Source organism: Pinus tabuliformis, chromosome 3_2 (genome assembly GCF_031772625.1).
Source record: "Pinus tabuliformis cultivar Carrire ecotype Pingquan chromosome 3_2, CPIR1, whole genome shotgun sequence".
Taxonomy (NCBI): Eukaryota; Viridiplantae; Streptophyta; class Pinopsida; order Pinales; family Pinaceae; genus Pinus; species Pinus tabuliformis.
This window is the reverse complement of record NC_142302.1, coordinates 310,999,669-311,071,757: the sequence shown is the minus strand read 5'-3', so window position 1 is coordinate 311,071,757 and position 72,089 is coordinate 310,999,669.

Below are 72,089 nucleotides of genomic sequence, written 5' to 3'. Positions count from 1 at the left end.
TACCTGTGAGGGCAGATTTTCACAGGTATATTCATATCATATTCGCCTCCTGATGCACTTCACCCGAGTGAGGATGATGAACATCCCTGTTTTCTTTTATCAGAACATTCAGAGGATGGTGCCCATGTTGCAGAGGAAGAGCCCGGCACAGCAGTATAGGAGCCTTTACCATTATGGTTTGATTCAGCTAGTGGTATTACATCAGTTGGCTCAGCAGGGCATCTCATGGGAGGAGTTCATCTCTCGTGAGTTTTTCACAGCACCACCCTCGCCACATCCTGAGGTTGTTCATGAGGAGGGAGGACCATCACAGCAGCATGACATCCCTGTCACTAGACATGTCAGCTCCTCACCTCTGGTTACCTATCAGAAAGGCCCGAGGGCCTTATTTGCAGCAGCTAGGCGAGTACTATCTCCACAGCAGGTGGAAGGGGTCTCGCCTTCATCATCATCTCAGCGAGTGTTATCTCCACATCAGGTGGAAGGGGCCTCGCTCTCTTCAGCAGCACAGGCAGCACAGAGGGGCAAGCAGCCCAAGATTGATGAGGGGCCATCAGGAGTTCCAGATATTGAGCTTGTTGATCTTGAGGCCATTTCTCCGAGCCAAGAGGAAAAGGAGGTCATTCAACATCTCAGAGCTGAAAATGATGCCTTACAGAGGATATTAGAGGGTGCACAATGGACCATCACATACCTGGAGTAGCGCAACAAACAGTTGGAGGAGGAGAAAGCACTTGATGAGCTGTGGAGGATTCGTAGTGACCGGATTTTGAACCGAAGAAGACCCGGTGACCCATTTCCCGCTGACTGAGAGTCTATGCTCATCCGGGTAAATGCACACTTGGAGAGACTGTTGGCTAAGGCCAACCAAGAGAAGAAATTGCTGAGGAACATGAAGAACCACTACTGGGCAAGGATGCATGTGTGCAAGGCAAAAATGAAGATGTTTCAAAGGCGGTTGACCGAGGCACTAAAACGGAGAAAGAGGCCAAATCCCCTCCATATCTTGGATGATGCTTCACTCAAGGATAAAGGCACTAAATAGCCTAACCACGGCACAAATCCCAAGAAATTTTGAGAATTTTGGGTGAATTTTGGCATTTTTTGGCAATTTGCAGGTTTTTCCCATTAACGGGTCTCACCCCCCGCGCGACCCTTCATCAAGACAACTCCTTTTGACCAAAACTCAGTATTTCCAGATTTTTCATGCAAAGTTACATATGCTCATGGATGGACTTGAGATTTGGTGAAGTTTTGGGCCTCCAGAAAGTCAAAAAACTAGCAAAAAATGACTTTCTGCCACTTTTTTGAATTGCAAAAAGCAGTCTTGGGAGATTTGAGTTTTGACAGGGCAAATGAACTCCAAATCCAAAAATTCCAGTTGGGTTGGAAAGTAGACTCATAGAAATTTCCAACAAGCCCACGTTTGCTCAATTGGGCCACCTGCAAGTGCCCCAAAGATGGCTCCAAAGGCGCGCGACCCGTCAGACAGTTTTTTTCAAAAAATGCACTGTACAGCCCAGAAAACGCAGATTTGACTCAGTTTGACTTTTTGGGATGAAATGTGATTCTCTTTGATGTAATTATGGTACTTTTTAGACACTTTTACTCTTATGTAACATTTCTAGAAGATTCATTCATGAAAAGGGTAAATATTAAATGAACGAATTGGTTTCCAAGTTTATAGAGGCAAGTTGTTTTGACTGCCTAGTTTGTAGTGCTTAGTTTAGAAGTGGTTGAAACAACTCCTAGGATAGTGAGCTAGACACATGGAGGCAGGGAAAGAGGTCAGATCATCTATATTATGTACTTTCTTGCTCATTTTCATGGTTGGACTCTTGAGGGAGAAGCTATCATTGTATTATTCACTGTATCTCTGCAATTTTTGGCTAAGGAAGACCGGGGTTTTGCAGTCCTCTTTGGGATTCTTGTGGACTCATGTGTTGATGGTGTGTTTCTCAATGTAGTTGTAAGCTTGTTATGTGATTCATTTCCTTTCTTTTACTGCTGCACATTAAACAAATGAAGTGTTAAAGTAAGAATTCATGCTTGCCATGCTCTGCTTTTAAGTTTGTTTAATTTCAATGTTTTCTTCTGTCTAAAGAGAATTCAAAGTTATTGTTTGCTCTCTTTAGCTCTTCATCTTTCATTCCTGACCATCCACCTCAGTTAAAGGCATCAACACTGTATCCTACCTCGCCCCAAGGAACCCCCTATAGAAACTGTGTCCAATCCCCGCACCCAAAATTGCCCTCTCCTCAATTTGCCACCAAAAACCTTAAAAACCCTAAATCAACCTCTTTGATCAGTTTACTAGCCTAATATCAGTGTTACCTTATTGGTCATCTCATCTATTGAATATTTTACGAGATAGACCGGAGAGAGCCTTCTCCTGCCCCGTAGGGCTAGCTACGAGGCTAAATGGTTTGATGTTGCCTTTGAGGTTTACCTTTCTCAGCCTGAGGTGAAATTTCAAGCACTAACAAAAGGGAAGGAGAAATTAGTGTGCAAGTTGAAGAAGAGATTGTATGGCTCAAAATAGGCTCCAATGAAGTGGTATATAAAATTTGAGATTTATGTCTGAACAAGGTTATACTAGATGTCACTCTAAGCACTATGTTTATTTTAAAAATAAAAATGATGGAAGCAATATTATATTGCTATTGTATGTATATGAAATACTTGTTGTAGGTTCTAACATGCAAGAAATAAATGTGCTCAAAGGAAAATTGGCTAATTCATTTGCAATCAAGGATTTGGGTGCTGCAAAGAAAATCCTTGGTATGAGAATAACTGGAGAGAGGAAAAATAAAAAATTAACATTGTTTAAAGTGAATACATAAAAAAGATATTGGAATAATTTAATATACAGAATACCAACACAGTTAATACACCTATGGCTAGCCATTTAAAACTAAGTAGGGAGATGTGTCTGAAGACATAGGAAGAGATTGATTATATGTCTAAAGTTCCATACACATTAGTAGCTGGAAGCCTAATGTATGTAACGGTGTGCACAAGGCTAGATATTGCACATGCAGTGGGAGTTGTGAAGTAGATTTTAAGGTATTTGAAGGTACCACTCATAAAGCATTATCGTTTGAAGGGCCAAACACTATTTTACAGGGATATGTTGATGCAAATATGACATGTGATAGAGATAACAAGAGGGGCACCATAGGTTATGTGTTTATTGTAGGTGGAACAAATGTTAGCCAGGTTTAAAAATTACAAAACATTGTTGCACTTTCAACAATTGAAGCTGAGTATGTTGTTGCTACAAAGGTTTATGGATGAATTGGGTAAGAAGCAGGGGGCTAGCAAGCTATATAGTGACAATCAAAGTTCCATTCATCTTGAAAATAATTCAACCTTTCATTCTAACACTAAACATATACAACTCAGGTATCATTTCATACGATCAATTTTGGATAATGGAAATTTAAAGTTGGAAAAGGTACACACTCGCCAGAATCTCGCAAACATGTTGACAAAGGTTGTAAACAAGGAGAAATTGAGCTTCTGCTCAGTTTCAATTTACCTTCAAGAATTATTATGAATATGAGAAATGGACACGTCCAAGTGGGATAATTTTCTAGCAAGTGAAGCATTGGTGGAGTTTCTATAATCAGTCTCCAAGTGGGAGATTGTTGGGTATGGAGCCTGATTATCTTCTTGATTCAAAGGTCTCTTTTTAACCACATTGGATACTAGTTCCTAATGGTGCGAAAAAACCACTTGAAAAATGGTTGTCGGGGGGGTTCAAGGGGGGCGATGACGATTTTTAATGAACGCGCCCCCCCCGGCAGGGGTTTTGGGGGATCACCCTAGAAGCAAAAAATACATGAAAATTTACCTTTAAAAATATTGTAATTTCATTGTAAATATGGGTTGTTAATTAGGAAAAATATCCAATGGTTCAATTTATGTTAATTTAGGGTTTTTTTTCCTAGAAAACAATCCTCATTTTATATGAGGGAATTGTATTGAGGTTGTGTATTATTATTTTGAGTGAGAAAGAGAGAGGAGACTATGTGAGAGAGAAGAGGAAATTACAATGGATTTTTTGTAGGTTGTATCACTTCATTTTAGTGGATAATATAAAAGGAAGACCTTTCTATTTCTCCATGGTCGTAGCTCAAATTGGGTGAACCACGTATATATGTGTCTCTCTTGTTTTAGGATTTTATATGTTTGTGGTTCTACAATGTTTTATGTGTTCCATTGCTCTATTAATTAATTTATAACAGTTTGGGATATCTGAGGGAAGGTTTGTGGGCATGGGAGGCCAATTATGTTCATGGAGGAGGGGATCATTGATGAGATAACTTAAGTTAGGGAGGCTCAAACCTTCCTTATAGGGAATGAGAGGTTGATTATTGGCCATACCTTAAGAGGTTCTGACATTACCTCCTTGAGGGTTACCATGTTTAGGACCAGTGTTACCACCTTGGGTTCCACCACCCAAATTATCTCCTAACATGATAGCAGTGTGGTGTTAGGAGGATACAAAATCAAAGGAAGAGATAAAAGAATCAGAAGAACTAGACTTTATATGTGGACTCAATGGAGGACTAGAAGGATGGACCCTAACTCAATGAGTAGGGGTAATAGGATTTCATAAAGGAAACTGGGGTCGAAGTCCATGAAATATTCATGATAGATTCCTATGGGGCACAATGATGTTATGATAAAATGATGACTCTAAAGGCTAAAGGGTAGTGTTTAAGGAAGAGAGTAATAAAAAATAAACAAGCACCTAGTGTAGTGGTGCAACATGTAAACTAGCTATAATGATATGCTACTCTAATCCAAGTAAACACATCCTATCAAAAATAAAAATGACCTCTATCTCAAAGGTGGTATAAATCCTCAAACAAGTCCTAGTTATATTAGTTCAGATGGCCTTCCAAAATACTTCTTACTTGATGGGGTCTGATCTTCGCAGGAGGAATTGTCTACAGAAAGGTAGGCTAGAGGAGCGATTTATTTGCCCACAACCACTACCTATAGGGTGTTTTCCTAAGATTGGCCAATAAGGTTACCTTTGTCCCATAGGGCAATTTGAGTCTTGGGCTTATTGGTAGTCAATCAACAATGTTAAACCCTAGACCAACGATTTGGGCTAACATCATAGAGAGTTGTGCACACTGAGACCTAAGCCTAACCGCTCTTAAAGGGGTTTGTAGTCTGCACCAACTTTGGACTGTGGGATTGTGAAGGATTTTAAGCTCCATATAATGTCAACTTTCTATCTCTCAGTGTAAGAGATCGATGGGTGTTTTTGGAATCCTATCCGAGTAATCCTAAACCTAACTACAAATATTGTTTTTAACTATTTCCCAATTAGGCGTAATCTATCTGAGTTAAGTCAATTTTAATGCGGATTATCTCAAGTCTCGATTTGGTGGTTGTAACCAAGCTCACATTAACTTTAGGTGTATGTGCATGGAAAATGTGTCAGTGGATGAGTGAATTAAGCGTGTTTTGGTGATTCCAATGCTGCTAAAAATAAAGTGTATAAACGGTAAATAATACTTAAAATGAATAGTAAAATAAATAAAAAGTTCATTCACACAATTCGCCAACCAAGAAGGTTATCAAACGACAATAAAAGTGATGGAAAACAAGGAACTCAAAGACCTAAAAGACAACAAAATATCTTATGTATAAAAGGACTGGGATCTTGATCCAAGTATTTTAACTTCAAGGATGCAAACAAAATTGCATATAGAAGAGAATGTAACCAAGTAACTTAAACACATGAAAAGAAGCGGAAATCATAAAGCAATCATTAGATCAAAGGCACACAAAATGTTTGATTATGGAGTTCACACAATCTGGGCTATGTCTTTGGGCCCTACCCAAAGTGGGGAGGCATTTTTTCATTAAATGGCAGCAAAGAAATGAATTACAATAAAATTTACATAAATGACCCTTATACCTCCAATCTCAGTCATGGATGAAAAATACAGAGCTCAGATGCAAAGACGGACATCAAAATTGGATTCATGGTTCAAAATTGTGTAAAAACAACTATAAATTTATCAAATTCTGATATTGGCACTTCTAGACCCCAAATGAATCTTCTCATCATAAAAAAAAGATGCCTTATTCAGGGTTCCGCCTGATGGACCACTCCTGGTTCAACCTTGAACCACGTTATTCTCTCCATCAGTTGAATGGGAAAATGAATAAATTTTATATATAAATGCATCATTGGACCTACCAACATTGGACTGTTAGTGGCGTGGAAAGTATTATGGGGGCATATTGGGTTCAAAACTCATCCTCCCCAAATTTAGTGTGTACTCATTTATGATACATGGAATACATTGAAATAGTGTTGATGGTTGGTAGTGTTAAGTCTTGTTTGGTAGTGGTCGTTTGAATACACAATGGTATTTATGGTTTATGGCCTGGTGGTTGCAGGGCTGATCCCATTTTGGAGCTGTTAGTTGGCTGGCCAGCCCACTTGGGTTGGGTGGGTTCAACCCCCCTGGCTCCATCCATGTGTCCTCGTTAAAATTTTGGATGGGACCAGGTCTACAGCGGCCGACCTGTAATATATATGTTTATATATAATTGTATTGGTACATATATTGTTTGGTTCATGGGGTTGGTGGCCTGCCAATTGAAAATTTATATTTATTTTTTGTTATATATTCCATATGAGCCAAAACATTTCTGTTGAGCTTTTAGGGTCACTGGAAAAACTGAAGACGTGAATTTTTTTTCCTTTCTGACTGCCGTTTTTCGTGTGCCATCCCTTCGCCAAATTATTGTCTCGTTAGTGACTGCTACTTGGCCTAGTTTGCCAAGATTTTTGACGGACAATATCTTGAGCATATGAACTCAGATTTGATTTTCCTTCTCACCATTGGAATCAGGGAGATGAGAACTATGATTTGGTGCTAGTTTCACTTCCATCTGATGACTTTGATATTTTATCTTTTTCAAGGCCGCTTCTATTTCTGGAGCCACTCGGATCATTCCTCCCCACCAATGAGCTTTTGGACTTCGAAAATATTATGAGTCAATTGGAATGTGAGGGAATTTCTCCCTCACTTTCTCCTTTTCAATCCATAGGGCCTTACATGGATGCATTCCTTTAAAACCAATATGAAGGTACTCCATGTCTCCCCATCATGAAGTCCTAGTCTTTTTGTCAAGGATGATGTCCTCTAGTATCTTGTCTAATGATTCTAGTGAAAAATCATCCACTTTAGGAACCTTTCCAACCTCTCTAGTGTCCATGATCAATGGGTACTCATAAAGCTTCAAGTTTTCAACGTTCACCACTAAGTACATCTACATGTATGCTGGTAAATCAAGACAAAAAACATTGTCTCCAATATTGTCTAATATCTAAATGGGTCATACTAGATTTGTCTCAACATATTTCCTTCCCCTTTCATTCTGTCTTTGCTGATGTTGATCCACACATTGTTTCCAACCTGGAATTGGTGATCGAATCAATGGTTTTCATGTCGATCTTTGTATTGAGCTTGAATTTTCTCCAACTACTCTTGCACTACCTAGTGAATCATCTGAATTTTTTGAATGAACTTCCACGCTTTGTCCCTATCATCTTGCCTACTATAATCTTCATCTCTCCCAAATACCATGTGTAAGGGATCCTTTTCTAAATATAGAAAGCATGTCTCAAATGGTGAGATCTACATGGATGAATGCACCGTTGGGTTGTATGCATGTTGTACATAGGGAATATACTTGTCCCACAACTTGGGATTCTTTCCATAATAGCCTCAAAGTAAATGTATCACTGTGTAGTTGAAAACCTTTTTTTGTTCGTCGGTATGGGGATGAAATGTCATGCTCCTATTCAAATTGGTGTCCATCATTCTCCACAAACTCATCCAAAACTTTCCGAGAAAGTGAGAGTCTCGATCAGAAACAATGGATGTGGGAAACCCAAAGTGGACCCATACAAATTGGAAGAAGAGATTAGTCATATGCTCTCCAGTGAACTGCTTTTTACAAGGCATTAATAGACACATTTTTCTAAATTGATCCACAACAACATACAAATAGTCATGACCTCTTCTAGACAAAGTAAAACCAACTACAAAATCCATTGACACAATTTCCCATTGACGACTCGGAATAGGAAGTTGTGTGTAGAACCCCAATTTTCTATTAGTGGACATGCTAACTCAACACAATGCACATCCCCTTACATAACGAGTCACAACATTTTTAATGTGAGGATAATAACACGACCTCTATATGACACAAAGTTTTCCCTACACCAAAATGACCTGACACAAGAAAGGTATGTGCCTCTTTGATTACATGTATTCTTTCATTGGCGGGGATACAACGTTTGCCAAGGTGGTATAAAAACTTTCCCTAAAAATTGTAACTATCCACCTGTGATCCATGACTGAACTTTGCATAAACGTCCCTAAAATCATCATCATCAACATATTGTTTAGCATAAATTTCAAAAGATAAAGAATAAATTTGCAAGACTATAGATGTAGAAATAGTAGGGACAGAAAGCATATTTTCCATTTTGTTGCTAGAGCACATTTTGTATTTTATTACCAATTGAAATTACTGGAGGAATCCCATCCACCTGAAATGATGTTCTTGTTAAAACTTGGATTGTGACTAGAGGTACTACAAGTGCTGGTGATCTATGTGAATGATGGTCTCCTTGCCGATCAAATAGTGCTTCCACTTCTTCATGCTTTGAACCAAGGCATACAACTACTTTTCCTATGTGGGATAGTTCACAACAACTTGGGAGAATGTCTCTAAATGGTAACATAAAGGTTTCCTCTATGCGTCAATACTTTTCCCATGGAGTATCCAATGGCATATGTCTCGATCTCAAAAGGCTATTTGAGGTCAAGTAAGGCCAAACTATTGTTTTATTGATCTTTTATTTCAGTGTATCGAAGGCTTTCTGCTACTTTCCTCCCCACTAAAAGATTTGCTTCACACTTTTCAATGCATGCAAATGGGATGCAATGATAGATAAGTTGGAAATGAACTTTCTCTAGTATTTTACTGCACCTAAAAATCTACAAAACCTCTGTAACATTGGTGGGTTTAGGCCAATTTACAATCACAACGATTTTAGAAGGATCTATTTTCAATTGTCCACCACCGATAATGTGACCGAATTAAACCAAAGAGGTCTTACCAAATTAACACTTAGACATTTTGACATACAATTTTTATTTTTGCAAAACATCAAGCACATTTTTAAAATGACTCACATGATCATCCCATGTCCTACTGAAAACAAGAATGTCATCAAGATACACAAGTACACAATCATCAAGAAAAGTCCTGAAAATATCATCCATCACCCTCATTAATGTGGTCGAAGCATTGCATAGTCCAAATGGAATCACCATCCATTCAAACAACCCTTGTTTCATCTTGAATGTGGTCTTCCATACATCCTGTTCTGCAATCATCACTTGATGATAGCCACTGCGCAAGTCCAATTTTGTGAAATAGACAACATTTTTCAATTGATCTCACAAATCATCAATGTGAGGAAGAGGGTGCCAATTATTCACCCTTATCTTCTTGAGTTCCCTATAGTCCACACATATCCTCCATGTACCATGCTTTGTTGGCACCAACATGATAGGTGAACTGTGTCGAAAAGAACTTGGCCTTATGACCCCTTGTTTTGACAATTCATGTACCTTGTTCTTTATATCCTCCCCCTCAATGGATGACAACCTATACATACCAATGTTGGGTAAAGGAGTATCCTATTACAAGTGAATATCATGTTGGATCTCACTCTTTGGAGGCGACCCACTTTGTTCCTGAAAAATCCCATCATAGTTAAAAACAAGTTCATGCAATTCCTTTTTATGAGTGGGATCACAACCTTGGAAATATTTAGAGGTGTCAATATCATTTTCTCTCACAACCATGAGCATGAACCCTTTGCTAGAATTGACCAATATCTTTATCTGACATGCACTTACAAAATTGGCATTGATTTTAGCGTAATGAGATCTAACAATGTATCCCACCTCATCTTTCGTGAGATGATACTTGTTCTCATGGAGAAAGAAAGTTTCTTTCCTGTCATACAAATATGGACTCCCCAATACAATACCACAAATATGTTACAATACAACATCAATCAACCTCATCTACTAGTTTGGATGCAATCACAAATATAGCTTTACACTCCTTCATTACATGTAATTTTTCTTTATCACACAACCAGCCAAGAGAGTAGGGTTTCAGATGAGGTTTGGTCTCTAATCCTAGCTTCTTATCCAAGGATTCTAAAATCAAATTTTTTTGTGAGCCTAGATCAATCAAACAAGGTTTCCACTTTACTATGTTTCATTATGAATCTAATGTGGAACAATTCAATCGTATTTCATTCACTAATAAGAGACTTGTTAGAAGAACTTGTACTTTCATGTAATTTAGAACTTTCATTATCATGAAGAGAAAGAGTACCTGTTGTGCCTACTACTGTGATCAATGTCTTGTCACTAGAATCGAATCCAAGGTCCTTTTGTGTGGTTGCAACCATCTTTTGCTTGTTATTCCCACCAAATCTCTTTGGTTTCAACTCCGAATGAAACTTCCAATAGTGTTCATCATCATGGTTTTCCTTCTTGCAATGTGTGAAATATGGATTTTCTCCTTCGTCCTTGGTCGTAGTTTCGTTCTTGTCCTTTCCCTTGCCTTTTCCTATGAACTTACCATTATGAGTTTTAAAGGAAAATTTCTTCAGTTTCTTTTCTTTATCATTCTTGCCCCAAATTTAAAGGTGAATGGCCTTCACACTGACCACATCAATAGCACAAATAAAAAAAAAGAATTCCTGATGTAACTATGGAAAGAACCATCATACTTTGTTACAGTTTCTAGTGAATCAAGTGAAATGACCAAATCCAATGCTTGTTTTCTAAAATATTCTATGAATCTTTGTATATTTTGATCCTTTCCTTGTCTTAAATATTTACATTCCATGAAAGCCTTTTGTCAATAACCCAAAGGATAAAATTGATCTTTTAATGCATAAACATAATTGGATCAAGAAGACAAGAGATTACCCATGTTTTTGTTGCCTTTCTACAACTTTCTCTCACACTAGACAAGAGTGGTGCCACTCAACCGAAGAAATTCTAATTTGATCTTTGCTTCATCTTCTTCAATCTGTTGAATATGGTAATAAACCTTGACCTGTCTAATCCAATTGTTCAGTTTATCTACATTACATTCTACATTATATGTGGGAAAATCAAAACTTTTCATCTAGCTTTAAAAATGGCTTTTTAGATGTATTCCTATGATTCCTGTTAGAGTGATGAGAAGAAGAAGAAGAAGAACTATCACTAAAGGATGGAGAGAGTGGTTCAAGAGGCTCTCCTCTTCCACCTTCATCATTTACTGATGCATGGTTATATGAATATTTCTTCTCAAGCTTGATTTTCTTCTCATACTCTGCAAACAACTTGTCAAATGTTTCTGCCATGGTGAAGAATATCTTGCGATAATTTCTCTCTTCCTCCATTTGATATTCCTCATCTGCCATTTTCTATATTCGTGGTGCATGCCCCAATTTGGGATCTATTGGGATAGGGTCTCTAGGGTTAGTTTGGTAAAATTTTGGTTAAATTTGTAATGTCTTTTTGAAAGAATGTAAAGTCTCCACGAAATGTGGAAGTGGAGCGCAAAGCTAGTATGAGTCAAAGGGGATTTAGTCTTGTGGGACATGTAATTCTCTAAGGGTTGGTGCAGAAGCTGGAAAATCAAAGGGAGTCCAAGGGACTGTTACACAAAAATATCATCACCATGATTATTTGCAGTCAGTATGGGTCTATCATCACTTGTACTGACCTCCTAAGCAAGTCTCAGACCTCAACCCTTCAAGTCAAGCTTTGAAAATGAGAGAAAGACATTGAAAATCAACAAAGCTCTGGTTCCGCACTTTCTCTCACTATTGCCTACGGTCCCACACCTCCTGTTTACAAAAACTGTGGACCTTCCCGCTCTGTCCCTAAAGGTGTGGGTGCGGACCCCTGTGAAAGTAAAAAAGGCGCAAGTTTATTCTAAAAAACTCACTTTGGGTTAATTCTAGATGATTCTAGAAGGAATTTTGACATGGATTGGCCGCTTTTAGGTGGTTCATGCATCCCAAAAGAGAAGGAGCTAATCCCTTGATGAGAGGAGCTATCCCTTTGAAGGAGGACCTAGTAACTTCCCTCCATTGCACTATAAATTCAGGCATTAGGCTAGTTGCTAGAGAGGTTAGAAGCTGAACATTTTTGAGGGTAAATGCTGGTGAAATTAAGACTTCCTAGTTGAGCTTGAGAGGAGAGATCACATACCTTTTTGGCTTCATTGGGAAGAGAGTGAAACTTGTCAAAGTAGAGGAGACCGCTTGCTAGACCCTGGAGGAGCTTGTACAACGTCAAGGCACAGGTTGTAAAGTTCTTCTTGATTTGAATTAATACAATCAAACTCATTCTTCTCAACAAATTGTCTCATGTCATTTGTTTCATGAATTCCTTCACTTTCATGTTAAATATGTTTTATGATATTGGATTTTCAGGTGCTATTTAATTTGTTTGCTTGTTTGTGTTTGCAGATTCGCGACAAGGGAGCTCATTTGGATCGAAGGAGCGAAGGCTTCCACAAACTTGCATTGGACCTAAGGTAGGCCTAAAACACTTGTTTGCCTTTGTTTATAAAAGCATATTTCCATTGGTTTGCTTGTCATTAGGTCTTCTTTAGATTCTAGGAAGGTCTATCTTGTTCGCAAGATCGACTTATTCCGTGTGACAAAATGGCGACCATACAGGGGACTTGATTTTTTCCTTGTTTTTACTTTGACCTAAGAAACTGTGTTTTTGTTTCTGTTTTTGGCCTGTTGTGTGTGGAATTGGGTGGAAATTGTAGATCCAGGGTTATTTTTCATTTTTCATAACTTTGGGAGAGGACCGCACCCTAGCCTTTTGACACAGTGCGTACTTATCTGCCCTTTTTCTTTTAGCACAGAGCGGTACCGCACCTGTGTTAACTGTGGGCCTGCGGACCCTGTCAAAATTTTGAAAAACCTAAGATTTCCTCTGTTAGTCATCTTAGTTTTTGTTTAGAAGTTATTATCCACTACCCAGACCTGCATATAACCTGTCAGAAGCTTTCCTTAGGTTGATTTCATTGGTGTTAGGGTTTTAGGTGAAATTCCTAGGAGTTTTGCTTGTTGGGTTTGTTTTTTCATTTTGGTCTTGTAGTAGCTCTGAGCTTAGTAGCTGTAGCGACCTCAGATTACCTTGGTTTCTACCAGCCTTCTTATGAGTCTGACCATTATTGAAATCTACCCTTGTTGAGGAATCCGCTTTGTGTTTTCTCTTTACAAAACTTCGAAAAGCTTGTGTTTAAAAGTTTGGATTTTCATTTTTAAAAAGAAAACAAAATTGGTTGTTTTTGACTGATTTGTGATTCTGCATAAATTGGTCCTTAGTTTACATCTAGCTAAGTAAAACATCCTTAAAAAAGACATCTTGTAGGCTTTGACTTCAAATAGGCTTTTATAATTTATAGATCTCAAAGTTAGTCGTTTGCATAGTTTTGAGTGTTTTATAAAAAATTAAAAAAATCTCTTTTGGAAAAAGTTTGCTTTTGTAGTGGTTGAGTGCTTTGAAAAGAAAAGGGAAAATTTTTGTGAAAATAACTAGTTGTCTCGTTTTGAGTGCATTGGAAGGGACAAAAGCTCTTCTTTTAATTTGTTTGTTAAGAAAGATTTGTGTTTACAAAGTATTTACATTCTCAAACTCTTTCCTAGCTAGAAGTTCATCGAAGAGAAAAGATTGTTTAATCATCTTAAGTGCAATCTTAGTGATTTTGAGTCGAGTCTTCATACCACGAGTTTCATCTCCGCACCTTTTGACTTAAACAAAAACCAATAAAAATAACGCTTAAAGTAAAATCCATCTAGTAACATTTTTATTTCTAGGGCTCTGATACACCAACATAGCTTAGGCTAGTGTCTTGAAGTAGGAGAGTAATTAACTCTCCAGGACAGTAAAAACAAACAAGTAGTTGTATCTTGTGGTAAGGAAGAAATCCAATTGTTGCATTTATGCTCTAGGAAAGCTCCTCTTAAAGGAGAAGCACGAGATCGTGTCTGAACCAGTGTGGGAATCAATCCTTCCTCATTGGTAACGACGCTAGATATTCACGTATTAAAAACGGTAAACCTTGGATTAACCATTGTCGAGGAGCCTCAGGTCACTTGTTGGTAAACCTTGGATTATGTCAAGGAGCCTTCAAGGGGATTGAGCTTGCTACTCTGCCCTTGCGTGCGTATCGGATCGTAGACTGTTCCCCCAGGTATATTTGTTTCAGTTGGTAACCTTAGTGGCCATATTCTTTAGGATTCTTTCTAAGGTGACAGTGGTGGGAAGATCCCACTGTACCTGGAGCAGACGTCGGCTAGACTCACTTGGATTTTTTGGGGGCTTCTCTTCACTCGAGATGGTTAAGTGGAGGAACTTGTGCCAGTCTATTCATTAAGCAGGTTGCCGGGGTAACTGTTCCAACTGCCATTTCTGTATTGAACTCTGCGACGTTGGATTTCATCACCAACTAGTGTTTTCAGTACGGAAAGTTACTGTTTGTGTGTGTTTGATCTCTTAGATTCTTTAGGCGTGTGATTCAAATTTGTTTGGTTCTTTAGAGGCTTTAGGTGGTTTTTATTGAGATTTTACTTTGTTTGCATGTGAAGTAGTTAAAAGTTTTTAACCATGGCTGAATTACCAAGGAAGTCCCGTAGACTTCGGGGCCAACCTCCTGAGTTTTCACCGAGCCAGCTTGAAGGTTTGAAAGTCCTCGTAACTCCTAGAGACAGTAGAGTTGGGTCACCTGAAGAAGGGGAGTCTTCTTTGGTGGTACATCCTGATTTTCAATCTTTAGTAGCAGATTATAATCCACAGTCAGTGTCTGTTTCCGAAGTTACTAGTAGCTTTTCTTCTACTAGTGATATAGGTGAGGAACCTAAAATATCTAAACCTGAAAGTGGATTTGCTACTACTCTGACATCGGGGTTTGCTTCTCCAATTTCTAGTGGTCTTGGTTCACCTAGGGTAGAAAGAGTAATCACCCAAGATCTTCCTTCTGGACTCATAGCTATCGAAGAACTTGCTACTCTGGAAGAAGAATTAGGCATCCCTATCCCTGAAAATCAACCTGTTATTGAGCTAAGGGAGCGTGAATCATTTTTTACAGTCCACCTAGGAGTAGTACTTGGTATCTTTCTTTGACTATTTATTAGAAAACCCAGGGTTAAGTTTTTCACCACCTCTTGTTCCTTATCACCCAACACCTAGAGGTTATTATCCTCTGTTAAATATGTCAAGACAGTCTTCCATGTTTACTCAATCGCCCAAATCCTTTTTGTACGACGGTCCTTCTGTTCCCTCTGGGTATCAGTCACTTTCTGGTACTTTTTCGGGAGCATCTCCTCAACCCATTGAACAAGGGTTATTAACTGGAAGAAATGGTACTAAGCCATTGAGTGTAGAAGATATTCTCATGATCACAGGTTCTATTCCCAATCCTCAACCTCAAGGTGGCTAGTTACCGCCTAGGGGGCAGCCTCAAAATCCTCAATTATCACCTGGGGGCAACCTCAAGGTACCCAATTTGCACCTGGGGGGCAACCTCAAGGATAGTACATACCTACGGGGCAGTACGCTCCTCAAGGTCAACCCCAGTATCAGTACGTGCCTCAAGGGTATCAACCCCAAGGTCAGTACTCGAACCAAGGTTTCCAACCACCCTCCAGTCAATCATATGTTCAAGGAATGGGAAATGTACCCTTGAATTATCAATCCTACCCTCAACCCGGTTATGGTCCTCAATATTCTCAACCTGTTATGGGTCCGTACCCCGGAATGAATTTAGTGTGGGATTCATCGCAAACTCAACAGGTGTTGCAGTCAAATGTACAGTTGTCATCTCAAACTGGACAACCCTTAGTTTCTGGTACACCCCAGCAACCAGTCCAGTCTAATATTCAAACTTCTGTACCTTCGGTAGTTTCTCAGCCTGAGCCTAGTACGCCTCGTACTCTGCCTCAAACAACTGTTGCAACTGCCGCAACATCTGTTCAATCTACCCCACCTACTTCTGGAGTATCGATAGCTCCGGTTTTCACTGTTCCTGTATATACTCCTCAGACATATTTACCACCGTCTGGATCTACGATTCAAACTTCGGTTCAGATGCCTGTAGGACAACCTGGTTCAAGTACAGTTGTCACAAGTCAACCACAATTTACTTATCAACTGTACCAGGGATAGTACCAATTCGGTCCTACTGTACAGCAGCCAGTCTATCAGTATCAACCATACCCTGGGTGCACATATCAACAACCTCAACAACCCCAGTATCGTCTGGTTAATCCTGGTTTTCCGGGAGGATACAATATCCCAAATGCAATTCCTATTCCTAGTTATCCTGGATATCCTCCTCCTGGGGCTGGTCTCATGACCCAGAGTTTTAGGGACCCTAATCGTCAGCTACCATTTATCGCAACTTTGGACTTGCCTGGCTTGTCATGCCTAACGAATGATCCCATTAATTATCTTTCGTTTTGACCGCCAATGCCGAATAAGTTGCCTAGTGATATTCCTAAGTTCGAAGGCAAATCAGGAGAGGACCCGTCGAACCATGTGATGACTTATCACCTCTGGTGTGCATCTAACTCCATTTCAGATGATTCAATCCGTTTAAGACTTTTCCAGCGCACTCTAATTGGTCTTGCGGCCAAGTGGTACATTGAGTTACCACGAGGCACTTTTTATAATTTTAGTCAGTTAGCTACCTCGTTTTTAACTCATTTTTAGTTGCCAGTCCGATATGACAATGGCACGGAATTTTTAACTTCATTAAAGCAATCGACGTCCACTTACATTTCAGATCATATTCATGAATGGAGACGTCGACGACGTTTAGTGAAGGTTTTTATTCCGGATCAGTTCTTGGCTGAATGGTTTGTAAAGTCTTTGTTGCCAAAGATCACTGAAGATGTAGCTAAATCCGGAGTTGTTATTGAGGAGCAAGTAATTGCTCAAGCACAGTACCTTGACTTGGTCTATACTCAGTCAGGTATGTTACACGAGAAAATCCCCGATCTTCCCAGGAAAAATCAAATCACTGTAGCTCCTTCGGGATATCATGCCGCCGATGGTATGATTGGTACGGTTAACACTAAAAGTAAGAAGAAGTCTTCTAAGAATTCTTCTCCTATCATAACCTTGCCTGCTTCCCTGACAGGAGATTCTTCTGCGGAGATTTCCGCCGATATTCACGTTGTAGAGTCATCTACAGCCAAATCAAAATCCGGTGGGAAGAAGAAAGGAAAGAAGAAGAATAAAACAGACAAAAATTCAAAGGAGAAACCTGAAAAATCGGAATCCAATGATGAAAAACGCAAACCTTGTTATCCTTGTCTCATTTGTGATGACGAACATTTTACAAGAGATTTCCCTCATCGTGCAAAGGTTGCGAAGATTGTCAAAGGTTCCCAAATGCCTGCTGTTTTGAAGGATCCTTTTCCAAGTCAAGACAGTAAGATGATCGGTTCTTCCTCAAGTGCCAATGAAGAACCCATACTGATGATGTCCCATGTTAGGATTGCGACTCGATCGCATGATTATGGTAGTAAAAGTCTTGTTGATGGTAAAGAAACAGAATCTTCTCATTCTAATCCATCAACCTCAGGTTCCAATCCACTACAGATCGAGAAACCTAATCCAGACTTGGTAATCAAACTGCCCGCCAAGGGTATACTTTGAAAGTCAGCTTTCAATCCACATGCGAGAGTGGCTCAGAACTATAACATTGTCGAGGATTTAGCTATTTCACCCTCAGCAATGTCGGCTTTGGAAGTGTTGCAATCATGTCCCGCACAACGTAAATTACGTTTGTCATCTATAGGAGCTGTTGACGTTCAGGACTCGAACCTAATAATTTTTGATCTAGAAAATAGTACACTGCGCTTACCTCATCAAATGGCCTTCCAGATTCCAGTGATAGTAAAAAACAGGCCTATTCATCGGACTGTGATTGATGAGGGAGCCTCAACGTGTATTATGTCGATACAGTGTCGGAGATCGCTTGGTTCTCCTTCGCTAAATCAATCCCCGATGATTCTAAAGGCCTTTGATGGCCGTGGGTTTCATCCTTTTGGCATTCTACAGGATTTACCTGTAGGGGTTGAAGGAAAAACCGTTAATCTAGATGTGGAGGTGGTTGATGCCCCTTTAGATTACAACCTTCTCTTGGGTTGAAGTTGGTCTTACGCTATGACAGCTGTCGTTTCATCGGTCTTTCGGGTTATAAAGTTTTCTCATAATGGAAAGATCGTAACAATAGACTAGCTAGCTTACTTTTCATCCGACCCAGCCTCTTCTGAAAGTATTCAGCATGTCGGTAAAACGACTATCCCGTATAAGGATGTTGGAGTAGGACTAGTTAAAGATTCCGGTTTACTGGGAATTTTTCCTTTTCCTCCGATCAACACATCGTCTTCATTTGCAACCATTCATATGATTACATCAGACACCATTGTTTATAATGATCCTTGGATCGTTCCTTCTGAATCTGAGATAGACTCATTGGGTGATGTCATGCCTTTGAGTCCATATGAAATTTCGTATGAGGTCGTGCAATCGTTTACCAACCCATCTTCAACCAAAATTGACTTAATGAATGTGGTCCGTGAAGAATCACTTTTCACATCAAGTTCAGATTCAATCACGTTTTCTCAACTTGTTCACTCTGATGAGCAAATTCGTGAAATCCTATGTGTAGATGATTTACCATGGGAAGATCTCCATCACAGATCTTCGTTTTTACCCGAGAATGATCGTTTTGAAAATGATTTTTCATCAATTTTTACGACTGAATATGTCAAGGAACCTCAGAATCCAATGAAACATCCTGATTCGGAGTTAAATTTGGGAAACATCTCTCGAACTATTCCTATTGACATTTCGGTTAAGCCTGGAATTGTTGAGAACATTCATATAGGTGCCTCGTGTACAGATGACGAAATTCAAATATATAAGGCCCTATTTCAAGAATTCTGCGACGTGTTTGCCTGGTCCTATGAGGAAATGCCAGGAATTGATCCCGCGATTATTGTTCATGAGATCAAGACTTACCCGGATGCTAAACCCATCCGGCAACGTTTGCGTCAGATTCACCCGAGAAAAGCTGCTGCAATTAAAGCAGAAGTTGAAAAATTACTCAAAGCAGGTTTCATTTATCTGATCCCGTTAACGGATTGGGTATCGAATATTGTTCCGGTAAACAAAACACAAGGGACAATAAGAATATGTATCGATTATAGGGACATTAATCGAGCCTGTCCAAAGGACAATTACCCAACTCCCTATATTGATCAAATCATTGATGATTGTGCCGACAGCAAAATATTCTCCTTCATGGATGGTTTTTCCGGATACAATCAAATCAATATTCTACCTGCCGATCAACCAAAAATGGCTTTCATTTGTCCATGGGGGACATTTGCTTATTGCAAATTACCTTTTGGGCTCAAGAATGCTGGAGCAACTTTTCAAAGGGCCATTTCTTATGCGTTTCATGACATAAAGCACATTGTACAACCCTATCTCGATGACTTGCTTGCTCATTCATTACATCGAGCTGATCACCTTGTCCATTTACGAGAAACCTTTATGAGGTGTAGGCATTATCGGATTCGGTTGAATCCACACAAATGTGTTTTCTGTATAGAAACAGGTCGATTGCTAGGGTTTGTTTTTTGAAAGACGACATTTGCGTCGATCCCTCGAAGGTCGAAGCTATTGTCAAATTGCCTCCTCCTTCGAGTCTTCGCCAACTGCAAAGTTTGCAAGGGAAAGCAAACTTTTTACGACGATTCATTCCAAACTACGCCGAGGTTACAAAGGGTTTTACCCGGTTGTTGAAACAGAATACTCCATTCTATTGGGATGAGATAGCTCAGAAATATTTTGATGCACTAAAACACGCGTTGACCCATGCACTGTTATTGCATCCTCCCAACTACAACCAGGATTACTTCTTGTATCTCGCCGCCTCTCATTCCACCATTGGAATGGTCTTAGTTCAGGAAGATGAATTCGGAACTGAGCATGTGATATATTACCTTAGTCAAACTTTAAATCCAACTGAGCTAAAATACTCACATGTGGAGAAATTGGCATTGGCAGCTGTTCAAGCTGTCCAATGTTTTCGTCACTACATTTTACTACGTAAAACTTCAGTAATTTCGGATTGCAACCCTATGATCTACATTTTGACCAAGAAATTGCTAGGGAGCAAGTACTCTAAATGGATTGTTATCCTGTAGGAGTTCGGCTTAGAATTTGAAAAATCTAAGTCTAAGAAATATTTAGTTTTTGCGGAGTTAATGTGTGACTTCCCGCGTGCTGACACGGAGACTGTGGCGGAAGATTCCATTGTAGATGAATCCTTGTTTCTAATCAACACTTTAGATCCATGGTATGGGGATATCATCATTAATCTCTAGACCCAATCCTTTCGGCCAAAAATTTCAAGCTCAGGATGTCGGAAAATACGATTCCAGTCCCAACGATTTAGGATTATTGGAGATACTCTTTATCGCTGTGGGGCGACTCTGTTTTTCGAAGTTGCTTAACTCATGAGGAAGCTGAAAGGGTTCTAAATGACTGTCACTCTGGAGCGTGTGGCGGTCATATGTCTGGGTGTGCCACAGCCCAAAAGATATTGCGCGCTGGCTACTTTTGGCTGTCTTTGTTTAAATATTGTATTTCTGCGGCCCGAAAATGCCACAACTGCCAAATTTTTGATCGAAAGATGCGCGCTCCACCTGCTCCTCTCCACCCTATAATTGCCGTTGGTCCTTTTGCCAAATGGGGTATCGATTTTATTACACGTAACCCTCACTCGGCAAGGGGGCATGCATATATCATCCTTGCGGTAGATTATTTTACCAAGTGGTCCGAGGCGATGCCTACATTTGAGGCAGATGGCAAGACAACTACAATTTTCATGTTCAATCATATAATTGCTAGATTTGGTGTCCCGCAAGTGATCATCACTGATCATGGGCGTCATTTTCGAAACGTTATGATGACCGAACTTACAGGCCAGCTTGGTTTGCGTCACGATAGTTCAATCCCTTATTATCCACAAGCTAATGGTCTGGTTGAATCCATCAACAAAGTTTTAGTCATCATGATCTGACGAATCATTGGGATTCATCGGTCGAATTGGCATAACATGTTATTTTCAGCGCTTTGGGCATATTGTACCTCAGTAAAAACATCAACAGGGTTCACTCCTTTCCAACTAGTTTATGGTCTAGAAGCTATGTTACCCATTGAATGTGAAATCCCGTCATTGCAAATGGCCATCGAGTTACTTCTAGCCACTTCCGAAGAGGAAAAACGTTTGTTATACTTGGCTCAATTAGATGAGAATCGACATGATGCTGCATTAGTGATCGAGACTCACGCAAAACGTATGAAAGTTCAGTATGATCGAAATGTGGCATGGTCCCTATGTTTTCAAGCGAAAGCTAGCAAGAGGGGCCTATGAATTGGTAGACTTTAATGGGGACTCTTTGGGTAAACCCAGAAATGGTCTTTACCTGAAGAGTTATTATGCTTAAAGAATGGGTGCGGAGATTTTTAGTTAGGATAGTTTTTTTTTCTTTCTAGCTGGTGTGTTTTAGTTTAAAAAGTGTTCTTAGCTTACAGAGTGTTTTTCGTCATTATTCCCACTTATCTTGGTTTTACTCTCGATATTGCAGATGTCGATGCCTCTCCAAACATACATTGGTTTCGCTGATGGTGCTTGTCGTAATACACGGAACATTTCTTCCGCAGCTTGGGTTATCTATTCGCCCTCTGACGAGTTAGTATCTATGCATGGGGTAAGCCTCGGTCAAACAACGAACAACATTGCCGAGTATAGTGCAGTGATTGAGTTATTATCTGAATCTGTTTCATTTGGGATTTGGAGTTTGATAGTGAGGTTAGATTCTGAACTTGTTGTATTACAACTTAATAGAGTGTATGCCATTAGAAATCCAGTGTTATTGAGATTATTTTTGAGAGTGCGTCTCTTGGAATGTAAATTTGATTATATTGAATATCATCATATTCCAAGATCTTTAAATACATTAGCAGATGCAATTGCTTCTCGAATGTTAAGTAGACATTTGCAATAATCATACATGTAAATTTAAAACCATTCCATAACATGATTTACAGGAAAAGCCAGTAATAATGATATATATATATATAGGAGTGTGTCAAAAAATACATCGTCCTCGATCATAGGTTAGAAAAACACCTTATGATCGACAAAAATGATAAGTACAAAAAACAAAAATGTCATATGTGCCCACAATAGGCGATCATCCTATCAATGGTGATGATCTCGATAAGAAACCACTGCATGGGCCACCTTGCAAAGGAACCTCCTAAAAGGTCCTGGGACCCCAATCACATAGCGTTGAAGTCGACGAGGAATGTCATCTATGGTGGTCTCTGGAATATCTCCTGTTAAGCGCTCTAAATGACTCTCCAACTTGGCCAAAACCTCTGCTGATTCGTCCTGTGGGGCTGGCGCGGCTGCAACTGGTTATTTCCTCTCGTAAGGCCGTAGAGCGGCTGGTCACTGTGGAGCCACATCTGCATTTGAAACTTTTACTATCAGTTTTGGGACGATAGAAAAATAATAAAAAAAATTAAAATAGGAAAATTGTTGAAAATGATTTTACCTGAGTCATCCCATTGCTCTCCTGGTGGAAGAGCCATGTCTGGGTCACCACGAAAATCTACCCCAGCGTAAGGGAAGTCCTGAATAGAAAAAACCTGGTTTTCCAACCATTGGAAATACTCAGGTTTGAATCGAACAACCTCTGTCCCCTCGTCCGGATGACGGGCCATAACTGCGACCCATCGCATCAGTTTAGGCTCTCGAAGAAGCCCAACTCCAACAGTAAGGTGCTACAGGATGAACATGGGAACCCTCTCCAGACCAAAGCTCACAACCAAAGCCCCATAACCAAAGGTCTTTAGTTGTCCTTTCTTGGCTCTGGTCAGTTGGCCTTTCACATTGGCCAACACAGCATCGCACCAGTTGAAGATGGTGCCTCGAAAGCAGTCAACTGCCATCCACATCTAGGATCCGGTGGCAATATGTAATGCAGCACTCCCGCAAAGTCTGGTGACAGTAAACGCGATCACCATGAGTTCAGGAAGGGATATGGTTTTTATGTCTATCACTTTGTCTCTATCCTGGCTGTTGCAGAACTCTAGCCGGAGGCTATCGACAGACTAGCCACCTGGCCTAGTCCCGAATAGAGTCAAGTCTTCGCCTCTCTTAGGCAAACCGGTCAAGAAACATATGTCTGCCGGCTCGATTTCGAGTTGGTGGCCACCAATGAAGAAGCACTGGTCCTGTATGCTCCATCTGTCAACCAGCCACTGTAAGAAATCCACCTGGGCCCTCATGCCAGGTATGGCCCAGAATTTGTACAAGCCGCAGGCCTTCAATGCATCGATCGAAGATTGGTGATTCAACACAGCTAGATCCACGTCCTCATGCTCTCATTCACGCCAATCTAGCATGATGTACTCTGTGCCTCAAGTAAAAAGACAAATCAGAATGCTAGAAATTAATTTGTTTGGGCCAAATTTGAGAATTTTTGGGTTAAAAACCCTTGCGGCGGGGACCGCACCCTCTGGGTTAGACACAGTGCGTGGGTCCACACCTTGCTTACATGGAAGGTGCGGACCCCTGACTTTTTCCCCATTGAGAAAAAGTCGGGGTCCGCGGGCTGGCAGTGTTGCACCTGCGGGCCCCCACGCGCGGACTTTAAGCCTAAAAACCCTCCAAAAAATGAAATAAAAGCCTAAAACGAGAAATGAAATGGTTAAAAATGAAGAGTGGGACGATGTGGATTACCTGGAGAAGACGGCGTTTGATTCCGATCGTTGTATTTTCCGCAATCTTCACAGGAAGTTTCTGGACAAAAGCACTATTTTCTCACCCAAAACTCAAACGGTAAAAATGAATTGACGAAAGCCCTTTTTATAAGTTTTTTGAGTAAATAAATTTCAAATTTGTTTATGTTTCACTTTGGAAAGGTATTTTTGCAACATTTTTATCCATTTCAAACAGGTATGAGTAATGTTTGCATTTTTTTTCAGGATAACGGATTATTCAGGCGAAATCTATCATTTTTGACGAAAAAACATTTAGAGTCACCTTTAAGCTCTTTTCTGACTCCTAAAACATGAAAAGATCGCCGAGTTTTTCTTTTAAACTCGGTAAAATGGAACTAAAAGACGGTCCACTTACAGCTCTTTTCTGACCGTAAAAACATGAAAAGATTGTCGGATTTTTGTCATTTCAAATTCGATATTAGTTATAAAACGACGTGTCGTTGATTGCTTTTTTACTTTTTCGGATCAGGGACACTATTTACAAAAAGTACTCCTTGGTCGTAAAAGATCAAGAGGTTCTCTCAAGTATTATTTTATACTTTTTCGAGCTTGGGAGACACAAATTTACGAAAAAGGTCAACCTTGGAGTTTTCTTAAGTTTTTTCAGACTCTCTAAAATTGAAAAACATCGAGTTTCTCCTATACTGGACTTGTTAAAATTTCATAGTAAAGGACCTGTTCAATTACAAACAGGAACGAACCACTCCTTCTTAGGGTTCGAATTTAAACTAAGTTGGACTCATCCGAAGGATGAGCTTATAATCAAGCAAATGTTATCCTCCTCAAGCTTGTCAAAAATAAAGAGGTACTTGCCAGAAATGGTGGGGGAAAAGAGAGAAAGATGAGCCTGTTTTTCATACTTTGTAACCACTCTTGAACACGACACTTTTATTCACCTGGGTTGGGAAATCCTTTGCCTAATAGTTGATCAAACCACATTGAAAGTATTCAGCCGGTTTCTAGGTATTAACTTTGGGTCAATTGTCACCAAGCCATCTGTCATGTCATTATGTGTTCAAGAGGACACTGCCAATAAGCCATTCATCTGCAAAATATCTGTCATCCATCTTGACCATCCCTGAGTCAGTCCTTGCAACTAAATTTCTTCAACTTTATCTATGATTTCGTGTTGTGGGCTTACCTGCGATGGATTTCTTTGTGTCGACTTCAGCTCATTATCTAGAAAGATGATCTAGAAATCGTCAGTACCTTGGGATCTGCATGCCTCAATGGCAGGTTTCTCGCCTTTGACGACAGGTTGCATCATTGACCTTCGATCAAAGGATTCCGTGACATGTTCGACATCAACACATTTATTCACATCTCATGGATTGTACTGGGTACTTTGAGAGCCATTCACATCACTGGTGGTTTCTCTCACACTTGTTAACAGTTTACATCATTGACTGGTAATCAAGTGGTTTCTACCATGTTCGACTTCAACACATTCATTCGCATGGATAGAATCGTACTATTTCGGGAAGTAGAAATGAAGACCCTGGATGTAGTTTTCACAATCCAGGCTGCGAGGAATTTTGTATTCATTATATAATGGACTATTCATAAACAATGGCTGCGTCCATACTGTGTCCACATGAGTCTATACTTGTGATGTTTTACAAGATCATTCCTGTATCAGAGCAGTAGTTAGTTTTCTAAGTCAGTTTTGATCTGAGTATGGGAATTCCTACCTTAGCGATGATATGATCTCATATATATATCTTGCATTGAATGTTTTTACAGGTTCCAACCGGGCTCTCCATAAGATGATCCTCGAAATGATAAAGTACTTCACTCTTCCTAAAAGATAAATGAAATCCTCATCTACTACAGACTTCTCACTTTAGGGGACAATCTGTTACACAAAAATATCATCACCATGATTATTTGCAGTCAGTATGAGTCTATCATCACTTGTACTGACCTCCTGAGCAAGTCTCAGACCTCAGCCCTTCAAGTCAAGCTTTGAAAATGAGAGAAAGACATTGAAAATCAACAAAGCTCTGGTTCCACACTTTCTCTCACTATTGCCTGCGGTCCCGCACCTCCTGTTTACAAAAACTGCGGACCTGCCCGCTCTGTCCCTAAAGGTGTGGGTGCGGACCCCTGTGAAAGTCAAAAAGGCGCAAGTTTATTCTAAAAAACTCACTTTGGGTTAATTCTAGATGATTCTAGAAGGAATTTTGACATGGATTGGCCGCTCTTAGGTGGTTCATGCATCCAAAAAGAGAAGGAGCTAATCCCTTGATGAGAGGAGCTATCCCTTTGAAGGAGGGCTTTATCCCTTTGAAGGAGGACCTAGTAACTTCCCTCCATTGCACTATAAATTCAGGCATTGGGCTGGTTGCTAGAGAGGTTAGAAGCTGAACATTTTTTAGGGTAAATGCTGGTGAAATTAAGACTTCCTAGTTGAGCTTGAGAGGAGAGATCACATACCCTTTTGGCTTCATTGGGAAGAGAGTGAAACTTGTCAAAGTAGAGGAGACTTCTTTATGGACCCTGGGAGGAGCTTGTACAACATCAAGGCACGGGTTGTAAAGTTCTTCTTGATTTGAATTAATACAATCAAACTCATTTTTCTCAACAAATTGTCTCATGTCATTTGTTTCATGAATTCCTTGACTTTCATGTTAAATATGTTTTATGATATTGGCTTTTCAGGTGCTATTTAATTTGTTTGCTTGTTTGTGTTTGTATATTTGTGACAAGGTAGCTCATTTGGATCGAAGGAGCGAAGCCTTCAACAAACTTGCGTTGGACCTAAGGTAGGCCTAAAACACTTGTTTGCCTTTGTTTATAAAAGCATATTTAGAGAAAGATGGTGTGTGATTGGTTTGCTTGTCATTAGGTCTTCTTTAGATTCTAGGAAGGTATATCTTATCCGCAAGATCGACTTATTCCGTGTGACAGGGACCACTTGGAATATGAAACCAAGGGTCAATCCTATGTATTATGAATATATGTCATTATGAATAAAATAAGTAACTCAATGTTTATCATTCATATTCTTCTTCCACCATGTATGTGTTTAACATGGTATCAGAGCAAGCGAATTCCTGCCCTACTCAACTATGAGCCACTATGTGTGTGTGGCCTTTCTCTACGTGTTATTATGGCCTTTGCTCATCAGAATCTATGACATACATTGTGTGATTTTTTTGTGGTCTTGTGTGTACTAATAACTCTACTATTATGCTCATTACCTTTCTTATCTAACCATTTCTTCACAGATTCCTTAAGCGTAGTGTATTTTAGACATAACGCTCTTAGCGCACTTGACGCACCAACCAACCCTGCCACCTGAAAATATTCCCTTTGCCCGTCGATTCTGTCAGTGTTGTAGCTCTGTGCCCATACGCCAATCAGGGAATACAAAACGTCTTTGTGACAGCGTATGGTGTATATTGAAGTGAGCAGTCTATGTTGCCATTGCTTATTGGAGCCGATGTATTGGTTTTAAATCAAATGACAAAATGTTAATAATGCCTCGACATCCCCAACTTGTGTAACTATCAGTGTATGCATTGGAATATGTTGTTCTGTGCAATGTATGGAGAATTTGGACAACAATTAATTGTGTATGCACTGGTCTTGGAAAACAAACGTTTCATTTCTGTGTGTTTTGAAGTCCATCTGTTCATTAGACAACTGGATGACTGTGTGTTGACTTCTCTTTGTGTTGGTCATCCTTGTAATGTTTGTTGAAGACTCTAGTATATGGCGTGGCTATTGTTTAACTCATTTCCAGTGCCCCACTTTTCTATTCAAGGATTTGATGTTTTTGTTCCTTCATGATTCCTTAGAATTCACATTCATTTCTTTTATATTGTCACTTAGCATAGACGAATGCCACCCCATCCTCTATATTCTGAATTTCTTAAAGAAATGGTGGATTTGGGGTTGCATTGAGCTCCTTGTATCACATCGCGAGATTGGCAAGGTCATCTTAACGATATTTGGTCACCTAAATTTTTTTTCTAGTATTATCTTAGGGAACGTTTTAGATATTGGGAATTTTAGTTGATATCTTTGTAGTTTTGTCCAAAATGAGCTAACTGTGCTCAAATAGGAGAACTTGTGCACTTAATTCAATGTATTTGAGGTTTTTATTTTCACCGAGTAACCTGGGCCTTTCTGGCAGAGCTCAGTAATCAGTTAAATTGAATGTATGCAATGTGCTTCAAGAATTTCTAGGAAATCCATTTTCCCATAAGAGATTTTGGAGCTTTCCATATGAAGTGTTTCATCTCTCTCTATATAGTACCTAAAAATACTTTACTGGGGTTGTGATAAGAATTCTATACCACATCTCTCAAACTTCAACTGTTTCAACTGATTCCATTGTCCCAAACAATCGGGCACACATTTCAATTTGGTCGAAATGCTAACTGAGAAAAGCTTTAAGCTCTGAAGGTATCCGAGCGACGGTGGCAACACTTCCAAGGAATTGTTACCTATTTCCAGGACTTCCAATTTTCTCAGGTCCCCAATACAGTTGGGCAATTCTTTTAGCTTGGTCTCTGCCTTTTCTCAATGCTTTGAAATTTAATAATTCGTGCAGCAGTGGATGCTTATGGAAAATGAAAACAGTGTGTCTAGTTCTTGATGGATGGGTTAGCTCCTGTATAATTGTCAGAAGGTTGAATCCCTCTCCGTGGCCAACTCTAGCTATATTGTTTTAAATTGTTGCTGGTTGTATGTCTTTCTGTTGAATTCATTATAGTAGCACCAAAATATTTTCTGTTTAGTTGGAAAAAATTGTGGTAAAGGCAGAAGCATCGTAATAGGGTGCCCCAAGTGAAGCAGCCACTATGTTTGTGAAAAAACAAATATCAAAATGTTAGTGAACAATACCAACTTCATTCCTAGAGTAATGCTTGGTACATGGCGTGCCATAGAAGAAAAATACTGAAGAAGAAATAGCAGCAACTGGATCTGGAAGTGAACAATTTTCATTGAACTAGTAAGTTAGATCATTGAACAATCTTAAATCTCATGCAACCTATGTTTAAATATCCCTTCTCTACATTGTGAAGTTGTAGACATTGGCATACATAGTGTTGAATTGGTATGTGTATTGATATCTAATTGGATTAGTTTGTTTCCTATTATCCAAGTATCATAAAGATATATTTTATGCTACAGAGAGAGTAAAGTTCTGATTGCAGTGGAGATTGGAAAATATTTGTAATCATTGTGATTGTCAACTAATACTTATTTTCTAAAATGGCTTTTACTACTGATGTATTAGAGTTATTAAAGATTCTCACTCATTCAACTATTGATGAGATGGTGAAAATCAACAAAAACACTCTCTGTGATATTAAAAAAAATTTGCGGAATGCAAAGGAAAAGATTGATTTTTTTTGTACCTTGAATCCCAACTTCAGCAAGATAAATTACAACAACATAAGAATCATGACACCCATTAAAAACAAGAAATGGTAGATGTAGCCCCCATTTCAGGAGAAAATTTGTATGCAAAAGCAGAAATTCAACCTGCACTTCCCAAGTCTATCTTCAGACCTTGGGAAGAGCTTGTCGATAACAAGCATAGAATAGGTCTTAGATATGATAAGGAGGTTTCCTTTCGAATTCCAGATTACTCAAAGCCCATCTAGTTTTAGAGTGATATATTTCTTCATGACAATTCACCTTTAGCTGTTTAAGATTATGTTCCTCTTCCATAGGAGCAACAACCAAGGATAATTTTAGGGGCGAATGTTCGCCCTTTGGCGAAATTAAGGGGTTTTAAATTTTTAGTGGGCGAATATTTTGTATCATAGTAAATTTTTACAAATCACCTCAAATAGCCCACCTTATTTTAAGGGAGAGCATAAAAAAGGTAAATTTAGCCCTTGAAATTAGGAGTTACAACCTTCCATTCGCCCATTTTCAAGAATAGGTTTTATTTAAGTGAATCCATTCGCCCATTTTCAAGAATAGGTTTTATTTAAGTGAATCCTATGGGCCAAATACCATATTTATAAAAGAGGTATGGTAAATTAATAAAAATATAAATAAATGAGAGGTATGGTAAATAAATAAAACATTTTTTATATTTACTCCATAAATCACCTGGTGTAAACAAATAAAAATATAAGTAAAGTGGAGGTATGGTAAATAAATAAAACATCTTTTTATACTTACTCAAAAGGTATGGTAAATAAATAAAAATATAAATAAACTAGACGTATGGTAAATAAATAAAACCTCTTTTTATATTTAGTCCATAACCCTCGTTCTATTTATGAAGGCTCAAGAAAGAGGTTTTATTTAAGTGAATCCTATGGGCCAAATACCATATTTGTAACAGAGGTATGGTAAATTAATAAAAATATAAATAAACGAGAGGTATGGTAAACAAATAAAACATTTTTTTTTATATTTACTCCATAAGTCACCTTATATTTACGAACACTCAAGAAATGGGTTATATTTAGGTGAAACCTATGGGAAAAATACTATGGGACAAATACCATGGACTAGATTGCTATTAATACCATGCAAAAAACCATTATTAACCCTAATATTAGAATTAATAAAAATAAAAATGGCACATGGTATTGACCCATGGTATTCACCTGGAATGTGGCCTATTTAAATGGGGGAATTAAACCAGAATAGATCCATTTTTACTCTTCTCTAAGAGTTCACAATGCTAAGATTCACTAGGACTTTACAAAGTTTTATTATTTAGTGAAAGACTCGCCAAGATCTTACAAGATTTTATAATTGAGTAAAATATTCACCATGCCTGGTGAGAGATTTGCCAAAAAATTATATATACATATTATATTATTGATAAAATCGCCTTCCATTTTTCCTATATACCATGGAGATTTGCCCATTTATTATATTTATAAATTTAGGGGGGGTTCTTAAAATTTTCCTTGGCAACAACCGATTGTTAAATGCCAACATTGTGACAGAGTTGGCCATGTGAAAGATCATTGTTTTGATCCTCATCCATGCAAGAATTGTGGTTACCGTACTCATTGTTCACATAGATGATTCAAAAAAAAGCCTCCTGCAAGAACAAATATTCATCTTGGATGGATCACTTCATCGCAATGGGCTTCAACAACCAAGAAGGTAATTCATTCATATGTACGAACTTGTTCTAGAGTATTGAACAATCTTGCAGTTGATTTTATTCATCATCTCACCTTGTATCTGACAGGTGGGGAAGTGATGGTCATATACAAGCTTCAAATCCACATCAATCAAGCCTCAGCCACAACCTACCATACCAGATTCAGAGTTGTAGCCAGAGACAAAGATGCCCCTCAGCATTCCTTTTATTGGTGGTCGGCCTTAAACCATCTATGCGGGGTTGAGACATCTCTAAAAGATATTGTGGACACTTCCTCTAGCAAAAGACTTCATCTTCTTGCTAGTTTTGGAAGAGTTCTGAGAACTACACTAAGCATTCTAGAGTTGGTGGTCATCCTTAAACCATCACAAGTTGAGGCATCCTTTTTCAGGTTGAGATTCTCCCTTTTTATCCAAGGTGAGACCTCCCTTTTTTCAAGGCTGAAGGTTTCCCTCTTCGTAACATGAGGAGCACTTCCTCTAGGATAAGACCTCAACTTCATGCTAGATTTGGAAGAGTTTTGGGAACTACACTAAGCATTCCAGTGTTATTGGTCATACTTAAATCACCCCCCTTATACCAACATTTTAGAGAGCACATTCAGCCTAGTTTTGCCATGCATATTTTTGCACAATTTTTATTATATCTCTCTTCTTGGACTCACACATACCCCATCAGATTAAGGGGGGAAATCTTGGACACATAATCCTCGAAGGGTTGGTGTACAAGTTGAACAATCAAAGGGAGTCCAAGGGACCACTTGGAATATGGAACCAAGGGTCACTCCTATGTATTATAAATATGTATCATTATGAACAACATAAGTAACTCAATGTTTATCATTCATATTTTGCCTCCACTATTTATATTTTTAAGAAGTCCCTTGGGTGGGTAGGTCATAGGAGGCTTTTGAGACCCACCCATGGTCGCAAACCATGGTATTGTAAGTAAAATGCTATATATATATATATATATATATATATATATATATATATATATATATATATATATATATCATAGTAAGTCTAAAGAGGTAAATTTTTGAGAAGAATCATTGTAAGGGCAAGGTGCTAAGGTAGGAAAGGTTTGTTCCTATACTTAGGCAAAAGGGGAAGGCTCCTGTAGCTGAGTGCACAAAGAACTTGGTAAGTTTGTGGGTTGAGTGCATAGGCCCCTGCAGCTAAGTGCACAGGGAAAAGAAGTTTGTACTTTAACGATTATACTTAATAAAGTTTGTTTGAGCTGAATTGAAAGTATATGTGCATTATTTCTTACTTCTGCAAGTTTATGTATCTTCTCTCTGTGTTATTATTTACATAAATTAAAGCTTATTTATTGCGTGAAAATAGTATATTTGTAATATTAATGCATGTTAAGAATAACTAAGGACCTTCACAAAGATCGAGAAGTTGTTTAAATACATTTATAGTAATTGTCTGTTCAGAAGGATTAAGGGTGTGTGAAAGTATATCTAAGACATAAGGATCGTAGGAACCCATCACATAGGCCTCTAGATGCAGAAATTTTGTTTCGTCATCCCCCAATACTTCTTCGGGTGAGACTACAACTTGCACTACGCAGATTGTTGCTGAAAGGGACAGTAGTTAGGGTTTTGTTGGTTGCCACATATAACGTTAAACCTGCGTTAGACTTCATCAAGAAAACAAGTGGTTCCATTGTCAGGACTAAGATTTGTGTCTAAGGAATGTGTGATGTTGAATAAGTGGTTCCCTACTAAGAAGGAAATTGAAAACTAGATCAATCGGAAGTTGCATGCGTTTGTAGCTAAGGAAAATAGAAACCGCTGGTTATCCAAGGAACATTGGCTGAATAGATAACTATAAACAAACGAGACTGAAGCTTTCTTTCGTTTCCTTCCTTGCGAACTACATGAGTGGCTATCTAGATTAGCAGATAGTTAGGGTACATGAAGACTTGATGGCACTATTGTGTGGACCATAGAACTGGTGAAGCACTTGGAAGCTTTAGAAAATAACATCGCATGGGTCGTGGATCACTAGATTGATCGTATCTTAGGAGGATTCGTCATTGAGCTTGTGATCAATACAACCATCAACTACAGTGAAGGAGAGTGCAGGTTCTTCAAGGGACCAAGAGGTAAGTACTTAAAATATCTAAAGGCCTGGATTAAGATGTTGTTGTGTGAAAAGAAGGTTATGCCATTACATTGATGTTTGGGACTACACGAAGCGGAAAAACCTTCATAAGGAATGAATAATCAGGCTCTGAATACAAGCCACTATTAGGATCCTCTAGTAATGACGACGAAGAAACTATTCTGGTAACACTATGAAGTGCATTGCAGATAGTTAGCCAGGGTATCCCATAGATACCCCACCCATCCACTCCACTGCTACCTCCACCTCCGCCACATAAACCTACACCTCCACCTCCACCTCCACCTCTGCATCAACGCTTCAACATGGCGAACACAATGAAGATACCGATATTTAAAGGGGTAGGAAGTGAAGACCACAAAAATTATTATTCATCGTAGAAGCTATGTGGAAGGCAAAACAGCTTACCAACGATAATATGAAGAAAGTGTAGCTGGTCATTGCGCTGCAAGATAGGGAATTGACATGGTATATCAAGCTCTATATAGATCAATCCGACACGATGATGACAGAGACTCAACAGGCACTGAAAAATGAGTTTAAAAATCTTAAGTCTCAAGCACAGTCTGTAACAGAGTTTAAGGAAATACAACAAAGGGTGAATGAGTTTGTGTGGGACTTCGATCAGAGGCTAAAATTCTTGATCGGGTAGGCTAATATGAAGACTACAGATGATCAACGCAGAGACTTGTATATTTCTCCGCTATTGCCTCATCTGAGATTACCATTATCACAATAGAAGATAGGAATGCAAGCAGAGGCTGTGGAGATTGTGATGAGGTTGGAAGCCTCACTAGTGGAGGATATGAACGTTGGAGTACAACATATTTAGTAGTAGTTGGCAAGCTTGCATATGGAATTATAGAGCTTAAAGACAGGGGAGGAAGATCAGTCTGAGGTGCGTGCAGAAGTCTGGTGAATAAAATATAAAGACAAGGGACATGATAAGGATCATTGTTCTGTTTATCAAAAATACCTGATTGGAGGAGGTCCTATTCCTTTAAAGCCTAAGAACATTGAGGGACCAAGCGCAAGAGTATCCTTACAGTGCACTATCTGCCAGATAGAGGGGAAGCATGCGACTGACCATTGTCACCTCTTGCAAAAGTTTGTGCAGAATCTGCAACAACTATTTTGTACCTTTTTAAAGTCAGTTGGACATGATGAGAGAAACTGTTGAAGCTACGAATTAATGATGGAGCGGACCCCTACATATCGAAAGTAGGCTGAAAATCAGCCTAAGGATCACAATGCAGGTGTAGTGTGCAGAGGATTCCAGGTCCGTGGAAGAGGACGAGGAGGAGGGGCTGGCAGAGGTTGTGGAAAAATCATTTTTTATAGTTGTGGTGAAGCAGGACATTTTATGCGCGATTTTCAGAACCCCACACATCCATCCTGCTAGTATTGCAGACATTTTGATCATGTGATATAAGATTTCCCGGTGCTAATAGCCAAGATGCAAGAGAAAAAAGATGCAAAAACCCATGTAGATCATATAAATGATGAGGGAAGAGCTTCACAAAGAGGACCATAACATCAATATTATGATGTGAACTAGTATTGCCATGGGAGAAGACAAAGGAAAGGAGCCAGAAACCGAAGGATGGGTATGCAAGGCTATCGAAAAGGATGTTAGAATTGATCTTAATAGGGCTAAGGAAACTTTTATGGAGGCCAAGAAGAACTTTGTTGAGGCTTATATGTGAGGAAGTCAGGAGAAACCACTGAAAGCAATGAAGCGCATGTCATAGACCCCTCACTATTAGCCACTTTTCTGGAAACATGTACGACACTGTTGCAGGATAGGAACATGGTGGAAGGACTCCGGGAGATAATTTACAACTATACGGGTAAAATAAAGACTCCTCCTGAACAATGTGCTGTGAGGAAACTGGGTAAACATAAGTAGTGGACATGGCATGGAATGAGGCTGGCTGCGCAGATTGGAGAATATGAAATGGATTAAGTCATCCTAGATCTAGGATCTGATGTGAATGTGCTGCCAAAGAAAACATGGGAAAGGATTGGGAGACCTATGCTACAGTGGTCTCCTAAGCACCTACACATGGCCAATCAATAGAAGATCATTCCTACGGGGCTCCTGTATGGGGTAACATTAGACATTGAGGGAGCGAGCACTCTGACTGATTTTGAAATAATTGAAATAGTGGATGACACCAATCTTTACCCTGCACTATTGGGAATTAATTGGGCCTTTGTCATGGATGTCATAATTAACATTAAGAAGTTAAGGATGACATTTGAAAGGAAGGCACTGCAAGTTATTGTACCACTCGATCCTGTTGAGGGAGCTCGTTACACTGAACCAAACCGCAACTATGAAGAGGATGAAGATTTGTATCAAATATACAAGATCAATGCATGTGATGAAGATTTGATCAATCCAACAACAGATGGGAGAATTACGTGGGATAGAGATAGTTTGTGCACATCAGATTCAAATGAAGAACTCGATAACTTGAAAAATAAGTTGCACGAAGTCTCGACCCTATGATGTAATATGATTACAAAATCGCTTTGTTGCATATCTACAGAGGTAAGAAATATTCCTCATTATGATGGCTTAAATGATGTTAGTTTATTTTTGGATAAGTTGGAAAGGGAGGTGCCAAAAGAGCATCAGTTCCAGGCACTTGATCTGGCACTATGCACCACGCCTGCCTATTGGTGGGGTACACATAAGGATATATTTGCTGACTGGAAAGAGTACAAGCAAATGATAAAGCTAAGGTTCGGGTATGTGAATACCCACCTGATAGAGAAATATTTAGGAAAGGATGATCCACGTGAGAAATTGGCACGATGGAATAAAGCTTGGGGGGAGGAACCGCAATCAGAATGGGTACATATCTTTTGCCACACCCTAGATAATATTTTGATGAATTGGTACTTAGAAATAGAGATACGCCATGGGACGACTGAGTGGGATATCCTGAGGGAACGTTTCTTGTTAACTTTCAGTTTTGAAGTTTGATTTTAATGCATTGATGAAGCACTCCAGGAAATCAAGGGTGCAACCTTCAGGACATCAGAGGAGCCAGTAGAATGGGTTCAACCAGACTGGAATACACAGTTAGGCAATGTGCTAGAATGCTAGAATGTGACTATATAAGTTGAAGAAGAGGATACATGAAATATCAAAATTCTAGAGACCAAGGGATGACGCGAGGTTGAAGGCCCCAAAGCAGCAAACCTTGATATAATAGAACCTATGAAGACCAAGCAAGTAAACATTGGATCTGACATGAAACTTAAGTTTTCAAAGATAGACGATTATTGGGATGAATATATAGTTGATAAAGTTGCATTACTACTGCGTGAATATCAAGTCTTGTTTCCTACCAAATTCTTGGACCTGAAGGGAATAGTAGGGGATCTTGGTGTAATGAAGATCACTCTAAAGCCTAATGTGAAGCCTGTGAAATTGAGACCCTAACATCTAAATCCCGAGTATAAGGAGAAGGTGTGCAAAGAACTGGACAAAATGCTGGAGGCTCGAATCATTGAGCCAGTGGAAGAGTCTGACTGGGTAAGCCCTATGGTTGTTTAGGAGCAGAAGAAACAAGATGAAATTAGGATATGTGTAGATCTGATAAAGCTCAATGATGCATGCTTTCATGATCCATTTCCAACACCATTTACAAATCAAGTTTTAGAGAATGTTGGAGGGTAGGAAGCATATTCGTTCACTGATGGGTTCTCGGCATACCATCAGATTAAGATTGGGTCAGAGGATTGCAGAAAGAATACCTTCGCGATGGAGTGGGGATGATTCTAGTGCACAGTGATTCAATTCATACTCAATAATGTGCCTGCGATCTTCTCAAGGGTTGTAATTGCCTCTTTTAAGGAGTTTATCCATAAATTCTTAGAAGTGTATTTTGATGATTGGATTGTGTTTGGATTAGTAAGGTACCATGTTGACAACCTTGTTGGATACTTGTCGTAGATGCCAGATTGCCCTGAACTTGAAGAAATGTATTTTTTGTGTGTCTTATGGAATCTTGCTAGGCCATGTGGTGTGTAAATAGGATTAAGGGTAGACCCTATGAAGATAGCTATTATTGTCAATTTAGAAGCTCTAAAGAATGTAAAGCAGTTGTTCACAACGCTGAGACACACCGGTTGTGATAGAAAGTTTATCAAAGAATATGCACAGATAACTATGCCGATGGAGAAATTACTGAAGAAGGACACAACTTTCTGCTGGGATGAGGACTGCCAATAGAATCTAGATGTGTTAAAGAAAAAGATGGTGACTATGAACATTTTAGTGTTCCCAGACTGGAAGAAATAATTTCATGTTCATGTGGATGCCTCCTATATTGTGCTAGGTGCGGTATTGACTCATCAAAGCGAAGGCGAAATTGATCATCCTATAGCCTTCGCTAGAAGGAAATTATCAAAGGCCAAGAATAGCTTGTCAAATACAAAGTCAGAAGGGTTGGCAATGGTGTATGTGCTGCATAAATTTTGACATTACTTATTGGGCGTGCATTTCAAAGTACACAAATCACTCTGCTCTCAAGTACTTGGTCCACAAGCTTGTTTTGGGGGGGAAGATCTATAGGTGGTTATTGCTTTTCCAGGAATATGATTTTGAGGTGATTGTGAAGCCCGAATGAATGAATGTAGGACAGGATCATATATCCATAATTGAGACAGGTGAAGGACCAACTAGTTTGGAAGAAGGGTTGTTGGATGCACAACTCTTTGTTGTACATGCCACAGATGATCATTTTGCTGATATAATCTAGTTTTGAACTACTGGCACAATGCTAGAAGGATATCCAACACAACAGAAAAAGGAATTGGTGGTCCGCGCAACTAATTGTTTTGCAATACCTAGACATTTGTATAAGATGGGTAGTGATGAAATACTGCGCTGGTATGTTCCAGAGTTTGAATGATCTAGCATTCTCACTGAAGCACATGGAGGAGTGGCGAGAGGAAACTATACAAGAAGAGAAACTGCGCATAAGATTTTGCTCATAGGATTGTGGTGGTCGACGGTGCATAAGAACTCTAAAGCATATTGTAGGTCATGTGATGCTTGTCAGAGGACAGGAAAGCCATTGAAGAAGGACGAACTTCCCTTAAACCTATATATTTATTTGCAGGTGTTTGACAAATGGGCGATTGATTTTGTGGGTCTGATACAACCACCAAGGAAGAAGTTGAGCATGAGGTACACTATTATTATGACTGAGTACTTAATGAGATGGGTGGAAGCAAAACTAGTCAGACTGTAGTGTTGCTACAACTATGAAGTTCCCTTTCAAATTTTTCTTGACTTAGTTTTGGTGTCATAAGATATTGATTACTGATAGGGGTATGCATTTCTTAAATGAAAAAATTGCCACGATGCTTGAATAATTCTAGGTTTATCATCAAAAGAGTATGCCCAATCATCCTCAAGCTAATAGTACGGTTGAAGAATCCAACAAGATCTTGGAGAATGCACTGACGAACATCTGCAACGCTGAAAGGAATGATTGGGATGTACGCATACCAGCAGTCTTATGGGCATATAGGACAATGTGTAAAACGTTAACAGGCCAAACTTCATTCAGGTTGGTCTATGGGATATAGGCTATGATGCCCATGGAGTATATTATGTTGAGCCTATGGATTGTAGCACTGACTAATATGGTGGATCGTGAGAATATGGAGGAGTGCCTCACGTAGCTAGTGGAATTAGAAGAAGACCATTTTTTATCAGGATTTCACCAACAAGTGCAAAAAGAGTGCGAGAAGGACTGTAATGATTGACATATTAAGCTGTGCACCTTGCAGGGGAATGAATTGGTCCTACTTTATGATAGAAAATTCACGAAGTTCCCTGGGAATTTTTAAATGCATTGGCTAGGACCCTTTGTAGTCAAGGAAATTACATATGGTGGCATAGTTCAACTCACGAAGATGAATGGGGAATTATTTCCAGGAAGAGTCAATGGAAGTTGATTAAAGTTGTATAAAGGGGATCCTGCCCCTGCACAATGATTATATGATGGCAGGATAGTCTTAGTAATCTAGGTAGCTGCAAGGAAGTACGGTACTATAAACTACACTTCCTAAGAAGTGGAAAAATGAAGTAAGGGGGCTACCTAATGGAAGTAAGAAGGGTGCCAAGAGGAGCTCCGCCAAGAGGCCTGTGCCATGAATGATGGGGCCATGCAACAAGGTCACAAAATAGACATTAGATGCACTGTAGATGATTGGATGGAAAAATTTCCATTAGAAGGAGAGGGTAGGCTGCATTTATGGTGCAAATATTTGGAAATCTACCATGAAAGATGCATTTATGATGGAAATTTGGAGGGAATGGTGAGATTTGAATTTGAAGTTGCCTATAAATCTGACATTCTACCCTGCATTAAAACACTTTCCTCTCTGAATATCGTTTGCGAAATTTCGTGCCCTATGTCTATGAAATAGTCTAATTGGGAAGATATTTTCTTACATCTAGGGTTAGCTAACGTGCCCGAAGCATTCCATGAGGCTTTCTTGGAGAGAATGATGACCACTAATCCCACAGAAGCCACAAGTTCTGATGCTGCTGCCTCTGAAGTAGCTGCCACTGAAGTCACACAAGAAATGGAACCAACACCCTATGTACCTATGTTGCCGAGGTCACCTAGGCCTAAGCCATTTTCTTTTGAGAAGAAACAAAAGAAAAAGCAGCAAGTTCTAGTGCGCCAATCACCGAGAAAAAACTCCCAAGTGATTTGCCAAAAAAGGAAAATGGATAAATCCAAGCAAGCGCATGAACCCCTGGATCTTTATGAAGAAGAGCTTCATGGAGGAATTGAGGAGATGGAAGTTAAAGAGGGCGAGCCTATGACTCGACTCCCGAAGAATATCCCACCGTGACAAGGCAAAGTGAAGCTCCTGACAGATCCAAATACTAGCAAGTTTATGGTTTCTATGCCACTGCTACTAGAGAAGGTAGTATTCGAATGCACACTATTAGGGTGCGTTCCAATGCTTGAAATGGAAGATTGGGATTTGGCGGATCATGAGAAATTCCCCCAGTTGGCACTGAATAAGTATTTGGCTAAGTTCTACTATGAGGAGATGGGAGTAATGCTCTTGGAGCCAATGAAATGGGTCACGAGAGTTGAAAAAGCAGGATTGTTGAATATGTTGTACGTGCCACATTTTAGCAGGACAACCATCAACTTGGTATTTCTGCAACAATTGCTCACATTGGTTCAAGATGGGTGTCTCTAGTTGGGAGAACCCATCCCCATTACGGATATGCTAATCCACCACATCACAATGTTGTCATACCAAGGGGTGGATCCAGCCGAGGAGTTTGGAGGAAAGACCAAGGAAAAGAAAATCATGACAAAATGAAGAGCGAGAAAGAAGTCATGCAGATATTCCATTCACTTTATCAAAGACAGGGTAGTGTAGTTTACCACACATAACTTGGCTTGTAAGGTCATGAGGAAGAGTCGCGCAGAAGAGGTTCTAGCACAAGTAATTTCACTTACGGCTCAATGTGCTAAGGGAGTGTAGTACAATTGGGCACAATACCTTTGTAAAGATTTTTTGCTCAATTGTCATGAAGCACAGGATGATGGCAAGGAATTCCATTATGCCTGGCTACTTTTGTCGATTTCTATAGTCACGGGAAGGCTGTTAGAAGATAGTCAATTCCCTCCACACAATGTTGACTTACCAATGCCGCAAATTTCGCTTCGCTATGAGTGATAAAGGACCCTACAAGGGTCATGGAGACGAAGATGTTTTTGGTATTAGTCGAGATGGATCTTTGCATGGTAATAAGCTAGAGGGTGAGACTGTCACCGACCCTCTTTGCACAGTTGGAAGTTTATGCAGAATTCAAGGCGGATTTTCACAATGCGTCTATCCACATGAGGAAGGATCTGAAGAAGACGCGGTACAAGTTGTCGTACCTGGTGACTGAGGCAAATGCACAAGATATTGTGGGGAAATCGACAGGAGAGTGGATGCAGCCATCAGATCTCGATTTGGGTACGAGCAAGGATGGAGAAATTTCCTCCGCACAGGCCACAACATCGCAAACGTAGAAGGAGGTTGGGCAAGCCACAACTCGAGAGAAATTTGTGTGGCAGAAGAAGAAATTTGTTGCTAAGGCCACTACCAAGAAAGATCAAGTGGCTAAGGAGACCATTATTGATGTGGAGGAGTCTGCTTCTAAGCACACAAAGGAAAAATGGGAATCTGATGTCGAATGAGGTGATGGTGAGGAGAAGAGCACACCCTTTAAACTACAAAAGCAGATCAAGGAGAGAACTTGCGGGCCTAGAAAGAAGTGTAAATTCAACAAGCACTCACATGTTGATCCAATGGTCCTCACTGAGGGGGACTTGGATGAAATTGGAGACAAGTTCCGTGACACCATGATGAAACTGTGGATGCATTTTGAAAAATAGTACCTGCAAGTTCTAGGGAAGATGTTGAAGGATCTATGAGACCTACAAATTCGGACGAGACGGCTACAAGCGAGCATTGATTAGGTGAGCAGTATTCAATCAAGCCTGCAGCAAGCGAGAATGACTGTGTTGGATATTGATCAAACTATGGAGCTCAGGGTCATTCCATTGCCAAAATGATCGCTGCGCATGTAGTCAGAAGAAGGAAACACTTAATTGGCACAAATCAAGGAAGTGGGTGTCCACCTCGCAGAAATTTCTATCTAGATCCTCCATGGATTACATCAGAGAGTATTTTACAAGCTCAAAGTTAGGGACTAGTGCGCGGTGCTAGTAATCTGTGATGTGAAGACCAAAAATGAAAAAATATTCACAAAAAAGGCGTAGGCACTAAAAGAAAGGAAAGATCTCGCCACGCGCAGCCAGACCTTGGAGGCATCCATTACACAAGCATGTAATGTGCTACCAGAATTCAACATTCCCCAAGACGTAGCCTTAGCAGCAAAGATTCAAAAGTTGGCTACAGTAATCTGGGAATCAAAGGAGGAAATCAACGTAGTCCAATTCGAGTTACAGATGCAGTGTTACAAAATTATATATTAGGAGAAATGGAACACAAAATATTGCAGAAATATAAAAACAGAAAACGCACAAAACAAGAGAGACACAGATATACGTGGTTCACACAGTTTGGGCTATGTCCACCCGAACAACTAGTCCTTCCTTTCTATTATCCAGCAAAATGAAGAGACAAAACATACAGCAAATCCGCTGTAATATCCTTTGTTTTCTCTCACAGTCTCACATCTCTATTTCTCGCTCACAAAATACAAATCTATATCTCAGCCTCAAATACAATTCCCTCATACAAAGAGAGGGGTTTCCTTCTAGGGAAAAAACCCTAAACTAAACATAAGTTCTACCATTAGATCATTTGCCTAATGAACGGCCCAGATTGACTAGAAATTACTATAGTTTTACAAAGCAATTTTACATTTGTTTTTAGCTTTGGGGGTGCTGCCCCCGAGCCCCGCCGGGGGACTGCTGGCCCCTGGCCCCCCCAACCGGGGGGGATCGGCCCCCCTGGACCCCCGCGGGGGGACAAGTCCCCCTCGCACCCCCCGCGTGGAGGGGTGTACAAACTTCCTGGGGTATACATCCGGCTGAAACAAAGACCTCTGAACAATCATGCTCCACACACAACATGCAGATCTTCGAATTACAGTTAAACTTGCAACCAACCACTCCGCCAAAAGTCCGAGAGCAACACAGAGAATCCATCAAAGAGGGAATGACCACTTTAGATGCAGTAGTCAACAACTGCACAAATCTCTTTGAGCAGGCAATGGAACTATGGACATCTCTGTACGAGGACCCAAATCTGCAGAAAATTGGTATAGATATAAGGGAGAAGCGGCAACAATTTGATGAACTCAAGGCGACTGCGTGCACTTTGGGACCAGTCTAATGCTTCACTCGATTGATAGAAGGAAAAGAGTTGCAAATAAAGATTGAGGAGTTGCAGAGAAAAGAGGACATCTTGAAGGCTAGGACATAGCCATGGACAAAGCAAGCTAGACAGCTCACTCTATCAGTTCAGGAAAAATTGCAGACCTTCCAGTAGACACAAAGGATGATGGGCCTCGTGGTGGAAGGCCCTAGTATAGAGAAGCTGGTCAAAGAAGTACAATAGGCTGCAGGGCAGGGTACTGCTGATTTTCGGGTACTAAAGGTGGAGTTTCGCGAACTCCAGGAGAAGATTGTTGCGACGGTGAAGTGACTCGAGGGCGAGTCACCCAATTGGTGTTGGGGGCCTATTAGGGTAGGGTCCCTAGGGTCATTTTGGTAAAATTTTGGTCAAATTTTGTAATATCTTTTTGAAGAATGTAAATTCTCCACGAAATGTGGAAGCAAAGTGCGAAGCTAGTATGAGTCAAAGGGGCTTTAGTCCGCTAGGTGGGTAGGTGATAGGATGTTTTTGAGACCTGCACATGGTCCATGGACCATGGTATTGTAAGAAAAATGCTATATATAGATCATTCATAGCAATTCTAAAGAGGTAAAGGTTTTAGAAGAATCATTTTAAGGGCAAGGTGCTAAGGCATGAAAGGTATGTTCCTGTATTGAGGCGAAAGGGGAAGGCTCCTACAACTGAGTGTGCGAAGACCTTGACAAGTCCTTAGGCTGAGTCTGTGGGCCCCTGCAGCTAAGGGCACAGGGAAAAGAAGTCTGTACTTGAAGGATTATACTTAATAAAGACAATTTGAGCTGAATTGAATATATTTATGCATCATTTCTTACTTCTTCAAGTTTATGTATCTTCACTCTATGTTATGATTTACATAAATTAAAGATTATTTAGTGTGTGAAAATAGTAGTTTTGTAATATCAATGCATGTTAAGACTAACTAAGGACCTTTGCAAAGATCGGGAAGTTGTTTAAGTACATTTACAGTAATGTTTTGTTCGGAAGGGATAAGGGTGCACAAAAATATGTCTAAGCCATAAGGACTACAAGAACCCATCACACAGGCCTTTGGATGCAAAAACCTAGTTTTGTCATCCCCCAATACTTCTTCAGGTGAGACTATAGCCTACGGTATGTGTGTTGTTTCTGAAAGGGCCAACAGTTAGGGTTTTGTTGGTTGGTGCAGAGAACACTTAACCTGGGTCAGGCCCCATCAAGCCAACAGGATTAAAGGATTTAAGTTTTCCTTCTCCTCTTTGGAGCTTGTTCCTGGTTAGGATTCACTCATGCAACTCACGTCAAGTATGCATTCTCTGATACCAAACTTGATCCATATTTCTTAACTTCAAGGATGCATACATAATTGCATATAAAAGAGCATGTAACCAAGTAACTTAAACACATGAAAAGAAGCAGAAATCATAAAGAAACCATGAGATTAAAGGCACACAAACGATTTTATTACAGATAGCACCCAATGTGGGCTACATCTCTAAGTACTTCTCAAAGTGGGGAGGCCTTCTTTCATTAAATGGCAACAAAGAAATGAATTACAATCAACTTTACATAAATGACCCTTATACATCCAATCTCGGTCATGGATGAAAAATGCAGAGCTCAGATGTAGAAACAGACATCATGATTGGATTCGTGGTGTGAAATCATGTAAAAACGACTATAAATATATCAAATTCTAAGACAATCACTTCTATACCCTGAACAAATATTCTCAGTATCAAAAAAGATACCTTGTTCAAGGTTCTGCTCCCTATACTATTCCTAGTTCTACCCTAGACCCCGCTCTGCTCTCCACTAGTCGAATCGGAAAATGAATAAATTTTATATAAAAATGTGTCAGCGGACCTACCAATATTGGCCCATTAGTGGTGGTGGAAAATATTATGGGGGCGGACCGAGTTCAAAACTCACCCACCCCAAACTTGGTGTGTAATCATTTTATGATACACGACATACATTGAAATAGTGTCGGTGATTAGCAGTGTTAAGTTTTGTTTGGTAGTGTTCGTTTGAATACAGAACAATATTTATGGTATGGGGCCCAATAGTTGCGTGGCTGGTCACGTTTTGGAGCCACCTGTTGGCATTCTGGCCCACCTGGGTTGGGCGGGCTTGACCCTTGTCAGCTCCCTCCATGTGTCCTCGTTACAATAGTGGACAGGCCCATGTCTATGGTGGCTGACCTGTAATATATATGTTTATATAAAAAAAATTTGGTACATATATCTTTCGATTGGTAGGGTTGATGGCCTGCCAACCGAAACTTTATATTTATATTTATATTTTTTGTTATATAGTCCATATGAGCGAAACACTTTCCGCCAAGTTTTGAGGGTCATCGGAAAAACTAAAGAGGCGAAAAATTTTCCCTTTCTGACCATCGTTTTCCATGCCCCATCCCTTCGCCAATTTTCTTCCTTGATAGTCATTGCCAGTTGGCCTAGTTTGACCATAACTTTGATTAACTATATATTGAGCATATGAAATCGGATTTGAGTGGTGTTCACATCACTGGAATCAAGATGATAAGCACTATGATCTGGTACTAGTTTCACTTCCATCCGATGACCTTGGTTTTTTTTATCTTTTTCAAGGTCGCTTATATTTCTAGAGCCACTGTTGAGATGGGGTCCTTGGGGGTAGTATTCAATTAAACTCAGTCATTTTTGTAAATAATTTGTAAAAGATGTAGTCTCTGCAAAAAGTGGATGCAGAGCACGTAGATAGATATAGTCAAAGGGGCCTTAGCCCATTGTTTTTGGTCAGTTTTTAAGACTCACCCATGAGCCGAGGGCCATGGTATTGTATTAGGAAAGCTATAAATAATTGAGTCTTAGTGAGTCTTAGGGATAGCTTAGGATAGAGATTTGGGTACATTGTAGAGTTTTTTTGGTCTTGATCCAGAGCTAAGGTAGGAAGGCTCTTCTTCCTCTGCTTAGGTAGAGAAGGAAAGGCTCTGTAACTGAGTGTCCAGAGGCCTAGGTAGAGTCTGCAGGTGAGTGCGTGGACCCTTGCAGTTGTGTGTGTAGGGTAGAAGAGTCTGTAATCAGTGAACTGAATATCAATAAAGAAGGCTTTTAGAAGAATTACTGTGTATTTCCATGAAATCTGTTCATGTTATATTCCACTGATTCAATAATATGTTTATGAAATGATGACTGAATACTATGTGAATGTACTGAATCTACCTTATTAATGCATGTTATGAATAATTGTCAAGTTCCGCGAAGTTATAAACTATTTTCTTTATGTTATCTGACGAATTAAGTAGATCTCTATGAAATCCAATCTATGGTTTTTTTATGATGCGCGAAAGTAGGTAAATCAACTATTTAGGGTCCGCAAAGACTCATCATGGACCTTCGCGGAGGTTAGAAGGCATCTTTAACTTACTTATAGTAACATGCCCTAGAAGTGTAGCAATCTGTACGAAGGCAGATCCAAGGCACTGGAAGACATCACGCTAGTCTCTGGATGTAGAAACATGGTTCTTTCATCCCCCAATACTGCTTCGGGTGAGACTGCAACTCATGTAATGCAGGTTGTTGCCAAAAGGGCCAGTAGTGTAGGGTTTTGTTAGTTGGCACAACTAGCTCTAAACCTAGGTCAGGACCGCCTAAGCCAACAAATTTTTTTGCTGCCGAGACAGGCATCTACTTAAAGATATGTGTGATGTCACATCATTGGAATCCGACTAAGAAAGAAATTGAAAAGTGGTTAGATCAAAATATTCACGATTTTGATGCTCAAGAAAATAGGAATCCACACCTATCGAAGGAGGACTAGTTGAATAGATATCTATCTATAGCGGTACATGAAATCTTCTTCTGAACTTTCCCAATTGAGCTATACGAATGGTTAGCTAAATTAATAGACAATCAAGGAAGATGGAAGCTTGATAGTCCTATAGTGTGGAATCCAATATTGGTGTGATGACTAGAACCCTCTGAAAACAAGATCATGTGGGTTATCAATCATTAGCTTGATTGAATTCTGGGAGGATTTGTTACAAAATTTGTATTTGACACTTCAGTCAGTTATAGTGAAGTGGAGCAAAGATTCTTCAAGGGACCGCAAGGTATGTATTTTAGGTCATTGAATACTTGGATTAAAATGATATTATGTGAAAACCGGGTAATTCCATTACTTTGATGTTTGGAGCTATGTGAAGTGGAAGATTCTTTAGAAATCGCGAAGAGTCAGGACCAAAGTATAACCCATTTATTGGACCTCCTTCGAGTGATGACAAAGGGGCGTTGTAGACTACACCGTGAAGCGTTTTTCAGTTAATAACTCAGGGTATTCCTAGAACACATCCTCCATCGACTCCACCTCCACCCCATACACCTTCACCCACACCTCCACCTCCACTGCCACCATTCAACATGGTGAATGTAGTGAAGATGCTGATCTTCAAGGGCATAGGAAGTGAAGTTCCAAAATAGTTCTGGTTTGTCATGAATGTTGTATGGACAACGTAGCAAATCACTGATGACAATATAAAGAAGGCAAAGTTGGTTAGTGCCTTGTAGGATCATGCACTAACCTAGTACATTAAGTATTGTGCTGATCCTCACGCATCACTAACAAAAACTCAAACAACTTTGAACAAAGAGTTTAGTAAGCCTAAATCTGAGGCGCAGTCGGTAATTGAATTTAAAGAGATCATGATGAATATTGAGGAGACACCTTGGGACTTTCATCAAAGGTTGAAGTGCCAGATCAGGCACGCTAACATGCAAATCTCAGATAGCCAGCATCGTAACTAGTTCATCGCGTCACTTTTGCCCCATTTGAGAATTTCTCTATCACAACAAAAGTTAGAAACATAAGAAAAAGCCTTGGTGACTTTGGTGAGGTTGCATGCATCACCTATTCAATATATGAACCTAGGGTTATGTTGTTACCACTAACAACCCCCCTCCTTCTTTAGTATTAGAAATAACACTGAAGAAGTGGGGACCCTTAGAAAAAAATTCAAAAAATTTTATAAAATTTTTTGTATTATACTCCTCAAAAAATACATCGCACAGAGAAGAGTGAAACATTTCTTTATGAGCACAATAAAAAACTGCGAAGAAGTGACGCGAAATTCATCGCATCGCATACATTAAGAAGCGTCCATAAATGAAAATCTTAAGAAATCTCCGATGGCCGATATGCGACATCGCATATCGCAACATCGCATAAACAGCACACAATAACTTAACAAATTGCAACGATAAATGCGATCTGCGATCTTGCGATAAATGCGATCTACGATCTTGCGATGCTGTGATCCTGCGATCTGCGCGATTCTGCACTAAACTGATCAGGAAACTCTGCGATGACACATCTTGATAATGTGATCTGCGATGATGCGATGCAAGTCGCAGAAATCACCCATCTCAAATTTTCCTCGGCTCAGCATTCAAGAAAGTTGTCCCTAAACAAAAAATTGGGTGTGCGCCTTAAAGTAAATTAATTAATGTATGCCAAAGTATTCATGAAGGACAGTTTTTTGTTTTTCAAAAAGTCAGTTCACTATGAGGTGTCATGATTTTATACATTCGTAGAGCTTAGAGCTTTCATGTCAAAATTTATTATCATTACTCCTTTTCCTTGGCGTGAACTGCACGAATAAAAAACAGGAAACAACATAAAGCAATGTGCAGGAAACATCTAAGGAAAAAGGGAATGCGTCAATGCTTGGAGAACATAGAAGAGATGCCCTCATAAACGGATACCACATGCAACAGAAATGCAGATTTCAGAGTATTACTGAACAGATGCTGATACCAATAGGCGATTCGACACTCAAGGTCAAAAGCTCACAAAAGCAGCATGTTTACAAAATTCTGAAGCTTATGTCTGGTAAAGGAAAAAGAGCTAAAGGCGGAAAACGCACCAGCAAGGCCCAGATCAAAGAACGGAGGCATTTTTTGATGCGCGATTAGCGCCTAGCGCTAATCGCACATCGCTAAGAAAATTGTTCAAAAAGAAAAGTCCCTAACTTGCTTAGTCATCCACAAGTCCTGAAACCGAGATAGCAAAAGCAGAGGCAATTTAAGAGGAATTTGGGTTGTTACTAAGTATATACGCAGTAAATTCACCCAGCCAGAAGATGATTCCCAAAAATATCTTCTAGTTTACTAAAAGGTGGTGCCAGCGCTTGCCATTTCTATTTTCATAGCTCAGCCAAAAGCAGAAAACAACCAGCCCACTCTTCCCAGGTGAATGTTGAATGCTCGCAACATTAAGGAGCAAATACAGAAATAGTTAGGAATTAGATTCAATTTTTAGAAATAAGTTTGCTTAGATAAAGGGCGGTCATTTAAACCGTATCCGAAATTTATGTAATTAAGTTATTTAGTTAGCAGTATTTAAACCCTTCTCATGCATTTAGAGAAGGGTCCAGAAATTTGTCAAAAACTTGTCCTCAGAACATGCACTTCTGCACCCTCAGAGGAGGTTTTGATGAATGAATGGATCAAGGTTTATTAATGTTTGCATTTGATATCTGCTACTGATGTTGCACTTCTATACTCTTGGTAGATATTAGAACAAGGAGAGATAAATCATTGTTGCTTGAAGCTTATGAGTAGGACCAGTCATAAATGGTACTTTTATCTCTTGGTCATTTCTGCTTATATTCTTGAAGTGATATACAGTTTTTAGTTGTTTATATGTTATTGCATGAATGTTTGAGTTACCATTTGGCACTTTTGTATGGTGGAGTCATTTATTTATGTTTGATATATAAATAACTTATTATGCAATATGCTGTTCACAACTGTTTTGCCTAGCTTTTTATGCAAAGTGGTTCATCTTAATTGATTTCCATTCTTATGATAGCTGAATGATATTTATTACCAGTTATTATTTGAAATCTCTTTAGATCGCATAATAGAAGAAATACATCCTAGGTTAGCATAGATTAGATGTGATGTTTTCATTAGATTACAATAGCATAGAATTAGATTAAAGTAGCTTAGATTAGAACCCTTAGATCAGCATCATCCAACTCTGCACACACACACACCCTTAGATTGGAAAACTGGTCCCATTATCCCTAGTCGCACCCGCTACACCAAATAGATAAGGAGCTACCAACCAAGGTCCCGACCGGGTGGGTATCCCCCTTGTTTTCGACCTGACTTTTTGGGCTTCAACATATTTGGCACTAGAAGGAGGGCCTAAACTATGAATGGCACTTAAATCAAAATCTAAATACCATTCTGAGAGTAAATCACCCTCATCATCTCCCCCGACTTCTCCAGTATATTTAAATTCAGAGTCAGAAGTTGCTCGAGTATCAATCACTACTACACGCCCTGATATTTCAGACCAATCTACCATTAAACCTCCTGGAGTTGAATCTCTGATTCACAAACTTCAGGGATTTTCCATTTCTCCTCAGAGGTCTGATAAATCTCAAAGCAGTGTGACTTCGCAGTACAATCTTGCTCATCCCCTAACCAGGTTAAAGAGTGAAAAATTTGGCATCCAGCCAACTGAGTTGCCTCTTCCCACCAGGAAAAGAGCGAGGAAATCACCACAAGAGTCTGATAGTGAGACTCTTTCGTCTACATCACCCATTTCAACTACCTCACCGCGAAGTCAACCAGCCACACCTCCATTCCAAACCATCATCCATCCGTCTGCTGGGACTCCCACAACCCCTCTTCAATCATCTAGGATCATAGTATCCTCATCTTCCCAGCCACAGAGATCATCTTCTGCACTTTTCTCTACTAGCAGCTCAACGATGGCCTAGTCGCCATGGAACAACCCTGGGGCAATTTTAATGCCTGCGCCTTTGAGTCAAATACCAGCCCATCCTGAGAAATGGCTGCCCAAATTCAATCCAGAAGCAGGCATGCTAGTAGAAGAACACATAAACAATTTCATGCTTTCTATCAATCTCAACCGAGTTACTAACGAAGATGCTGTTGTTTGGCTTTTTCCCTATACACTGCAAGGGACAGCCGGGTCATGATATTTTTCATTACCCTCCGGGTCTATCACAAGTTGGGATATCTTCCAGAATCAATTCCTTATCAAGTTTGGTGATGACAGATCAACAGCAACATTAATCAATGACCTATCCAATCTTAAGGCCCAAACTAAAGAACCTATCAAAGATTTTGATTTACAGTTCAATAAAATTCTCAACAAAATTCCCACTTCTTCCCAACCCAGCGAAGAAGTACGATGTGAATGGTATATTACTGCTTTACCATCAAACATAGCAATCTTCGTGGATAGAGCGAATAAAACAACCTTAGTTGAAAACATGATAGAGGCAATAGCAGTAGAGAAACGCGTAATAGCCCTGGAAAAGAGATCCACGATAGAGGAACGCAAGTCTAAAAAAGTCACCTTCAAGGAAGACTGCAAGAAGAAACAAGCAAAAGACCCATTCGATTTGGAAGGATTGCAGAAAGTATTAAAGACCATGTCTAGTGAGATGGTTGACATAAAAAAACAAGTAGCAGAAACTTCTTTAAAAAAGCCCTACAGATCTTTTAAAAGAGGTCCTTCAATGGATTCAAAACCACCCAATGCCATCTCCAATGCTGAAACTGAGGAAGAGGAAGAAGAAGAAAGTGCCACCAAAGGGCAAACCGATGACGAAGAAGTTGTGGAATTACAAGGAATGTGGGATTTCATCCTCCCACAAGAAGAAGATCAAGAAGTATTTCCGGCTAGCACACGAAGCAAAAGTCAGCTTGATCCTCCCCAAACTACCCCTAAGTAGAAGAGTGCAAACCCTACAACAAAAGATAAAGTCGCAACAAAGAAAACAACTACTAAAGTGACTCAATCTAGCCCAGTCCGAGCAGATCAAACAACTCCATCAAAAACACTGATAGTGTCAGATGAAATGGAGTATAATATTATTGATGACATGAAAAATACTAGGGCTAATATTACCCTTTATGAATTGAGCAAATTGAAGCATCAACAGAAGATAATGATGAAAGAATTACATGCTGTGCCTATTGTACCTTTGCCTACCTCTGTACTCTCTCAAGCTTCCCACAACATGGGAAGACCTCCAACTAACGCGATCAATAAGATTGATCCAAATGATATCGCCTTGATTGGAGGAAGATCAAGATCTCACACTCCCCTGTTTCTTCTCACTTACGAGATTTTCAACAAAAATGTGCACAATTGTTTGGTAGATTCCGGTGCTTCATTGAATATTTTACCCAGATCAATATGTGCTAAGTTAAATGTTCAACCACAAAAATCCGCAGTGCGCATAGTTCAGCTTGATCGATCTCAAGTCGAAGTGATTGGTGAAATTAATCAAGTAACCATAAGATTGTCATCTAACCCGAAGGTATGTCAGGTTATTGACATTCTATTGGCTGATATCCCAGAATTCTATGGCTTAATTCTTAGCAGGGATTGGTCCGAGAAACTCCATGGATACTTTGCAACCGACTGGTCGCACATGTGGTTACCCTACAACGGTAAACCGAATCAAATAAAGGTTGAACGAGAGTTACACCAGAAGTACATAGTAACGGAACTAGAGGGAGAAAATGAAGCAGTATCGTATAACAGCAGTATCATAGGCAATTACTCGGTAGATTCTTTTCTCGGTAATTTCAATGCTCACACATCACCTTACTTAGAAAATTCAGTTTTGTCCCAAGTCGAAATTTTTTCCCAAACTGATAGTCCAAAGTGTGTTAATTTTGTAGATGAACCTGTAAATACATCTTTGTTTTGGAAATTATATTTCGATGGCTCTAAATCTAACGAAGGAGCAGGAGCAAGATGCGTTCTGATTAGTCCAGAAGGAAATAAGACCAAGCTTACATGCAGAATCGAATTCAATTGCACAAACAATACAGCATAATATGAGGCCTTGGTACAAGGCCTATACAAAGCAATCAGGTTAAACTTCAAGTATCTTCAAGTCTTCGGAGACTCTGAGATTATCGTCAAACAAGTACGTAACACTATACATTGCCTATCAGGTCATTTAAAACACTATCAATCTTTAGTACAAGATCTGACTGAGCATTTCATAGCATTTAATATTTCTTCAATCCCGAGACTCCAAAACGCAAGAGCAGACCTTTTGGCTAACGTAGCCTCTAGGCTTATTCCCTCTGAAGACTTTAGTCCAGATAGATTCTCAATAGAATTAATCTTTAGACCGTCCATCCCTAACAACATTACAAATTGGAGAGTATTCAATGATGATCCTGATATTGTAAATTTCCTCACTTCTGAAGGATCCTACTCCAATCAGATAATTGACGAAGACCATCACGATCGACAAATACAACAAAATAGCATTGATAATTCTATACCTAAATCAGTGGTTATGTTAGAAGACTTATACGATTTGAAAAACCGGTTTAAAAGGTCTACCAATTCAAAGCTCTACAATCCAACTCTAAACTACGAATTAGTAAACCTAGGAACCGATGATAAACCACAAAACATTAATCTAGGCATCGGCCTAGTCCCCGAAGAAAAACAAGCATATATTCGTCTTTTGAGACAATATAAAAAAGTTTTTGCCTGGAATTACGATGAGCTGAAGACGTACGACACTTCTATCATTCAACATACTATTCCTATGATTGACAACGAAAAACCTGTCCAACAGAAACTGAGAAAGATCCACCCCAATTTAGAAAATCAGATAAAAACTGAGCTAAATAAGTTATTAAAAGCCAGAATAATTTTCCCCATTAGACATTCCAAATGGATCTCCAATATGGTACCCGTTAGAAAGAAAAACGGAGATATTAGAATCTGTATCGATTTTCGGAATCTTAACAAAGCCTGTCAAAAGGACAATTTTCCCTTTCCACCCATGGAACAGATATTACAGGCAGTAGCAGGCTCAGAACTGATGTCTTTCTTGGACTGATTTTCGGGATATAATCAAGTGCTGGTGCATCCAAATGATCAGTTGAAAACCACATTCAGAACTAAATGGGGCACATATTCATATCGGAAGATGCCATTTGGTTTGATTAATGCCGGCGCTACATTTCAAAGAGCCATGGACATCGCATTTAAGGGTTTACTCAATAAATTTGTAGTGATTTATTTGGATGATATAACAGTGTACTCCAAGAAGCGAAGCGACCGTCTCAAAGATTTAAAACAAATTTTTCAACGATGTTTGAGGTATGGGATTTCACTTAACCCAAAGAAATCTTTTTTCGCATTAAGTGAAGGAAAACTTCTAGGATTCATAGTGTCAAAATCTGGTATTCACATTGATCCTGACAGAATCAAAGAAATCTCTGAAATATCACTACTTCATAATAAAAAAGCCATGCAATCTTTCCTTGGTCAAATCAATTTTGTAAAGAGATTTATCCCAGATTTTTCATGAATTGTGTCTCCTTTGCAAACCATGATTAAAAGGAATTCAAATTTCAAATGGGGTCAAGATGAACATGAAGCATTCAACCTGATCAAACAAGCTATTATTAATGCTCCATCTTTAGCAACCTCGAATTTTTCAGAATCTTTTGTTTTATAGACATTTGCCTCAGAGAAATCATATGCTGTGATTCTAACTCAAGCCAATCAAGAAAGAGCGGAAGCTCCAATTGCGTTTTTTAGCTCAAATTTACAAGGTGCTGAACTCAATTATTCAGACGTAGAAAAACAGGCCTATGCTGTTTTCAAAGCGATCAAATATTTCAGACCTTTCTTACTCAAAACCCACACTAAGATCATAGTACCATTTCCAGTGGTAAGAAATATTCTAATACAGAAGGATATGGGTGAGAAAAGAGCAAATTGGATCACTGCTTTATAGGAATACGACCTTGAGATTAAACCAGCAAACATTGTAAGAGGTCAAGGATTTTGCAAAATGTTGGCTGGAGCATCGCAAATCTCTGAAATTTCATCCGAAGAGATACAAATGTATGAAGTAAGCCTAAATGATGCAGAATCATTGTATGCTGATATCATTTATTATCTTAAGAATGGGTATGCTCCATCACACATGGATCACACTAAGAAAAGGGCTCTGAGATTGAAAGCTAAACAATATCAGCTCATAAATGATATTTTTTTTAGAAAGAATTATGATTCTGTTCATCTTAGATGTCTTGAAAAAACTGAAGCTGAAAAAGTTTTGCAGGAACTCCATGATGGACCAGCAGGCGGACACTATGCTGGAGATGCTACTGCACATAAAATTTTATGTGCAGGATATTACTGGCCTACGCTGTTCAAAGATTCACACAGTTACGTGAGGAAATGTCAAGTCTGCCAAACTACTGCTGGAAGACAAAAGAAGCCATCCCTGCCACTACAACCGGTAAACATCGAGCAACCATTCAGCGAGTGGGGCTTGGACATAATAGGTGAGATCGTTCCTCACTCTTCTAAGCCGCATAGATACATCCTCACGGCAACAGATTATTTTACTAAATGGGTAGAGGCAGTTCCTCTCAAGAAAGCTAATTCTGAAAATATTATCGAATTCATAGATCAATTTATAATCACTAGGTTTGGATTGCCCATGGCTTTAATGTTTGATAATGCATCATACTTTTTTGGAAATGTAATGACTGAGTTCGCACTTAAAAGAGGATTCAAACTAAAATATTCGGCCAATTACTATCTGCAAGGTAATGGGTTAGCTGAGTCAACAAATAAAAACCTAATCAGGATTATTAAAAGAACAGTTGACCAGAACCAAAAGAATTTGCATAAAGCTTTGGTAAATGCTTTATGGGTAGATAGAATAACAAAAAAAGCTTCGATCGGCACTTCCCCCTTTAATTTAGTTTATGGGAAAGAAGTGGTTCTTCCAACTCACTTAGTCATTCCCTCTTTGTCTTTAATACAATACATTGATGAAGTACCTACTTCCTCCATACAACTAAGACAAATGGAAATAATCAAATTAGAAGAGCAACGAGAACAAGCTAAGAAAACCCATGATCATCATCAAGTGCTAATAAAATCCTCTTTTGATTCAAACATAATGACCAGAAAAAATTTTCAGATGGGAGATTTAGTTTTAAAATGGGATAAGGCTCATGAAGAAAAGGGAAAACATACAAAATTTCAAAATATGTGGCTTGGTCCTTTTCAGATTGTTGAAGTCATAGGTCCATCAACGTTTGTCTTACAGGATCTAGCAAGTAGAAGGGATTCTTTGCCTGTTAATGGTCAAATCCTTAAAGTATATTTTCCATAGAAGATTATTCTTCTATTTTGTAGAATAGTTTTGTTTTTTCATTTTTTTTTCATAATAAAACCAGTTGTTAATGGTTACTATCGGTATTCACGAAAAGACACCAATTCTCTTTCAGATTTTGAGCTTTTCGCTTATATAAATAGAAAATTTTTGAAAATCTGATCTCTATTATTGACAGATACAGTTAAAAACTTTAGCCTAGATATGATACTAGTTTCAACTTCAAAAAATTTGATGAAAGCAACCTTTAGCGAAGGAATTGTTTTATATCAGCACAATGAAAGGTATCAATAACAAAATAAAGATTCTTTGTAAAATTGCTGTTTTCAAACTCTATTATTGTCGTCCAGAGCTTTCTTAAGGAAAACAATGATTTCCTCCCTGTTAAAGAAAATCGCAGCATTCAGAGGGACAATCCAAGAAACACTATATCTCAAACAATAAGAGGTCTCATCACGAGCCAGCTTATCATGATCACAGATATTATAACTTTGCTGACTTTGCCAAACACTGTCCATCAAAACAGGGCAATGACTCAAGATTGTTGAAATCAAAAGACAAGGGGTCTCATCACAAGCTAGCTTGTTCAGCAAAAGTGTAAATCAAGTGAACGACTGTGCCATAATTTGGCTACCAAACCAAGACATTGTTCTTTAAGAATAAAAAAGGAAAAAGTGTCAATATGGATTTTTCTTTGAAGGTTGTAGATAACCTTAAACAGGATAAAGGATCATTGTTGGGTAACAGGTAACCCTGTCGAGGCTATGGACGCCTGCTGGTAGGAGAGGCTCTACCTACGGAAAATGAGCATATTTTAAGGCTAGCACACAGAGAAGACTTTATTTTATCTTTACAAGACCAAGTAATGGCTGATATAAATACAAGGACAAGCCTGAGGAAGCAAACAATTAGAATAGAAAAAGGTTGAAACAAATATCATTGATAGAATAAGGCATAATGTACTCTATCTGTCCATAACAAAGTTTAGATTTATGAAATTTTTTTTGTTTTGGAAGTTTAAAAAATTCAATAGAAAAGCAGAGATAACTGGTTCTTCCAAGTGAATCGCCATTGTTGTGACCACTAACAACCCCCCTCCTTCTTTAGTATTAGTAATAACACTAAAGAAGTGTGGACCCTTACTAAAAAATTCAAAAAATTTTATACAATTTTTTGTATTATACTCCTCAAAAAATACATCGCACAGAGAAGAGTGAAACATTTCTTTATGAGCACAATAAAAAACTGCGAAGAAGCGACGCAAAATTCATCGCATCGCATACATTAAGAAGCGCCCATAAATGAAAATCTTAAGAAATCTCCGATGGCCAATATGCGACATCGCATATCGCAACATCGCATAAACAACACACAATAACTTAACAAATTGCAACGATAAATGCGATCTGCGATCTTACGATAAATGCGATCTTGTGATAAATGTGATCTGCGATAAATGCAGTCTGCGTGCTGCGATCCTGCGATCTACATGATTCTGCGCTAAACTGATCAGGAAACTATGTGATGGCACATCTTGATAATGCGATCCACGATGATGCGATGCAAGTCGCAGAAATCACCCATCTCAAATTTTCCTCGGCTCAGCATTCAAGAAAAGCTGTCCCTAAACAAAAAATTGGGCCTTAAAGGAAATTAATGAATGTACGCCAAAGTATTCATGAAGGACAGTTTTGTGTTTTTCAAAGAGTCAGTTCACTATGAGGTGTAATGATTTTATACATTCGTAGAGCTTAGAGATTTCGTGTCAAAATTTATTATCATTACTCTTTTTCCTTGGCGTGAACTGTAGGAATAAAAAACAGGAAACAACATAAAGCAATGTGCAGGAAATATCTAAGGAAAAAGGGAATGCGTCAATGCTCGGAGAACAGAGAAGAGATGCCCTCATAAATGGATACCGCATGCAACAATAACATAGATTTCAGAGTATTACTGAACAGATGCTGATATCAATAGGCGATTTGACACTCAAGGTCAAAAGCTCACAAAAGCAGCATGTTTACAAAATTCTGAAGCTTATGCCTGGTAAAGGAAAAAGCGCTAAAGGCGGAAAATGCACCAGCAAGGCTCAGATCAAAGAACGGAGGCAGTTTTTGATGCGCGATTAGCGCCTAGCTCTAATCGCGCATCGCTAAGAAAATTGTTCAGAAAGCAAAGTCCATAACTTGCTTAGTCATCCACGAGTCTGGAAACTGAGATAGCAAAAGCAGAGGCAATTTAAGAGGAATTTGGGTTGTTACCAAGTATATACGCAGTAAATTCGCCCAGCTAGAAGATGATTCCCAAAAATATCTTCTAGTTTACTAAAATGTGGTGCCAGCGCTTGACATTTCTATTTTCGTAGCTTAGCCAAAAGCAGAAAACAACCAGCCGACTCTTCCTAGGCGAATGTTGAATGCTCGCAACATTAAGGAGCAAATACAGAAATAGTTAGGAATTAGATTCAATTTTTAGAAATAAGTATGCTTAGATAAAGGGCGGTCATTTAAACCGTATCCGAAATTTATGTAATTAAGTTATTTAGTTAGCAATATTTAAACCCTTCTCATGCATTTAGAGAAGGGTCCAGAAATTTGTCAAAAACTTGTCCTCAGAACATGCACTTCTGCACCCTCAGAGGAGGTTTTGATGAATGAATGGATCAAGGTTTATTAATGTTTGCATTTGATATCTGCTACTGATGTTGCACTTCAGTACTCTTGGTAGATATTAGAACAAGGAGAGATAAATCATTGTTGCTTGAAGCTTATGAGTAGGACCAGTCATAAATGGTACTTTTATCTCTTGGCCATTTCTGCTTATATTCTTAAAGTGATATATAGTTTTTAGTTGTTTATATGTTATTGCGTGAATGTTTGAGTTACCATTTGGCACTTTTGTATGGTGGAGTCATTTATTTATGTTTGATATATGAATAACTTATTATGCGATATGCTGTTCACAACTGTTTTGCCTAAATTTTATGCAAAGTGGTTCAACTTAATTGATTTCCACTCTTATGATAGCTGAATGATCTTTATTACCAGTTATAATTTGAAATCTCTTTAGATCACATAATAGAAGAAATACATCCCGGGTTAGCATAGATTAGATGTGCTGTTTTCATTAGATTACAATAGCATAGAATTATATTAAAGTAGCTTAGATTAGAACCCTTAGATCAGCATCATCCAACTCTGCACACACACACACCCTTAGATTGGGAAACTGGTCCCATTATCCCTAGTCAGACCCGCTACACCAAATGGATAAGGAGCTACCAACCAAGGTCCGGAGCGGGTGGGTATCCCCCTTTTTGTCGACCCGATTTTCGGGGCTTCAACAGGTTACAACAGATCCACTTGTAGTTAGCGAGCCTACACCTAGAGTTACAAAGTTTGAATAAAGAAAAGGAGACTAAGCAAGAAGTGCGCATGGAGGTTTGGTGTTTGAAGTGGAAGTGCCACGAGCATGATAAAGATCATTTACCAATATACACAAACTATCTTATAAGGGAGGGACCAGCCCCCCTGAAACTAGAAGCCCCAGCTAGGCTAAGCACGGGATCTACGCTATGGTGCACCATTTTTCAAGTCACTAGGAAACATGTGACAAATAACTGCCACTTGCTTCAGAAGTTCGTTCAGACACCTGAGTAGTTGTTATGTAATTTTTGTAAATTTGTTGGTCATGATGAGCACCACTGTCAAAGCTATGAGCTGATGATGGAAAGAACCCCTACTTATCATATGCAAGAAGAAACTCAGTCTCCAGATCAAGGTGTTGAGGGAGCACATGGGGGTTTTAAGGGCTGAGGGTGAGGGAGAGGAGGAGGAACTGGTAGAGGTCGTGGTCAAATTATTTGCTACAACTGCGGAGGGCCAAGGCACTTCATGCAAGATTGCTCTAATCCTACACACCCTTCATGTTAACACTGCATACAGTTTGACCATGCAATAGAAGAATGTACAGTGTTAATAGCTAAGATGCAAGTGAAGAAAACAAAACCTAGGTAGCCTATGCATAATTTACAAATGATGAGGGCTAAACCCAGCGAGGAGGATCAGAGCATCAATATTGTACTAAGAAGTGGTATGACGATTGGCATAGATAAGGGTAAGCACCCTGAAGAAGATGGATGGGCTAGAAAATATCTAGCGAAAGAAGCCATATTTTACCTTAATCACATTAAGGAAACCTTCATGGAAGCCAAGAAGAGCTTCATTGAGGCCTCCACCTCAAAAATTCAGGACAAGATGCAAGAAACCAGTGTGACACAAGAGGTTGATCCTTCCATACTCACTACCTTTTCGGAGACCTGAATAAAGTTACGGCATCTTAGGAAGGTTGTGGAAGGATTGTAAGAACTAATAGACAAGTGTGCCAATAAGGAAAAGATTCCTTCGGAGCAGCGCGCAGTTGGAAAAATTGGTAAGCATAAGGCATGAATAGAGTGAGAGATGTGGCTAACAGTGTAGCTAGGTGATTATGAAATGGACCATGTCATTTTGTATTTTTGGGGTCCGATGCGAATGTTCTACCAAGATAGACATGGGAAAGGATGGGGAGACCCGCAATGTAGTGGTATCTGATTCAGCTCAAGATGGCGAATCAACAGAAAATCATCCCCATGGGATGATTATATGGAGTAACGCTTGATATTGATGGTGTGAGTGTAGTAGTGGACTTTAAAGTTATAGAAATTGTCGATGACAGTAATCCCTACCCCATACTCTTGGGAATCGACTGGGCTATTGATATGAATGGGGTCATTAATATGAATAAGATGACAATGTCATTTGAAAGAGAGTCGCTAAGGGTTATAGTGCCCCTAGATCCTGTGGAAGGGGCACACTATACTGAACCAGTCCGCGATTATGTGGAAAGTGACGATGAGTTGGATCAAATATACAAGATAACAACACAAGATTAGGATTGGAGCAATCCAACAACAGATGGACGGATTGCATGGGACTGGGAGAGTTCTTGCACTTCTGATTCAAATGAGGAATTAGAGAATTGACGAAACCACTTACATGAAATTTCTACATTGCAATGCAATATGATGACAAAGTCACTGCACTGTGTTTCATCGGAGGTAAGAAAGTTACCTTACTATGATGGTTTGACTAACGTATATATTTTTTAGATGGATTTGAGCATGAAGTCCCTGATGAGCACCACTTTCAAGCCTTGGAGTTGGTGCTACATGCTACATGTGCATAATGGTGGGGTACGCATAAGGATAGTTTTTCTAGATGGTGATATTACAGGAGAATGATGAAGTTACGATTTGGGCATGGTAATACAAGAATCACTAAGAAGTATAATGGGAAGGATGATCTATGTGATCACCTGGAAAAGTGGACTAAGGCATGGGGGATGGAACCACGGCTAGATTGGGTACATATATTTTTTCATACCTTGGATACGATCCCCATGAACTAGTATTTTGAAACAGAGCTCTGCCACAACACTGCGGAATGTGATGTATTGAAGGAAGGTTTCTTATTAAATTTTAGCTTTGTAGACGACTTTCCAAGAATCGATGAAGTGCTTCAAGAAATTAAAGCAGTTATCTTCAAGACACCAAAGGAACCGATAGAATGGACCCCACTAGACTGGAGAACCCAACTACGCCATGCATTGGAATGATATAATGTGACTACTGAAGAAGAGGAAAAAGACCCGAGGAATATCAATATTCTAGAGGTAGAAGGGCATCGCAAAGTAGAAGGTCCAAAAGCAGAAAACCAAGAAATATCTGCACCTTTGAAAACGAAGCACGTAACATTGGCACTGAAGAAGAACCAAAGTTCGTGAAGATTGGAGAATATTGGGATGACGCTATAGTAGAAAAAGTTGTTGAATTACTTTGCAAATACCAAGATCTCTTCCCCACTATGTTTTTGAATTTAAGGGGCATACTTGGTGATTTGGGCGTTATGAAGATCGCATTGAAGACGGAAGAGAATCCTGTTAAACAAAGGCCTTATCACCTTAACCCTAAGTATAAGGAAAAGGTTCGCCAAGGGCTGGATAAAATGTTGGAGGTAGGCATTGTATAACATGTTGAAGAGTCCGATTGGGTGAGCCCGATGGTGGTCCAAGAGAAGAAACAAAAGGGAAAAATAAGGATTTGTGTAGATCTTTGGAAGCTTAATGATGCCTGTGTTCATGATCCGTTTCCGATGCTACTTACAAACAAAGTGTTAGACAATGTTTGAGGGCAGGAGGCATATTCGTTTACTGACAGGTTTTTCAAGTATCATCAAATTAAGATTGTGCCAGAGGATAGAAGAAAAACCACCTTCACAATAGAGTCAAGTTGCTTTAAGTACACTGCTATGCTGTTTGGATTAAAGAACACACCTACAATATTTTCCCATGTTGTCATAGCAATGTTCAAAAAGTTCATTCATAAGTTCCTGTAAGTGTACATTTATGACTGGACAATATTTCGCTTGGTGAAGCACCATGTGGCAAGTCTGTGCCTTATCTTGGATACATGTCAATGATACTAGATAGTGCTGAATTTTAAAAAATGCATATTTCGTGTTCCTTTTGGGATCTTGGTAGGTCATGTCATGTGCAAGGAAGATTTGATGGTGGACCATGCAAAGATTTCATTGATTGTTAACTTGGAGGCCCCTAGGAATGTCAAGTAGTTGAGTGCAATGTTGGGACACACAGGATACTATTTAAAATTCATCAAATCTTATGCTAAAATTACCGCACCCATGGAAAAATTACTAAAGAAGGAAGCGACATTATGTTGGGATGAAGAATGTTAGTGAAACTTACATGTGTTGAAAGAAAATATGGTAATTGTGACAATATTGGTATTTCCTAATTGGAAAAAGGAGTTCCATGTACATGTGGATGCTTCCTGCATTGCGCTGGGTGTAGTACTCACACAAGTAGGTGAAGGAGAACTATACCATCACATAGCCTTCCCAAGTAGGAAGTTATCCAAGGTTGAGAAAAGTTATTCAACAACAGAGCATGAAGGGTTGGCCATAGTCTATGCATTGCAAAAATTCAGGCACTATATATTAGGTGGACATTTCAAGATGTATACAGATCATTCTGCCTTAAAATACCTGGTCAACAAACCTGTGTTGGGGTCAAAGGTTTCTAGATGGTTGTTATTATTTCAGGAGTATGACTTTGAAGTCGTTGTGAAGCTGGGGAGATTGAATGTTGGACCTCACCATCTATCGTGAATTGAAATAGGCAAAGAGACCAATAATTTGGTGGAAGGGTTTCTGAAGAACAAATCTTTGCATTACGTGTAGCTGATAACCATTTTGTTGATATTATTCACTTCTTAACTATAGGGATGGCACCTGAAGGATATACAAATCAGTGGAAGAAAGAATTAGTAGTGTGTGCAGTCGATTGCTTGGTCATCGCGAGACATTTGTACAAAATGGGTGCAGATGAAATATTGCTGAGATATGTGCCAAAATTTGAACATGATAATATTCTAGCCAAAGATCATGGGGGAGCTGTGGGAGGCCATTGTGCAGGAAAAGCAACCACATAGAAAAATTTGTGCGTAGGGCTATGGTGGCCAATGTTGCACAAGGACTCCAAAGCATACTATAAGGTGTGCAATGCATGTCAAAGGACTCGTAGACCATCATGAAGGGATGAGGTTCCACCACATCCTCAGGTATCTTTACAGGTATTTGAGAAGAGGGCGATCGATTTTATTGCACCAATTTAGCCCCTTGGAAATAAAACAGGCTTGTGCTACATTATCACTTCGACAAAATATTTAACCAGATGGGTAGAAGCATAGCCAGTGAAGGATTATATAGGGACTATGGCAGAAAAATTCTTGTTTGAACATGTCTTAACAAGGTTTAGATGCCTGAAAGTTTTGATGATTGACAAGGGTACGCACTTTCTGAATGAAACAATTAGCGGGTTGACAGATGAATTCCATGTCTACCATCAAAAGAGTACACCCTATCACCTGCAGGGAAATGGGACTTTTGAAGCTTTTAAGAAAATATTGGAGAATGCGTTGACAAAGATTTGTAACACACAGTGGAATGATTAGGATGTGCACATACCTACAATGTTATGGGCCTATAGGAAAACCTGTAAGAAGCTGATTGGACAAATGTTGTTCAGATTGGTCTATGGCACCGAAGTGGTGATGATGATGGAATACATTGTACCTAGCCTACGCCTATCAACCTTGACAGATATGGCAGATCACGAGGCCTTGGAAGAACGGCTCGCACAAATAATTGAGCTAAAGGAGGACGTATCTTTGGCAGGATTCCACCAACAAGTATAGAAGGAACGTGAAAATTCATGGCATGATCGCCATATCAAGCTTCACACATTCAAGGTAAAGGATATTTTGTTGTTATATGATAGTAAGTTCACTAAATTTCCGAGCCAATTCCATATGCATTGGTTAGGACCCTATATTGTCAAGGAAATTACAGAGGGTGGCGTAATTCAGATTGCGAAGCTGAATGGTGAACCTTTTCTGGGAAAAGTGAATGGGAGCCAGCTGAAGCTATATACGGGGGACCCGGCACAATGACTATATGGCAGCAGGATAGTCTTAGTGCTCCACGAAGTTGCAAGGGAGCGTGAGGCTATAAACTACACTCCCCGGTTTGGAGGACAAGGCAGCGACCTAGCTACACGAAGAGTGTCGAAGATGCACCAAATGAAGCTGTGCTCAAGAAGTTGTGCCATGGGGGAAGGTACTATGTAGAGTAGTAGGGAAATGACCATTGGATTTACTATTGATGATTTTACAGCCAGAAAGAGGTTAAGAGGAGTAGCAAGGCGGAAAAATAAGGCAAAAATCTTTGAAGATTTTCTGCTAAAGAAAAATTTATTATCAGAATTTTGGGGGAACAGTCGGATTTGAATTCAAATCCCCCTTTAAATTACACATACCTGTCCAAGAGTGAACACTTTGCACTCTAATACTGGCTGGAGCATTTTTTTATTAGACGCATATGAGTCGAGCATTATGGGAATAATTTGTGATGTGCCCCTCCTTTGCGAACTGTTATGTAGCAGCCCGAGAGCTATCCATTGAAAGAATGTGTGCGACCAACCCCATCGAAGCCCTCATTTCAGAAGTAGATGTGTCTAATACACTAGGTCTCGAAGTATCTAGTATGGAGACTACACCTACTGTGCCCACGGAGCCGAGGTCGCCTAAGCCAAAACAAACTTTGACAAAAGAAAATCTGCCGGCTATGAAAGAAAATAAACCAAAAGAAAAACAAAAGAAGTCGGTGCCAGTGCATATGTCATCGAGGAAGCATACAAAGCCACAACCGAAACATAAAAAGGACAAGCAACCAAAAACAGTAGTGGATTTAGAAGAAGAGGAAGAATTCCATGGTGTCAAGGATGCCAATGCTGAAGGGGTGGAAGCGATGATGGGATGCCTGAGTATATCCCTCCATGAAAGGGAAAAACTAAAGTAACGAAGGATCCAGATTCAGGGAAATTTGTAATTTCAACACCTTTGTTGCATGAGCAGGTCGCACTCGAAGGTCCTAGGCTAGTGCACATTCCATTGCTTAATATGGAGAATTTAGAGCTCATGAACCATGAAAAGTTTCCACACTTGGGGACTCACAAGTATATGTAGAAAATTTAATATGATGACACGGGGGTTAAAATGTTGGAGCCCATGAAGTGGGTCCGCAGTGTTGAGCAGTTGGGGTTACTCAATCTGATGTTAGTACAACATTATCACCTCTCCAGCATCAACATAATATGTGTGCGCCAGCTCCTCAGATTTGTGCATGATGGGTGCCTATGGCTAGGTGAGCCTATCCCCATCACCGACATGTTGATCCAGAGGATAACAAGGTTACCTTACAAAGGGGAAAACCCTCGCAAAGCGTTTGGAGGAAAAACCAGAGAAAAAGAGTTAACAAATAGAATGATGAAAGAATTTGGTTAAAAAAATCGTGAGGATACTCTATCACATCCATCTCAGACCCAGAAGTACACTTGGCTTCCTAGGTTCTAGCTGGCAAGTTAATGAGAAAATTTCATGCGGATGAAATTCTGACACCGGTCATATCGCTCGTAGCTCAATGCGCGAAGGGTGTACAATAAAACTGGACCAAGTATCTTTGTCAGTAGTTCCTTGTGAACTGTCGAGAGGCCCAGGAGGAGGGCAAGATGTTTCATTATGCCTGGCTATTGTTGTCGATCATTCTGGCTGCTTTGAAAATACTAGAGGATAGCCAATTTCCTCCACACAAAGAAGAATTGCCTAAGGCAGCGCTATTTGCCTCGTTGTGGGCCACAAAAGATAGAGAGTGTGTTAAGGAAACCAATATCTTTTGCATTTTGATGCATATGGACCTTCACATGGTGGTTAATCAGTGGCCATGGTTGTCTCCCACCTTTTTCATGCAGCTCTCGGCCTATGCAGAATTCAAAGCCGATTTGCACAGGGTCTCGATCAAAGCGCGCAAAGACCCTAAGAAAAAATGGGACCAGTTGCCTTATATGGTGACAGACACAAATATATAGGAATTTGTGGGGCTTTGGCCTCAAGAATGATGCACACCTATAGAATTAGATATAGGAATTAGCACAGGTGTAGAAAGCTCTTCTACACAAAAGTGGAAGGATGGTGCTCAAAAGGCTGCAAGCACATTGGCAGAACAAAGGAAAAAGGAAGTTTCTAAGGCAGTCGCGGAGAAGGCTTGAATGGAAAAAGAGCACATTGCTAAAGAGCGGGTGGAAAAGGAGTAGTAGAAGTCACAAGAAGGAAACAAATTAGGTTCACCTAAAATAGAAGAACAGGAGGTGTTAGACCAGGGCGGAGGTGGTGATGAGGGGTAGAGCACCTCATTGATTCTGAAGAAGCGAGGGCAGGAACAAACTAGAGGATCGTGAAAGAAATAGAAGTCTGATAAACAGATGCATGTTGATGCAATGATATTGACAGAAGGTGCTGCAGAAACTTGAGTAGCAATACATGCACATGCTAGGAAGCGTTTAGAAGGATTTGCGCGAGCTGTAGAACCAGGCAAATAGGATTGAGGTGGATGTTAGGAAGTCGAGCGGTGCACAAGTGAGCCTGACACAGGGAAGCAGTGCAATCACAAAGATTGAATGGACTCTGGATCTCAGAGTTTTTCCTTTAGCAGAGGGATCAATCCGGGTGGAATCGAATGAGGATCATGCAGTGCTCAAAACAGTGAAATATATGGGATTGAACATTGCTACCCTGCACTCTAGTATCTTCATGCACTACATCAGGGGGTCTCAAATGAGCTTAGGATCATAGAAAAATGCACGCTCACTATTGTTAATGAGTTTAAAATCAACAATGATTAGTTATTCATAGAAAAAACTCAGGCATTGAAGGAACAAGAGGAGTTGCGAACATAGTTCCAGAACCTGGTCACAACAATTGAGCAGACCTGAAAGTCCATTCCTAAGATAAATATACCCAACGACGTAGATGCTTCAGCTAAAGTGAGGAAGTGTGTTGTTGTAGTGTGCGTGTCATAGGAAAAAGGTCGATAAAGTGACTTTCGATCTTCGAATGCGAATAGCTGAGCTGCAATTGAAGTTACAGCTAACCACACCACCTAAGGTTCAAGAACAAAGAGGAGTGGCTATAAAAGAATCCATGGATCAACTAGATGTTGTAGTTTAGGGTTGCAGCCAACTATTCACTCAGGGAATGGGCCTATGGGATACACTACAGGAGGATCCTACACTGCAAAAGTTGAACACAGAAATCAGGGAAGCACAACACCAATATGATGAGACCAGTACGACAACACGTATGTTGGTTCCAGTCTAGTGCTTCATGCGCTTGCAGGAAGGAAAGGAAAAATTGATGCAGATCCAGGAGTTGCAGAAAAAACAATCGTTGCAAATAGCCTGCTTGAGCCTTAGATAGAGGAAGCCTGCAAGCTTTCACTGGACATTCATGAGAAGCTGAAGGCCATACAATAGGCATAGAGGACTAAAAAAGTAGTAGTAGAGGGGCCAACCAAAATGAAACTGGCCTAGGAGGTACAACAAGCAGCAGAATAGGGTACCGTGGAGCTCCAAGCCTTGACCAAGGCATTCAACGAACTCTGCCAGAAAGTGGAACAACCAGCTCAGTGGCTCGAGGGCGAGTCACGATCTTTGTGTTGCGGGCCTGTTGGGATGGGGTCCCTATGGGTAGAATTCAATTAAACTCAGTCATTTGTGTAAAGAATTCTGTAGAAGATGTAAAGTCTCTACAAAAAGAAGACATGGAGTGCGCAGATAAATAAAGTCAAAGTGGCCTTAGCCCCCTTTTTTTGGTTGGTTTTGAAGACTCACCCATGAGTCGGGGGCCATGCTATTGTATTTGGAAATTTATAAATAATTGAGTCTTAGAGAGTCTTACGGATAACCTGGGATAGATATTTGGGTACATTACATATTTTTTATTATCTTGAGCCAGAGCTAAGGCAGGAAGTCTCTACTTGCTGTGCTTAGGTAGAGAAGGAAAGGTTCCGCAGCTGAGTGTGTGGACCCCTGCAGCTGTGTGCGGAGGGTAGAAGAGTCTGTAATCAATAAACTGAGGATCGATAAAGAATGCTTTTTGAAGAATTAATGTGTATTTCCATGAAATTTGTTTATGTTATATTCTGCTAATTGAATGACATGTTTATAAAATAATGATTGAATACTATGCGAATGTACTGAATCTACCTTATAAATGCATGTTATGAATAATTGTCAAGTTCCATGAAGTTAGAAACTGTTTCCTTTGTATTACCTAACGAATTAAGTAGATCTCTACAAAATCTGATCTAGGCATACTTTATGATGCTCAAAAGTAGGTAAATCGAATATTTACGGTGTGCAAAGATTGATCATGGACCTTGGCGAAGGCTAGAAGGCAGATTTAACTTACTTACAATAACAAGCCCTAGAAGTGTAATGATTTGTGTGAAGGTATATCCAAGGCGCTAGAAGATATCATGCTAGTCTCTGGATGCAGAAACTTGGTTCTTTCATCCCCTAATACTACTTTGGATTAGACTGCAGCTTGCTCTACGCGGGTTGTTGCCGAAAGGGCCAGTAATGTAGGGTTTTTTTGGTTGGCGCAACTAACTCTTAACCTGGGCTAGGACCCCCTAAGCCAACAACCACCTGTATTAGATCTTAAAGAAAAAATCTACTAAAATGATGCAGAAAAACTAGCAAAAACTAGAAAGAAAAGTGTTGGAAAATGGAAGAAAATAAGCTTCAAATAGAAGGATGTTTAAGGGGATCCTAAAGAGGGAAAGAAACACAAGTTTTTGAGGGAAACTAATTATTACAAAAGTTGTATAAAAAAATACAACAAAAATATGAAAAGGTGTTGGAAAATAGTGGCTGAAAATTCTACAAACTAGACTACTTGAATCAAAAAAATTTCTCCTAAATGACAAAGGTGTACTCTAAACCCTAAGGGGCTTTTTCCTTCTCAAAATGAGAAAAATTCTAAGATACTCTAGGCCTAGTGGTGAGTAAGAAAAGTACAAAAACCCTTTTTGACACACCAAATAAACTCTTGGAAAAAACTAAAAAAATCTAAAAATATTCTGAAAAATTGCAAGCCGCAAATTGTTGCCTATTTAGTGTGACCGGTTGCAAAAAAAAGGCCAAAATGTGCGAGTTGGGTCACAGTTAATGAACCAAAAAGTGTGTTTTTTTCCAAGGATTCTGCTCAATAGATCTACTACAGAATTTGTTGTCTCCTGCATTGCTAGTACCGATGACCTGCAAAAAAGACATAGAAACCCAACAAAAGCAAGAATTTTCCAACAAATAGTAGAAATCTAAAAATTTGAATGGTAATTAAGAGAATTTTTTTTTTTTAAATATTGAAAAATGTTGAAATAACATTCACCAAGGGTTCTGAATATCTACACCAGTCGAGTCACCATTTGTTAGTGTGAAGCTTTTCTTCAAGCGTATGAAAATCACTTTATTTAAACTACTAGTGACAAGTAGTACTAACAACAAAACATGGCTATTAATAAGTTTCAAATTTGAAACAAAATGTAAGAAAAGACCCATAAAAATATTTATTATGCAAACAAAAACATATTAAAACACATAAAATGATATAGAGCCAATGGAAATTAAAGAAACTTCCTTTTATTGATTAAAATGCAACTTTTACACCTTATGAGGAGAGATTGTAGACTTGGGTCTACAAATCTCCCTCTGTGGGATGGGTCCTTTGGTGGCCCTATGATTCAACTAAATTTCTCTCTCTCAATGTGTGCAATGTGAAAAATGTGGTTATAAAATCTTGAACTCAATATGGGAGCTCAAATGTTTAAGGAAGAAAATGGGGACAATGAGAATGGTCATTGTGAAGAATGAGGAGAAAAACCCTCTATTTATAACAAAATACTGAGATAGTTTAAGATTTAGAAAATAATAAAATATTATAGATTAAATCAAAATCTGGTTGTTATGAATATTTTATTATATTTTTTAGAGAGGGAAAGATATTCAAAATGGTGAAATATATTTAGAAAATGGTTAAAGTAATTAACAAATAAAAATTATTTATTGATTACTTTATGGTGATTAAGTCAAATATGAATTAGAAACAATGATTAAATAATGATATAATAATTATTTCATGAGAGAAATGTGGAATAAATATAGAATGATAAACAAATAATTATTTATTTAATTATTCCAGAGTGGTTAAGTACAAAATGGTTAGAAATAATGCTTAAATAATGATTTAACAATTATTTCTAGAGAATAATAAATAAATAATGAATTATTTAATTATTCTCATGGGGTTTTTGGATTTTAATGAGAAATAATTTAGGAAAATGGTTCACTAAATTATTTCCTAAGGTGAAAGTGGGTTTTAATATGTAAAAACCCATCCTAATGTTATATTTCGATTAACCTAGTAGAAAATGGCTAGGTGATCATTTTTTGTGTAATAACACCTAGTGATTTGCTTTGTTGTTGTCCACTACTACATAAATTCTTGCACATTCTATGCTACGTCTCCTACTGTGCGAGCCTCTTCAGCACTATAGATCTCTTGTTCAACATTTTTTTGATGTTGACAATCCCGTTTTCTGTGGTTTTCACAACAAATCCAACATTTTAGCGGCTCTCGTCCCTCAGACTTGGTCTACTCTGTTACTGGATGTTGCACATTCGTCTTAACCACAACATTAGATTTATGTTGAAATTGGTTTATGGGGCTGGTTGCTTACCATCCCTCTTTTTCTAGTTTCTTTTGGTCCAATTTCTCATATTTCCATCGATGTTCCTTTCTTGTCGGTTGCTCTTGATATTTGGCTTGCATTTTTCATGCTCATAATAGTGCTTCAACATTTTGATTGAATCCTTCAATGTTGGCAGTTCCGACAACTCAAATTTATCTCTAGAATATTTTCATTATGGTGTTCATGGTTCTGGCTAGTTGATGTTGGCATTGGTTCATGATGGTAGCTAGTTCATGTTGGCATTGATATCAATCCTGTGTAGCGTAGCTAATGTTTGGATGCCTTCCTTGTAGCATTGTTGTAGCTAGTTGAGTTGGCACTGAGCCTATTGTGTTGGCATTAATGTCAACCATATGATGCCACACTCATGATGGTCAGATGATGGCATTGGTGGATGATGCATATCTACATGTGATGGAAAAGATGGCT